The sequence below is a fragment of the Brassica napus genome, chromosome C8 (genome assembly GCF_020379485.1).
Source record: "Brassica napus cultivar Da-Ae chromosome C8, Da-Ae, whole genome shotgun sequence".
NCBI lineage: Eukaryota > Viridiplantae > Streptophyta > Magnoliopsida > Brassicales > Brassicaceae > Brassica > Brassica napus.
Window position 1 is genome coordinate 13,498,919 of NC_063451.1, and position 71,655 is coordinate 13,570,573.

General features: G+C 34.8%; 5 protein-coding genes, 2 long non-coding RNA genes and 3 pseudogenes across 11 annotated transcripts; 6 read left to right on the plus strand and 4 right to left on the minus strand.

The window, feature by feature from the left end:
• Positions 1-2,898: 2,898 nt before the first annotated feature.
• Positions 2,899-4,761, minus strand: LOC106353584 (sterol 14-demethylase). The gene is made up of 2 exons (XM_013793341.3): positions 4,209-4,761; positions 2,899-4,089 (listed from the first exon to the last, which is right to left on the minus strand). The coding sequence occupies exons 1-2, from the start codon at positions 4,227-4,229 to the stop codon at positions 3,097-3,099; spliced, it is 1,014 nt and encodes a 337-aa protein (XP_013648795.1). The 5' UTR covers positions 4,230-4,761; the 3' UTR covers positions 2,899-3,096.
• Positions 4,762-5,550: 789 nt separating this feature from the next.
• LOC106353578 (myosin-9) lies at positions 5,551-11,846 on the minus strand. Of its 4 annotated transcripts, none has more exons than XM_048765752.1 (19): positions 11,342-11,845; positions 10,748-11,118; positions 10,201-10,298; positions 10,058-10,107; positions 9,795-9,947; positions 9,596-9,707; positions 8,578-9,501; positions 8,339-8,464; positions 8,117-8,260; positions 7,883-8,028; positions 7,642-7,798; positions 7,508-7,566; positions 7,260-7,419; positions 7,044-7,193; positions 6,817-6,953; positions 6,593-6,739; positions 6,410-6,511; positions 6,278-6,335; positions 5,551-6,195 (listed from the first exon to the last, which is right to left on the minus strand). In XM_048765752.1, the coding sequence occupies exons 7-19, from the start codon at positions 8,578-8,580 to the stop codon at positions 6,094-6,096; spliced, it is 1,491 nt and encodes a 496-aa protein (XP_048621709.1). In that variant the 5' UTR covers positions 8,581-9,501; positions 9,596-9,707; positions 9,795-9,947; positions 10,058-10,107; positions 10,201-10,298; positions 10,748-11,118; positions 11,342-11,845; the 3' UTR covers positions 5,551-6,093. The 4 variants fall into 4 exon arrangements, 3 of the variants coding, with proteins under 3 accessions (XP_048621709.1, XP_048621708.1, XP_048621710.1); XM_048765751.1 differs by having other exon boundaries at positions 8,578-9,506; XR_007327492.1 differs by having other exon boundaries at positions 6,156-6,195; positions 6,410-6,521; positions 8,578-9,506; positions 11,342-11,846.
• Positions 11,847-13,238: 1,392 nt separating this feature from the next.
• Positions 13,239-15,199, minus strand: LOC106353573 (annotated as a pseudogene).
• Positions 15,200-15,575: 376 nt separating this feature from the next.
• Positions 15,576-18,075, plus strand: LOC106353572 (probable GTP-binding protein OBGM, mitochondrial). Of its 2 annotated transcripts, none has more exons than XM_048765754.1 (5): positions 15,576-16,164; positions 16,247-16,355; positions 16,607-16,689; positions 16,782-16,850; positions 16,929-18,075. In XM_048765754.1, the coding sequence occupies exons 1-5, from the start codon at positions 16,027-16,029 to the stop codon at positions 18,000-18,002; spliced, it is 1,473 nt and encodes a 490-aa protein (XP_048621711.1). In that variant the 5' UTR covers positions 15,576-16,026; the 3' UTR covers positions 18,003-18,075. The 2 variants fall into 2 exon arrangements, with proteins under 2 accessions (XP_048621711.1, XP_013648780.1); XM_013793326.3 differs by having other exon boundaries at positions 15,649-16,164; positions 16,778-16,840.
• Positions 18,076-18,531: 456 nt separating this feature from the next.
• LOC106356981 lies at positions 18,532-19,470 on the plus strand. Its single transcript, XR_001272205.3, has 2 exons — positions 18,532-19,037; positions 19,149-19,470. It is a non-coding gene; the product is annotated as an uncharacterized LOC106356981 (long non-coding RNA).
• Positions 19,471-21,827: 2,357 nt separating this feature from the next.
• Positions 21,828-23,657, plus strand: LOC106407074 (RING-H2 finger protein ATL39-like). Its single transcript, XM_022707885.2, has one exon. It carries the CDS (start codon positions 22,266-22,268, stop codon positions 22,671-22,673), a length of 408 nt encoding a protein of 135 aa, XP_022563606.1. The 5' UTR covers positions 21,828-22,265; the 3' UTR covers positions 22,674-23,657.
• LOC106356979 lies at positions 23,630-28,479 on the plus strand (annotated as a pseudogene).
• A 234-nt stretch (positions 28,480-28,713) lies between these two features.
• On the minus strand, positions 28,714-30,326 carry LOC106407071 (annotated as a pseudogene).
• A 10,467-nt stretch (positions 30,327-40,793) lies between these two features.
• Positions 40,794-49,660, plus strand: LOC106408245 (zinc finger BED domain-containing protein RICESLEEPER 2-like). The gene is made up of 6 exons (XM_048766751.1): positions 40,794-41,036; positions 46,941-47,372; positions 47,523-47,673; positions 47,882-48,851; positions 48,949-49,432; positions 49,592-49,660. Exons 1-6 carry the CDS (start codon positions 40,794-40,796, stop codon positions 49,658-49,660), a joined length of 2,349 nt encoding a protein of 782 aa, XP_048622708.1.
• A 658-nt stretch (positions 49,661-50,318) lies between these two features.
• On the plus strand, positions 50,319-59,277 carry LOC106408243. The gene is made up of 3 exons (XR_007327493.1): positions 50,319-55,095; positions 55,202-55,709; positions 55,778-59,277. It is a non-coding gene; the product is annotated as an uncharacterized LOC106408243 (long non-coding RNA).
• The last annotated feature ends 12,378 nt before the right edge of the window (positions 59,278-71,655 follow it).

Below are 71,655 nucleotides of genomic sequence, written 5' to 3' on the forward strand. Positions count from 1 at the left end.
AATGTAAATATAATGCAAACCGAAGAATAAATGGTTAATAATATAATATGATATATCAATATGGTTTTTTAGTATTTGTTTCGTCCAAAACCTAGCAATTATTGGTTACAATATCACAATACCTTTGTTTTCTATTTTATGTCAATAAGTTTACTGAGTAAATTCACTATAGAATAAAATAAATATTTAATTTGTAAATAAAATAATAGAAAATATTAAAAATAATAAATTAATATTTAAAATATATTTCTATTATTTTATTTATTCCTTTATTCATCATGAATTTTAGTAAACAATAAAATAGATTTATCAAAGTTTATATAATAATAGTTAGTGCAAAAAAGATTGGATAGTCCACCATTATTTTATTTTATTGTTATTAAGAGTATGACTTTTTGTATAATGTAATTTGTGGTCGTTTTTATTTGTTAAGAGACTTATTTAGTGTTTTTAGTGTGTTATGTAGTAGTAGCTGATAGGTTAATATATTTTGTGCTTTCCCCCAGTAATGTGTTGTTGTGTGTATAATACTTGTTAGTAGTGAATTGAGCATATAATGTAAAAGCATATTGAATTTCAATAACTTTGCATTTAGTCATTTGTCGATTTTAAGACTAATGGTTTCAACGTCAAAATTGTATTTTATTTTATTTTTCATATTTTTGAACATTATAACTTTTAAGATGTTTTTTTCCTCTCTCCATATTTTGACCTTGAGCCGTTACCATCTCTGTTTTTCGTTTACCTTTCTAGTGTACGGTGCTTCTCACCATCACCGGGAAAAGACTCACCTCATGCTCTTGTTCTTGTTCTTCCTCATCGGTGAGATTATACGGAATTTGTTTTAAATCGACTTTATGAGTTCTCAGTTGTGTGGTTGTTTCTCACAACGTTGTAGGCTTTTCGAGTCAATATTGGTTGCTCCTCTTCTTCCTTAGATTTTGGCTGATGTTAGGAACTGCATCTCCTTTGGTTGGGTCAGATTTTAGTCGTCTTTGATGTTGGCTTTCTCGTGGTTGGCTTACCTTCAATAGTCCTTGCTCGTCTTGGTTTTCAAGATCTAGTTTTTAGGGATCTGACTTCTATGCTCTCTTTCATAGTTCAAGGACAGCTCCACAGTTTGCTAATTTTGTTTTGTCTCCTTTACCCTCTGTGTTTTCTCATCTCGTTGCAGTTTTCATTGCTGCTAGCATCTGTTGTAGCTCTCCCTTTCACCATGCTTACCACTCCAGGTTTAGATAATGTTTTCGTTCGTATATGCTATGTGGGCTTTGAAGGTTATTTCTGGTCTCAAGCTTATTTTATGATTTCGCGGTGGTTGGTTTCTATTATCCTTTTCTAAGGCTGTTTCTCTTCTTCCCATGTTTCCTTTGGTATAGTTGTGCAGAGTTAGTCTTTTGGAGCTTTTTGGTCTCTTCTATCCAGAGCTTTGTGTTTCTTCACTTGCATGGGCGCCTTCCTTGTCTGTTCTTGTTTAGTTTGTGAGGTGTTTCTTACCTTTTTGCTAGTGGTTGTGCATCCAGTACTTTAGGCATGTATCTTCCTGCTTCTTGGTGACTTTGGCCTTCCGATTATTCTTCTCCTTCTGGTCCGCATTCTGGGTTATTTGCGTTGGTGCTTGATCGCACTTATTTTTGTTCGGGGAATTGCTTTGTTTCAGTTTTTATTTTTCTATCTTTTTTTAGTTTTAGTTGTTCTAGCCAAGACACTTTATGGTACAATGAGGTAAGTTAGTCATCGTTCTTGATTTTTTTTCAGTTCTAACCCTCTATTGAATTAGTGTTACTATGGCATTTTGTTTTTCAAGTGATAATGGAGGTTTTAGGTTTAAATTTTGTGTTGTGCTCTAGTTTCTTATTTTTAGTTTGGTTATTTTATAACTTTAATAGTAAAAGAAGTATATAATTTGTAAAATAAATAATAGAAAATAGTAAAAATAATAAAATGATGAAAGTTTATGCTATTTTTAGTTGTGAATAAATTAAATATTTAAAATATATTTATATTATTTTACTTATTTTAAAATTTTAGTGATCAATAAAATAGATTATCAAACTATAATGATACTTAATGTGAGAAGGATTAGATAGTGCACAATTAAAAAGTGATGAGACAAATTGTAATAATCTAAAAGAAAAAAGATTTAAAATACAAAAAGAAAAAACATGTTGACACATGTCAACAAACCCCTCTTCCACATGTCATAAGAATAGAACAAAGTGTACTTTTATAACTTTAATAGTAAAATAAATATATAATTTGTAAAAGAAATAATAGAAAATAGTAAAAATAATAAAATGATGAAAGTTTATGCTATTTTTAGTTGTGAATAAATTAAATATTTAAAATATATTTATATTATTTTACTTATTTTAAAAATTTTAGTGACCAATAAAATAGATTCTCAAACTATAATGATACTTAATGTGAGAAAGATTAGATAGTGCACAATTAAAAAGTGATGGGACAAATCGTAATAATCTAAAAGAAAAAGGATTTAAAATACAAAAAAAAAAAACATGTGGATACATATCAACAAACTCCTCTTCCACATGTCATAAAAATAGAACAATGTCTACTTGTTGTTTAAACAAACTTTCAGACCTTATTTGGTCTCTTTACATCTGTATATGCTGTTATCATATTTCAAATAGATGCTTATGATTTATAACAAGTTCTGAACGTTTTCCTCGTCTAGTAATCAGATAATGTTACATTTTTCTTATGATTATGAATGATTGAAACTTGATTTGGTTGTTGGACAAGTTTCCACACTTTCTTTTCAACATCACCAATATCTTTTTTCTGAATCCACATTACATGTATGCAGATTATAAAGAAACACAATCAGGTCTTCAGAGTAGGCTCATCTCTCATAACTAGCATAGTTACAGAGCATAAACTAAACAAGTTTTGCATCAAATCTCCATTGGAATTAGAACATTCTCAGAAACAACAAACTTAGAAAGCTAGAAATCAAGAGTCAATTAAAGGGAAAAAAAAACAGGTAAAGAAGCAGAAGAACAAACCAACAGCAATACTAAAACCAGAGAGGGACAAAAGCAAAGTTGCAATACAACCTTAAACCCTGTCTTTTTAAGACAGTTGTCGACGCTTGTAACGCACCATGACACTGCCTTTAACGCCAACAACCATAGCGTTCCAGTCGATCTCAGGGAACGGTGAAACCAACTCAAGCTCAAAGTTCCTCAGCAAATGACTCCTTATGGCTTTGATCTGCAGGTAAGCAAAGGGCTCTCCAAGACACCCGTGCCTACCTCCACCGAACGAGATGTACGAAAACGCTCCTGCGGCTTTGTCCTCTTCTCTTCCAGGAGAGAATCTATCCGGATCATAGCTGTCCGGGTCATTGAAGATATGCGGCAAGCGGTTGGCGAACGCAGGCGAGGTCGCAACGATATGACCCTTCGGGATGTCATAGGTCTTTCCATCACGAGCCGTCACGCTGAAGTCACAGTGGGAGGCTCTCATGAGCATGATCAACGGAGGGTGAAGCCTCAACGCTTCCTTGATGCAACGGTAGAGCACATCCATCTCGGACAAGATGTCGTGATCGATCTTGTCTCCGTGTTTCTCCATCAGCTTCCTCTGCTCATCCAAAGCAGCTGAGAAGTACTCTTTGTACTTCATCAGGTACGCACCAGTCCACGTGGAAGTGATGGAGCTCGTGTGCTGTCCTGCAAAGAGAGCAGCGATGAGCAGACCGGTGACCTCGGACTCCGTCGTCTGCCTCCCGTCCTTGTACTTCGACTCGATGAAGCACTGCAACATGTCGTTCTCGCATTTCCCGGAGCGTTTTCTCGACCCAATGATCTTTGAGAAGATCTCGGAGAGCTTTTCACGTGCACGGTCGCGGCGACGGTGAGCTGGAATTGGGAGGTAGGGGAAGAGAACACTGATGGGAAGCATGCCGTTGTCAAGGTCATGGAACAAAGCGGACACGTCATCAAAAAGCTGGTCACGAACTTCACGACCTAGTAAGCATCTGCTTGCGGTTAAGATGATGAGACGCTCTATCTCGGTCTTTAAATCCACTTCCCCACTCTCTCCCCATTTCGAGAAAAAATCCTACCAAAGAAAACAAACCCAAGCATTAACTAACCATTTGTGTTAGAGGTCCCGAGTTCGAGTAACCGAAACTAACATTAGTTGCTTAGTGGAAAGCTTTAAAATGTTTTTGATAATACCTCAGCTTCAGTAACCATCATCTCCACATAGCCTTTCAACTTGTGGTTTGTTTAAATGTCAACAACAGCGGGAGACTGTAGTCACCTTCCATGGCGAGCTGAATCAAAAGCTGTGAGCTCAGCCCCAGACTAAGTTCATGGCTCGACGGAATCAATCTCTCTAGCTTGAGAACCGCGTCGGCAGTATATATGTCTTGAACGCTCCAGCTTCAATCTCTATACCTTTCTGCCACTCTACTGCACAAACCATCTCAGAAGGATAAGTGGAGTCATCCTTACTCCTCCAGCGGTGCCAAACAGAGCAAGAACTTCTCTCAAGAGGGATCACGACATGTAATAGCAGGACTTGCGCTTGCTTTAGTCTAACTTTGTATTTGAACATCCATGTTTTGTACCACCTCTTCCATTTCTGCTTCTGTTGTATCAGAACTTGCAGCCTGTGTCTCCTCACAAGCATCAATAAGATGAGTCTTTTTTCTTTAAGCAAAAGATAATTCACCACTTGTACCATCCATAGTAGGCTCGAGTCCGTCTTTTCCTTCAGTTTTCTTTTTTTTTTTTTTTTTTTTTTTGATCGAAACAATGCTTGATTACTTAAATAAACATAGTACTTCACTCATCCCCAGACGGAGAGTTGATTAGGGTCTACTATTGCATACTCCTGGCCTTACTCCTGGCCTTAAAAACAAGCTTGCCCACAAGCGTGAGCTGTTGAAAATGCTGAAATAACTTCCATTAACAAACCCATATGACAGCATTTCTGTTCCATTGCCTGCAGCTTGTGATGTTATCCTCTTAAACCTACATTGATGCTTCACTTGAAAAGTTTCAATCAGCAAATTGAAACTGCGGACACATTTGTGCAACCACCTTGTTCTTACTTGGAGTAGCAATTCTGATTGTCGTGTCTCGTCCTTTCCACTTTCTCAGGTTTGTACGTGAAACACCAAGATTTGCAATGCTTCCTCTTTGGTTCACAATAAAGTTGTCGTCTCTTAACTCTGTAAAACTTTGTTTCACTTTCAACTGAACCAACCGTCTCTTACCCCGTTGTGCTATACTCCAATCGTCGAAACCTATGACCACCTAGTTGATAGACACAAGCAATCTCCACATTATCTGCAACTACGATGATGAGTTTATTTCGTGGCCCAGCTCTGCTTTTGCGCCTGAATCTCCAAGATGTTGACCACTTCTTCGTTGATGTAGTTCTTATTTTCTCATTCTCGTCTCGCTCTATAGTCCTGGTTGTCCATTTGTGCTTCATGTAGAACTTGTTCACACCACCAGGGAACTCATTTCCTCTTAAGTCACATTGTTCAGTAGCAGCATGTATTGTCTCTGTTGCAATTGACTCTGTAACACACATCAGTTCTGTTTTTTTGTAACAATCCATGGAACCAGTTTATGCTTCAGAATCAATGCGGATGAATCCATCTGCAGCAACAATTATGACTCAAGAACACTTGCGGAAACTTGTTTTGTCTGCAGAACCACTTCATCCTTGACATTCAGATACAACCCATCCACGTCATTGACATGTGAAACTGATAATAACTCGGTTGAATCGTTCTCAGGATCAATAGTTGAAATCGGTTTCATTCTGCACACTTTCTTTCTCATGAAGCCATTGTCAGATAGTTCAGCTGCATCAGTTGATATTGCCCCGATAAGAACCCTTGGAGTTGATTGTTGTGTCGGTAACAATTCTGGAGGGGAACACAAAGTTGCTGCCATTGGAGCAATCTCAGAAACTGGTTCAGTATCACTAGACCCTGCAAATCTGTCCAACAAGCGGTCTGTAAACTGTAACCAATCAGAGAATGGTGCTTTATCCATCTCTTCCTTGAACCAGTGCACCCCTCAAAAATCAAGGATACCAGCTTCAGCTTTTCCATGTCAGCTTCAATTTGTTGTCCACAAATTCAATGTAGCTCCAATCTATTGCCTCTTTTGTGTATTCTTCCTGTTCCATCTTGAAAACGTGCTGAGAACAACAAAAGGAACTAATAAACTCAGAGATCACAGCTGGAAAACGTACATCGCTTCCAGTACAATCAAGAACCTACCTGATTGAAATGTTGCTGCAACTTCTCATTAGTGAAATTGATACAGAACTGTTCAAAACTGCAGCAGAAAGGTATTAGCAGACAATGGCGACTGCTATCTGTGAACCTAAAATCACGTAAAAGGTTCATTACCTGTTAGTTTTGAAGCTCTCAAATCCGTAAATGTCCAAAACTCCAATTAGACATTTTGAATTCGCATCTTGTCCAATCGAGTTATTAATCTTATTTACCAACCTGCACATAACTAGAGATATTCACTTAGCATCAAATATGTAATTAGATCCACTATTTTGACACTTAAAACCAGCCACCTACCAATCGAACAATCGAGAGTAGACTGTCTTAGCGAGACCGTCCCTGCTGGTAACAGCACTCTCTGGATCGAGACTTCTCTTGATAACCTCCTCGGGTCTGACCATAACAAGTTTACATAATGCATCTTCAAGAGCTTTTAAATCACACCTAAAAAAAGAGACTTCCAATTAGCTCTAATAATTTATAACACATAGTAACATACAGAGGCAAAATGTTTTACGTACATGAGAAGTTCTGCTGCTGTCTTGAGATGAAACTTCGCCTTATCATCCTTAGGAACTGATGAATCCACTTCCTTTCCCTTAGTAAACTCGACGTTTCCAATATGAAGAATTGCAGCAACCACCCTGAAAATTGCTTCCTGTTGATATAGACAAAAGGAGAAGTTCACTGTCAATATAAAACTGAAGAAAACAAAATTTAAATTCAGTAGCTGCTTACACAAACTGACCTGTTCATTTTCGCTAATTCCGACAATGTCCATAGCTCTCCTTGTGGCAAGATAATCATGAGCATCGCTTATACCGACAAGCTCGTAGCACTTAGACTGGTTCAGATAATGAAAGGTCTTTGGATGGCCCAGCTTGTACTTTTCAATTTCCTGCTCAGTTCTCTTAAGTTATGCGGCGAGTTCTTTATATTTTAAAAGAGTTGCAGGTGAGGTTACCTCCTGGGGTGCTGCACAAAGAAGATAGAAGCAGTGGTAATTGCGCTCCGGATCAGAGATTTGACACACACGAGACCTCTCTAGAAGATAGGTCCTTATGGCAGCTCCAGATATTCTTCCTTGCTTATCAAATTGGATTTCAACAAATTTACCAAAGCGACTGAGACAAAGAATATTAAACAATCAGCTGAATCACCAACAATGAGTATAGATAGAGTGCCCACTATTATGAGTAGATTTTGGCTTACCTTGAGTTGTTATTCCTCACAGTTTTTGCATTACCAAAGGCTTCAAGGACAGGATTTGACTGGACGCAGATATAACAAACAAGTTAGTAGATTGAGCTCTTAATATAAGATAAAAAAGATAGCAAAGTCATTACTTCAAGAACTTGTTGTTCAACAGTCCTTCCTTCTGTAACTGCACGACCTCCTAAATACGCAAGGTATCTCATAAGCATCTTAGTGGTTTCAGTTTTTCCAGCTCCGCTCTCACCACTTACAAGAATCGAATTGCTCTTCCCTTCGTTAATCATGGCCCTGAGAGTATATAGGTAAAGGGCGCCTTAGGCTGACAACATATACGTGGGTCATAATACATATATAGACAAGTATTAAAATCACCTGTATGCAACATCAGCGACAGCAAAAACATGAGGATTTAGTTCTCCAAAAGGTGCTCCTTTGTATTGTTGCATCATATGGGCATCGTAGATGTGAGGCAACCGTTGAAAAGGATTAATCGCTATAAGGATGTTTCCTGTGTATGTCTGTCATGAACAAATAGATTCTATAGTCAAGACATTAAACAATCAAAAAGCTGTAAACATATTTGTAAGTAAGAAAATAGATACTAACATAGATCTCATTAAGTTCATATCTGATCTTTAAGTTCTGAAGGACACCAGGTTCGTGCAGGTAAGACAACTTTCTCATGTCATCAACACCACCTGCAGGAGCTTCCACATTCTTTGGGTATATCTTTGACAACTTTGCAGTGATCTGTTATATTAAAACAGTTATGGGATATTACTATAGGTGACAAGTTGAAATGTTAACAGTTTTTTGTGATTGACTTGCCGTCTTTCCAGTTGTCGCTTGGATCACAACTTCTCCAGTGAGCTTTTCAACCTCACCATCAATCCAAGCCACGTCTGAGTCTTCAACCCAAACATGAGAACCTACAATAATATTTACTGGAGTTCCCTGCAATTTACCAAAAACATCACAATAACTAAATGGACAACAACACTAATAAACTGTATACAGTGAGCTATGTAAGGGAGAGAGATCTACAGGAAAGTAAGACGTTCACGTACCATTGTTCAATATTGGTCAGTCTTTTCTTCTTCACAATGATTACAAGTGAAGGAGATCCATTTTTCGGGACATTCCCCGCAGTATAGTGACTTGTTACGCAAGAAACCTAAAAATCTGTAGATTTCTAGACAAACAGACACACCGGAGAGGGATTCGGACAAAACGATTACAGTTTCCGACAATATCACCGATATATTACCACAATCTAAAGACGTTCAGAGGAATAAGATCACCACACAGAACCAAAAAAAAATGATGGGATCACCAGAAACTGAAATAGAACAATGAAACTGGGAGGAAGCGAGATCGGAAAAAAATAAGGAGAGAAGAAGAAAAGAAGCGAAGGAGCGACTGTAGGAATGAGTAAACAAAAAAAAAAAATAAGAGAGAGAGAGAGAGTGACATTGTTGTTCATCCTTCGACTTCGGTGGGTTTCTTCTTTCATCCCCATTGGAATTCGCGCCAATTCGTGGACCCTAATCACTCGCTGTCTCTTGCACTCCACGTACACTCTCTCTTTCAAGAGTATCTATTTACTCTATCTACCCCCCCCCCCCCCCCCCCCCCCCCCCCAAGTCTCTCAAGATATCATTTTCGTCCCAGAATCACTAATTGTGGTATATATTATCCAAAATTAGAAGAACAATACAAACCAATATCCAATCAACTCCATAGTTTACTGGATATCAGTTTTCTGTCTGGATTAAAATAGGCACTATGATGGGTTTGATTAGGAACACAAGTTGATATCGATAAGGAAAGTTAGAGGTAAACAAACAATATTATTAAATTTTATAATCGAACCGTATATTGGAATTGATGATATTGATGGAAAAGCTTTGGCCTCTGAGCGATGAGCGTCCATTGTGGGAAAGAGAGGAGACCAAGTTTATAACCCAATAATATAAGCACAGCATCACGGCCTTTCCTATAACAAATACACCAAAACATATAGAAAATTGATTTCATTTACATTCCTCTAATCTAAGACTTATGAAGCATGGTAGTATGATTAACCGTCTTTCATGTATTCACAGTTGAAAACTATTGTGGTGAAGGAAGCACGAGCTGGTTCAAAGGCTTCAGCACTTCCGTCAGCTGAGCAAAGGACGGCCGCAGATTCGGATCCCTATCCAAACACAAAACATTAATAAGAGTACATTTGTCACCTCTTTGCAGATTCTGTTGAGTGTTTTTGAGTTTTTACACGACTTACGTTTGCCAACATTCCAAGATGATTTGGGATCTCTCAAGCCCGCGATTCTGGAAACCAACTCCTCCTACTTCTTGCATTGGGTTCATTCCTCGCCAAGGCGATCTCAATGTTGCTAGTTCCCATAGAATCACCCCGAAACTGTACACATCACACCTGCGAAAAGAACCAACAAACTTTTCTTTTATTATCCTTCAAAAAGGTGAAAGTAAAGAGTAAATATTGTAGTAGAGCCGAGTACGGAACTGAACGTCTAAGCTACTCACTTTTCATTTGAGGGCTCATTGCGTAGAACTTCTGGAGCCATCCATTCAGGCTAACAAAATTCAAAATGTTTCTCATCAGAAAAGGAGATGCCAGCTGGAAATGGCATGTGTATCAAAACGTAGTGGGATAAAAGAGTTTTCACCGTTCCAGTCGTATTGTGTTCACTGCATCATCCTCGTTGCTCGTGTAATGGTTACCTTTTACCAACCTACAAAGCAACCTGACACTATCTGCCAAAACCTACATGGGGAGAATAAAATGACATGAATCAATTACAATTATCAAACAAGATATACGAGCATAAGCAGCAAGGCATCAACTTAGGTGCGAAAATTAGTTGTTGATGTCTCATTCAATCAAGGCACAAAGAAATCAGCTAACTCAGATAACTGAGCAGAGGTACTTTGAGACTGAAGCACCACAGATATTATCAGCCAATGACATGTCAGATTCCAACGCAAGAGGTTGGAACTCAGTCAACAAAAAAAAAAACTATCAGAGTGTACAACAACAAAAAATCTCGGTATTCATTTCACAGCACAAGGCTTTCGCTCACATAATGATTTCATTTAAAGTCAGTCCATCAGTAAAGAAGTTCATAACTAGCCACAAGTAAACATATTTTCCACCGGAAAAGGAAATGGGATAAGAAAAGCCACTAAATCAAGAACGAGGGTTCAAGAAATTACCTAGAAAAGCAGAGCACGATGCCTGGAGAGACCAATATTTACAAATCCAAGACGGAATACACAAGTGTTTAGTGCTGCCCTGAACTCAGTACTCTTCTCAGTCCACCTTGCCGATACTATACTGTAATCTTTCGCAGACCTACCCATATGCCCTGTGACAAGTTCAGCCAGCCTCTGTAACCAGCACGTTAAGACTTGGAGAATGACAATCCAGTGCAATACATTGCGCAATTTGAAGAAACTCATCCAGGGAAGGATCAATGGGTCGATTCACAACCACAGCTTCAAAGCCACGTGTTCCATGGTTGCTTTCAAGATCTTCGAGTGATGGCACTGGCATATCTCCCTGCTTAGCTGAGTCTGCGGATAGGCTGTAAACATCGTAGAAACCATCAACAACTTTCTCCAAATAGTCAAGCACACCATATTCTTAGTGAAAGTACAATACCAGTTACTAAGGTTACAGATTCAAATTAGCTATAGGATCCAATCAAGAAATGCTAAGTTCGGCTGTACTCTGATCAGGCTCCTCACACCTCGAATTCACTATGAGCAAGGCTCGATAAGTATGTTTAGAATGAAGATAATACTTACCCAGTACTGTCTCGATAAGCTCTCTGCAACCACCTCCGATTAATCCCTCCTTGACTCCACCCGGTAACGGCTTCCCAAGCTCAGAAGCGTCGCCGCTAGGATCTGATGCTTCTCCGGAACCTCACAGGACTGGAATTCGACGCACTGATCGCTAGGGCTAACTGCGCTTGGTACTCCTCCTCTGAGGATATGTAATCCGAACGATTCGTAACAGAGATCGGAGCATAAGAGGTCACCGAAGAAGTGGTCTCCGGGACGGAAGAAGGGGTTGCTTGAAGAATCGGAGCACCGTTTACCCGCTTTTGATCCGATGGCGGAACTGCATCGTTGGTGCGATTCTGCTCACGACTGCTACCTCTGTGTAGCTTTTGAAGATAAGCTTCACCGCCCCTTAGATTCTTCGTGGTGGGAGTGAAGAGAAGCAACGACGGAAACTTTGCCGGCGAGGAGGAAAAAGAGAAGGGACTAAGTTTGCTGGATTTACGACTATGCTACTGTGTTGACCTTTTGACTTTTGTTTATTGAAGATGAAACGAGAGGGGAAATGTTCCACGTCACCAACGGCCCCACATGCGGGAAACTTTTACAAGTGTTTTATAGCAAAGTCCCTGAGTTCTAAATTTTATTACAAAGAAGCCATTTAAGTATTCGACAGAAGCGATTGACCCAGATAATGTAATGCTAAAAGTAGTAGAAATTAAATTGAGATGTATCATCTATTTCTAACTTACAATCCATTTGTTAATTACTGAATTGGTTCAATTTTTTTTATATCTTATAGTTTCATCAAAAAAATTTATGTGAAAATTTATATTTTACACTCATTTTTAGAGATTAAAGACTATTGTCCATTAGTCTCTACATATTTATTCATGTTTTTTTGAGATATCTACACATCAACCAAAGTTACAGACTCCAATAGAGCAATCGCTTATGTAACCAGATTTCAATGTACTTACTAAGAAATATAAATCGTTATAGCATAATTAACAAGACAAAAAAAATATATATATATATATATATAGCTTCCATCCATCCATCTATCTCACGGCCAAGGATTAATCGCTATAACGATGTTTCCTGTGTATGTCTGTCATGAACAAATAGATTCTAGTCAAGACATTAAACAATCAAAAGGTTTCGACATATTTGTTATAAGTACTAACATAGATCTCATTAAGTTCATATCTGATCTTTAAGTTCTGAAGGACACCAGGTTCGTGCAGGTAAGACAGCTTTGTCAAGTCATCAACACCACCTGCAGGAGCTTCCACATCCTTTGGGTATATCTTTGACAACTTTGCAGTGATCTATATAATATAAAACAGTTATGGGATATTAATTATAGGTGACAAGATGAAATGTTAACAGTTAGTGTGATTGGCTTGCCTTCTTTCCAGTTGTGGCTTGGATCACAACTTCTTCTCCAGTGAGCTGTTCAACCTCACCATCAATCCAAGCCACGTCTGAGTCTTCTTCAACCCAAACATGAGAACCTACAATCATATTTACCGGAGTTCCCTGCAATTTACCAAAAAACATCACAATAATTCAAAATGCTAAAGAAACAACAACAATGTCAATATGAATAGACAAAACCTAACAATACTAATAATTTTAAGCTCCCTAAAACTGGACAATCAAACTGCCTACAGTGAGCTATGTAAGGGAGAGAGATCTACAGTAAAGTAAGACGTTCACGTACCATTGTTCAATATTGGTCTGTCGTTTCTTCTTCACAATGATTACAAGTGAAGGAGATCCATTTTTCGGGATATTTTCCCACAGTATAGTGACTTGTTACGTAAGAAACCTATAGAATCTGTAGATTCCGAGACAAACAGACACACCGGAGAGGGATTCCCACAAACCGATAACAGTTTCCGACAAAACAAAATCAAATCACCGATATTTTACCACAATCTAAAGACGTTCAGAGGAATAAGATCACCACACAGGAGAGGGATTCGGACAGGAGTACACGCTTAAAAGAAAAAGAAAGAGACCAAAAGCACAAAACTACAGAGAGACCAAAAGCATAAATAGAGAAACCAAAAGCACAAAGTAGATAGTCATCATCACTAGTTAAATACTACTACTTCATCCGATGTCTTAAATAGAGACCAAAAGCACACAATGCTTAATGTCTTAAACAGAGTTGGTAATCAACTGGCGGAGGCCACGGTTCTTGTAAGTCTGATACCACCTAGGACTAGACAGCCTCCATAGCGTATGAACTCCTAAGCGGCGCTTAAGCTTTAAAGATCCCTTCTTCGAAGACTTCTTAGAAGGAATCTCAGAAAAAGCCAAACCAGTTTCAGCTTCAACCCAACAATCCCCTTGAATGCTCAATCTTCCCTTAGATTCATTGAAGACGCGTCTCACAGCAGCTTTGGAGAGACAAGGCTAACCGGTCCGAAGAGACTTGACCACGTCTTTATATGTGACGTAAAGGAGAGCAGCTCTAGACATGAGACTTGGGGGCTCCTTATCATCTAGAGACTTATCATCTAGAGACTCTATGGCAACTTGGACAATCTCCAAGTGAAACTTGGTGAGATCCCTCTGCAGCAACAAGATTTTATATTAACACCAAATAGATTATTGATATGCTAACAAACTGAAAGTGAGAGAGCATATAAAACTTACAGCTTTGATTTTCCTATGGGAAGTACAGATTGCAAGTTCCACATACAAAGAAATCCAATCACATTGCAACTCAGATTCATTCAACTGCAAAAGAAAAGGCAAATACAACATATATTAGTAATACGCAAAAGCAAAAACAGATGCATGCATGCATGCATGCGAGACCACAAAATGAGTGTTTTAATGTTACCAAGTAAAACCGTTTGGTGTCACTGAAAGAGGAGGGCCAAGCAAAATCTGAGGAGGGCCAATCAAACAATCTGTCTTTGTAGGAAGTAGGCACTGGCTGGCGATGTGGACGTAAGGAAGGCATCTCCTTCTTTGAACTCTCGGTCCCTAAAAGCAATATCTTTGAAATTGATTAATGCATCAAACCTCTACCTTCATGAGGTCTAGAATGACGGCACGTCAAGTCTAGAATACCGAGGCGTTCTTCTTCGACTACAACCTGAAAGATTTGCTCCAAATGGCTGGTTGGAAGGCGTGCAACCAGAGTGATGAAGTAGGCAGTTGCAGCACTACCCATGTTGAATCTCTTTAATCTACCAAACTGGAAGTTTGTCCCCTAAATCAGATAAAGAAAGAAACAGATGTTAAACTGTCGAGCTACATTAAAAGCATCAAACTAGTGTGTGTGTGTTTTACCTCTAACCAATTGTATCGGTGAAGGCCGAGCTTGGCAAAGAGCTTCACCAAAGCACAGTTAGGATACCCGCCATACATCTTCCCCAACTTGCCTTCACACTCGAAGTGTGCCAATGCATAGCTACCACGTCTTCGTGGAAACCCTTCAGGGTAGTTGAAACGCTAAAAGCAGAAGACAAAAAACAATCAGTACTAAGGTTTGATATTTACTAAGCCTAGGGGATTAGTTTCGTGACAAACACTAGTCTATCTCCAACAAATCAAAATCACAATCACAATAACAATCACAATCATAGATAATACTCACATCGAGCTCCTCCGTTCGTAGACCACTCTGACTCATCCTCTTAGTGTATTCTACACCGACGGCTCGTCTTCGTCGTCGTAAAGTCTGAAAGGTTGTGGAGACAAGTAGCTAGCTGCGGATGCCGTCGATCAATTTAGGTTTGCCAGGAGAATGATTTTATGGGCTGCAGTTGGGCCTTATTACCACCACCGAAAATTTTCTTAACACGAGCAGAAAAACCGAACCCATGTACGAGAAGTAATGTTCGGCAAAATTATTATTATCTCTGTCCTTTCCTACTGTTTCTCATCCTTATTTATTCAAGTACCTGACGAAAAGGAATGGTAGTTCCTAATCACTTTTAAGAAGGAATACTTTTGTTCTTTAATTCTCTACAAAAAAAAGAATGAAAGAGAATGAGAGAGAATTATTATTCCTTGTGAATGATGATTTTTTTTAGGAACGTTAGGGAATGCATTATTCCTCACCGTTTCCTGATTACCATTCATATCCATTGATTTTCTTTTGTAACAAACATGAGAAATACCAACTTAAGAAAGAGAAACAATATATAATTATCTAAACCATAAAAATAGATGTAAGAAAAAGAAAGGACTAAAATGTCATTTTAACTTCTTTCTCTTTCCACTTTTGTCTGTTTTTCCATCTATGCAAATTATCAACTTATTTGATATTTTCTGTGCAAATGGCTCTTATAAAATATCCGAACAGATTTCGTAAAAGAATATTTTATGTATCAAAGATTATGTCTGAATTCAGACTCGAACAAATAACCCCAATAAGACGAGTTTTCGAGGGTACTTGTTCCAGTCTGAATCAACTAAATACATGTATTTAGTCTTCACTAATCATATTTGTAATCACTTTTATCGTTCTTATTCATCTTTCAGTTCATGGGCTTTGAAACTCGTCTTATTGGGCCGTATTTGTCTGAAGCCCATTACGTTAAACCCTTGGCTTCAGTCTCTGTTTCTTCACTGACCACCACCACGGCGGCAACTCACCGATCAATCAATTCTCCCCCGCTGCTTATCTCACCGTACCTATCTCCGTAGCTCGCCGGAGCTCCATCAAGAAACAAAAAATGACGTGGCTGAGCCGGGCGGTTCCCTTTCGATACTTAACATCCAACCGAAGACTTCAAAAACCGCCATGGATGACATACCCAGCTGCCTTCTACTCGGATTCCGCGGAGAAGAAAGGAAAAGTCACGCCTTTGCAGGTCAATTCCTCATCTACTCACTTCCTCAGCAGATAAAGACTCTCTCTTTTGCCTTCTTCTACTAACTTTTTTTGTTGTGCAGGAGACTAGAATGAGAGATAGGTTTACTCTGTACGCACGTGGCGGCGAAGGTGGCAATGGTTGTTCCAGCCTCCGCCGTAGCCGTACTGATCGCTTCGGAAAACCTGATGGTAAGGAAACTTGTCTCAAATCCGACAACAACATTTTCATTTTGGGGCTGTAGACTTTAGACGCTTTAGTAAAAGAATATGTAATTTTCTTCAAAAAAAATTAGAGGCGAATGTTTCAGATTTGGTGTATTTAGAATTTGAATGTGGATGTGTCTGAAAAATGCCAACACGTTTGGTTTTGAAAGGTTTTAAACTTTTTGATTGTTGAAAGAATGTTGAATGTTAATGTAATTGGAGTTTGTTTTGTTCAGGTGGAAATGGTGGGAGAGGAGGTGATGTGATATTAGAATGCACACACGCTGTTTGGGATTTTAGCGGATTACAACCTCATGTTGTAAGTTTATGTCTCTCTGCCTTTATCCGTGCTTTTCGAGGAATGTGTCTGATGGTAACTTGTCTTAACCTTTTTATGAGTTTTGAAGAAAGGTGGGAAAGCTGGACATGGAACTTCCAAGAACAGGATTGGTAACAGAGGAGAAGACAAGGTTTATTTATGTATCTCTCTCACTCACTAGTGTTCCTCTGCTTCTCTGTTCTTCTTTTTGTCGTTCCGCTTATTTATGTCCACCACAGGTCCTCCAAGTCCCCATTGGGACAGTGATACATCTTCAAGAGGGTGAGCTTCCATCTCAGATTCAAGTCGGCTCTCCCAAGAGTTCGGATCCATGGGACCTTCCCGGCACACTTGTTGATGACCCTGCATCAGATGAAAACTCTGACGTCGATCAAGATTCTTCTGTTCAAGTTGAACCTGAGGAAGAGAGTGTAGCAATGCATGTAGACATGGAAAAAGAAACTGATTTTGATGAAGACGATGAAGAAGGACAAGTCAGGTATAACGTCGCAGAACTAACAGAAGAAGGTCAGAGCATAATCATCGCACGTGGCGGTGAAGGAGGTTTAGGTAACGTCTCCGCTACACGTTACTTAAGAGGCACCAAGTTCGCTAAAACCTCCACGTTGAGGACAATGGAAGGCGACTCTGACGATGAAGATGGTAATGGTCAACGCACAAGTATTAAATGCGGCTCGCTCGGTGCAGAGTCTGTACTGATACTAGAACTTAAAAGCATCGCCGACGTTGGTCTAGTCGGGATGCCAAACGCCGGAAAAAGCACGCTCCTCGGCGCGCTCTCGCGCCCCAAGCCACGCGTAGGCCACTACGCGTTCACGACGCTCCGTCCCAACTTAGGAAACGTGAACTACGATGACTTCTCAGTCACGGTAGCTGACATTCCAGGGCTGATCAAAGGAGCTCATCAGAACAGAGGGCTAGGGCATAACTTTCTACGTCACATCGAGCGGACCAAAGTGCTGGCTTACGTCGTGGACTTAGCCTCGGGGCTAGACGGCTGCGAAGGTGTGACGCCGTGGCAGCAGCTGAGGGATCTGGTGATGGAGCTTGAGTACCATGAAGAAGGGTTGTCTGATAGGTCGTCTTTGATCGTGGCGAACAAGATCGATGAGGACGGTGCTGATGAGAGGTTGGAGGAGCTTGAGAGGAGGGTGAGAGGAGTGAGGATATTTCCGGTTTGTGCGGTTCTTGAAGAAGGTGTGGCTGAGCTGAAAAATGGTTTGAAAATGCTTGTGAACGGTGATGGTGAGGGATCAGAGAGGTTAAAGTTAGAGAATATCTCTGTTGACTAGTTTAGTTTTGTATCTCTTTTGAGTTATTACTATTTCTTGGAAATTATAGGCCACATTATTACGTACCTTAATCCAATGCGCCACCATACATATAATATGATCTGGAGTTGCATATATGTTATGAACTTCAACTTTATCCAAATCAATCTTTATATATTTATTTTTTGTCAAGAACAAATTTTATCATAATATTTTGATTAGTTGAAGAACGTAGACAAGTATCTTGGGTCATGGACGATCTAATAAGAGAAATAAAAAGTATTTTATATTTATATTGTCAAAATAAAAAGTATTTTCGCCACCAAAAAATTACTATGTCAAGAATATGAAAGAGGCATGATTCATGCCTCTTATTTTGGTCGGCTGCCGTTTACAAATAAAATCGCAATTCTTTGTTGCGTATACGACTTTTTTTTCTTATTCCCAATAATTTGACGTGCTCCATATATTTTTGATACTGGTAGAACAAATCTAAGATAGTAGAAAAAGAAATCAGTAGATAAGCTGGTGTTATTTAACCTCAATATTTTTTAAATGTTAATTCTTATTTTTATTTAGATGCTTAACTGCATCAAATGATGTATTATAGAGGCAAATAAATTTAACAAGTTTAAAAGACAATATTTTAGTTTAAGAAAATATTTATCAGATTCTCACTATAATAATTTAAGGATTTTGATAAAATAAATGAAAACACTACGAATTTGATGATCTTTTTGGTTGAAATGATTAATGCTCTGTGTGGTAGATAACTTCTTCCAAGAAAATTTATTTGATTCTATCCATACACGAAATGACACGTATGTGGTGGATACAAACACTAAACACTGAATATTTCTATCTTTTTTGGCATCTATATTTCTCTTCTTCTATAAATAGTGGCAGTTCCATATGTTCAAACCACAGCAAATAAAAGCATCAAAAGAAGAAGACAAAAAACAAATTTCAAGTTTTAAACCAAAGAGAAGTAAGAGAAGCAATGGCAGGTTCTAACTGTGGATGTGGTTCCGCTTGCAAATGTGGTGACTCTTGCAGGTAAACACTAGAACTTATCTTATATACACGATGTGGTTGCTTAATTAGTCCTTAATTTCCATATCATATTAGTTATCAAAATCTCAATCTTTTTGTGTGTGTCTGGTGAAGTTGCGAGAAGAACTACAACACGGAGTGCGATAACTGCAGCTGTGGATCAAACTGCAGCTGCGGCGACAGCTGCAGCTGTTGAAGGTGTTGTGGTGTAGATCATATGCATGCATGAAAACTGGGGGAAAAGTGTTTATGATGTTAAGAGATATGTGTGTGTTTGAATAAAGGTTTGGCATGATGTTGCCTTGTTGTCTAATAGCTCTCTTAACCTTGACTTTTTCTCTGTATTTGGTGTTTATTGTGTAATGTTTCATTTGTAACGTAAGAAAAAAAATATCTATTGACTTTTGTGATTATAAAAATATTAAGTTTTGTCTAAGCTTCTTTCTCTCTATATTTAGAAAATAGGGTTAATTAGATTTATGACCATGCACAATCATTTCAATGACGATATGGTTAAATACCATGGGTTAAGTATATTTCTTTTTCGCATTAGTGTTGCATTCCCAATAAATTAGTTCTGTTTAAATACGAAATTATAAAGAAATAATGAATTTGAAAACCAAATCAAATATAAGTAGCTAAACCAATTCGAAAACGAGAATTCGGCCAAGAAAAACCTCAACTTTGCACGAATTGCCAAAAGAAACATAAACTTTTGGGCTGACCAAAAAAACACCAAACTTTCATTGACTTTAGAATTAATTAACAACTAGATTTTGACCCGCGCTTTAAAAGCGCGGGACCATTTTTTTTTTTTTCAATTGACAAATATTTAGTAAATGCCATATTTCATATATTTGTGTTTTATTTTATAAAAGACTTAAACTTTTTATATTTTTTTATCGTGTTTCATTTTAAATGACTATTTATGTTTAAAAATTAAACTTTATTTCTTTAATGAATTAAGTTGGTATAACTCTGATAAATTGATTTTATTATGTGGTTAATATTTTTAATAAAAATAATTATATACTTTTAATAAGGATTTATACTTTTCAATGAAAAAAACAATTTTTTTTATGAATGCTTAAATTATATTAAGAAAAGAAAAAAAATAATTAAGAATGGTTGGAAAAAAATTATTTGAACTTGGACTCAATGACCCAAAGGAAAAAAAATGTGAGAATTGGATCTGATTTCTTAATCGGCCCAAATGGCCCAAAAAAGATCTGATGTGGACAGTGGGCTTGATCCAAAAAAATGGTCCAATATAGATGTGTTATTAACATTACTTGATTGCCCTTAATGAAACATGCAGTGTTAGTAAATAAAAGGGCAGGCTAAGGTAAAAAGGACAATAGGATCCTTGACGTCATTTATTGTTGGCGTTAAGTGAAACGACGTCGTTTTCAAATGATGTAAAACGATCGTTTTACATGGCAAATGGCAAAGTATTTTACCACTGGGCTACTGGCACTTTCAATGTACTTACTAACATGTTTACTTTTATTTGGTACATATTAAATATAAAAAAATTCTCTAAAAACTTAATAAGATCTTTAAAACTCCAAAAAAAATTAAAAAAATTAAGAAGATTTTTATAAAATTAAATTAGAAATTAAAATTTATAATAAAATTTTATTTTTCTTTTAAAAAAATAAAAAACTCTTCCAAAATTTTCTAAAAACTTAAAAAGATCTTTAAAATTCCAAAAAATTAAAAAAATAAAGAAATTTTTTATAAAATTAATTTTGAAATTAAAATAGAAAATAAAATTTTATTTTTTCTTTTCAAAAAAACATGAACTTTTCAAGAATTGAAAAGAAAAAAATTTATTTTATTTTCTATTTTAATTTCAAAATTAATTTTATAAAAAAATTCTTTATTTTTTCAATTTTTTTGAATTTTAAGGATCTTTTTAAGTTTTTAGAAAATTTTGGAAGAGTTTTTATTTTTTAAAAAGAAAAATAAAATTTTATTTTTAATTTTAATTTCTATATTAATTTTATTAAAATCTTCTTTATTTTTTTAATTTTTTTGGAATTTTAAAGATCTTATTAAGTTTTTAGAGAATTTTTTATATTTAATATGTACCAAATAAAAGTAAACATGTTAGTAAGTACATTGAAAGTGCCAGTAGCCCAGTGGTAAAATACATTGCCATTTGACCAACCAACCTGGGTTCGAATCCAGAGGTCTACATATTTTTAATTTCAAATCATGTAAAACGACGTCGTTTCACTTAACGCCAACAATAAACGACGTCAAATATTTCTGTTAAATTTGTTGACGGCGTACTAAATTGGCAAGTCAGCGAAAACATTGTTAATTAATTCTAAAGTCAATGAAAATTTGGTGTTTTTTTTGTCAGCACAAAATTTATGTTTCTTTTGGCAATTCGTGCAAAGTTGAGGTTTTTTTTGGCCGAATTCTCATTCGAAAACAGAACAAAATGCTACCAAGATCATCATTGAGTATGCCAACTTCATTTGTAGTTAAACAAAAAGAGATTGGGCTAACCATTAGAAAATAGGAATTAAAGACAAGTCCAACATTAGTAATAGTTGACGGGATGTGGTAGCTCGTTTGGTAAGAGCCTTGGGGGCCAATTGTCATGCTCCCGGGTTTGACGCCAGGCGGAGGGGAACTGCCCATCCTGTCATCAAATGCGGTACTGGGTGTTGGGCCTTGTCCCCAGCCCAGGTAAAGCCCTTCCGGGTGAAGTGGACCGCTGCCTAACCGGGCCCAGGGGAATGACCCACGTAAGTGGGAAACCCCTGGATTATCAAAAAAAAAAAAAAAAAAACATGTAATAGTTATGGGATAATATAGAAACTATTAACACGTACTTTTACAAACAAAAAAAAAAACTATTAACACGTTTTGATGTCGAGTGTCTTGAGACATGAGGAATGGCCTTGTCGGCGCAAGTTCTAAGCCTGATGCAAGAGGTGGATGCTATGGGTAAATCTTATATGCTTACTAATATAACCCCAAGTGTTTAAAATAGCCTTAAATATCAAATTTGATGGATAAAGAAACAGATTATCTTCTAGATTAGGATAATTGATAACGTTCGGATTAACCAAAAATTAAACTGCGCATGATATGGATTAAATTGAGTAAATTGTTTATAAAAAATCTGTTTTCATAAGATATATTTATTTATCACAGAAAATCTTCTTTAATCTTCACGGAGGACACAGAACGGATTGTGAACACCATCAAGAAATGGATATAAGTTGTTGCGGCGATTACTCTGATGCTTCCCCGGTGGCGGAAATGGCAACGGAGAGCGAATGGTTCGCGTTGAGGCTTCTGTGCGTCGTCTTCTTCTTCTTCAGCTCTGTTTTATTATTGTGTTACTTCCTATACCCGAAACTGCCGAAGGCGGCAGCCGGAGATGAGGAATCCGGTGAGCCGCTTCCACCGGCGATGATACTCGGGAAGATAGGCGGCGGCGGGATCACGACGGATGTTTGCGTGATATGTTTGGAGGAGTTTAGGAGAAACGACGCCGTTAGGGTTTTGGTGACATGCAGGCACGTGTTTCACGTTCAATGTATAGATTCTTGGTGTCTGTATAAGTTGGCATGTCCGGTTTGCAGAGCTCCTTTCCGGGTATTTGGTGAATGGTAATTATTTTAGGAGCACCGAAGTTTAGGGTTTATGTTCTGTAAAAATGATGAGAGGTTTAATTTGTAAATATTTACTGTATATAGATAGATGTATTTATTTTAAAAAAAAATTAAAGCACTGATCAGTAAATTTTTTTTTTTTTTTAACACCAAATGCTTATATTAAAACTAAATGTCCAATGGACTAAGTCGGTTACAACTAGAGAGGTTCTCGATGTTAAACTGATAAGCAAAAATAACTAAGACATGACAAAAGATAGATGTAGCTAAGGAAAGAAGAGACCCGTAGAGAAGCTTCACTTGTAATCCTAAAGCCCGCGTTAAAAGAAACGCAAAGAAGTCGAATTCGACTTTGAAAAACCCAATCAATGGGTTTTGAGAACAAGAAGTCTGTGAACATCTGTACATAGCTGCTCCAGTGAGATGTCGACTCTGTGAAGATCAGTAAAGTCTAAATAGTAAATACTCACAGGCACAACGATGAAGACGAAACAAACAAATGAAAACACAACATATATATCAATATCATATATATATATATATATATATTTGAGTGATTTTGACCCTGTTTATAATAACTCGATATATAGCTTGGTTTGGTTGTTTGTATATCTAATCTTGTGCTTTGAGAAAATTTCTCCAGCTTTATAACAATATAGTTTAAGATTTCAATAGTGATTGGGAGTGGTGGAACCATATAGTCTCTTAAAAATATGACAAACTATTTTCTACCACCAAGTTGGGTTCGATAGCTTTCAATAAATTACTCGTTCCATCTTAGACTTAATATTTTCCGCCATTTATGTTAAAAAATGATGTGTAGCTCGTTTACTATCTACAAGTGACGTTTCCAGAAGTTGACATTGCAAATTCTTTAGTTTCAGTATTCATAACAAATATATAGTTAATTATATATGACTTTATAATGTTTCAAGAGTTTTTGGTAGTTGTTAATATTTCATTTGGTTGCGAACTGAGAAGCAGTCGAGGATGAAGACTCTCAACAAGCTTATGTTAGTCGCTTGCGCAACTTTCTCCATTATACATCTTGTTATGTCTCAAAATCAACAAGGTATTTTTGCTATCTTTCATTTATTCTTTTTTTTCCTTCAAATTTTAATGGATATATATGTATGTTTTAACCATAAAAAACTATTTTCCGATATTTTAATATCCAATTTTACCAGGTTTTATCAGTTTGGATTGTGGATTACCTTCTAACGAGCCTCCTTATAACGAGCAATTCACCAACTTAACATACATATCTGATGCCAATTTCATCCAAGGAGAAAAAACTGGTTATATCCAAAATAACTCAGAGACAGTCTCTGTCTCAAAGCCAAACAGGGTTTTGAGATACTTTCCTGATGGAATAAGAAACTGCTATAGTCTAAGTATCTAATCAGAACCGTGTTTGTATACGGCAACTACGACGGTCTTAACAGTCCTCCACGATTTGACCTTTATCTTGGTCCTAATATTTGGACATCCTTAGATCTTAAAACTTCGGGTTTAAGTGAGACTGAAGAGATCATTCACATCACAAGATCTAACAGTTTAGATATATGTGTTGTTAAGACAGGGACAAGTACACCACTGATATCAGTCATAGAACTAAGACCCTTGCCGTATCATACTTATACTACTCGAACTGGTTCCTTGAGGACTTTAGCGCACCTCTACTTCAGCTATTCAGACAAAATTATAAGGTATGTCAGCATTACTTTAACTAAGACTACTTTCTTCTATACAGTTGAGAGCATTCTAATACTAATACATTTTCCAATCCAAATCTCATTTTGCCGTAAAATTTACTCAAAGCTTATTCCATTTTTAACTCCAAAATATAGTAAAATGGATTTATTTCTAAAATAAAATGTTTTTTTTTTAATTTATCACTCCATGTTTTACTCGAAAACTGTTTTATTTATTAGAGATAACATGTAAAGCAAGTTGCTAAGTATTAGGATCACACATCGAAAGTGACGCATACCTTAAGTAATATGTACACATATATGATAGTTGTACAATTCATTCACTAACAATTTTGTTTTGAGTAATAATTGCATGGAACTTTTTTTTCTTCTACATCTTGATACAAAGTTAACAATACTTTCTTGTGGAAGTTATCCCAAGGATGTATATGATCGTATTTGGGAACCATATTTCCTACTGGAGTCGACTCAAATAACCACAACACTGAATGTAACTGACTCTTCTAATGGCTACGCCCCACCACGAGATGCAATTACCACCGCCGCCATACCGACTAATGCCAGTGAGCCTTTAACTATTATCTGGAGTTTGGAAACCTCCGATGATGAAACGTATGGTTACCTTTACTTCGCCGAGATCCAACAACTGCGGGCCAATGAAACTAGAGAATTTAAAATTGTGGCGAATGGTAGAGTTGACTACGATTCTTATAGTCCTATGAACTTTGAAGCAGACACTGTATTCAACCACGTATCGCTTAAATGTGAAGGAGCTGTATGTCGTTTACAGCTGCTCAGAACACCCAAGTCAACTCTTCCACCTCAAATGAATGCCATGGAGATTTTTAGCGCCATATATTTTCCACAATCAGAGACAAGTACAGATGATGGTATACATATAAGATCATGTAGTTTATGCAAATAGTATTCGATAAGTTCCTACACATGCTAACTTTTTTGTTTACTTTTATTAGTTATTGCCATAAAAAACATCCAATCTACTTATAATTTAAGTAGAACCAGCTGGCAGGGCGATCCATGCGTCCCAAAATAATTCTCGTGGATTGGTTTAAGCTGCAACGTTATGGATACCTCCACACCACCAAGAACCATAACACTGTAAGAACATTCAAATTAAACACTGTTTCTCAAATTAACATGTATCTTTCTTTTTTGCTAAACAATTAACATGTATCTTGATATTATATATGTGGTATATATCTTTTTTAAAAAAAAAAATATGTGGTATATATCTCTAACCATGCAAACAGAGATCTGTCTGAAAGTGGATTAACTGGAATGATATCGCCTAGCATACAAAATCTAAGCCAGCTTCAAGAACTGTACGTAACTCCATGATTAAGATAATAAAAAAGTTTATTTAATTCAATGGGTTTACAGCTATTTCTTGATAAACTCTAGGGATTTATCGAATAATAATTTGACTGGAGAAATGCCCGAGTTTCTAGCCAAAATGACATCCTTATTGGTCATGTAAGGTATCTAATTTTTTTATACTTGTCATCATCATTAATTTCTAATTGTTTAATGCTCCACAGAAACTTAAGTGGAAACAATCTTAGAGGTTCTGTTCCTCAATCCCTTCACAATAGAAAAAAGGATGGATTAAAGCTATCGTAAGAATTTTTTTTTTCAGATTTATCTTCTTTTAATTATAATTTCCACTCTTTTCTTTGAAATTTATGTCTTAAATAATGTTTTCATTATATGCGATATACATATGGTAATTGTTTTATGGAGACGGAGACTACTTGGCTGTTGTCACTTCTATGCTATTTTTTCTCAAAATTATAAATAATGATTATATTTTTCTTAAAAATGTTAATATTTTCCTTTCAAAATGATTATATTTTTCTTATTTTTTTAAATATATAAATAACTTACTTACAATTTTTTTTTTCATATTTAGTGTTGATGCAAATATTAAGCAATGTGGGTCATGCAAACCAAGATCCTGGGTGGTGGTGATAGTTGTATCTGTTTCTTGTGTGGCCATTATCATAATCGTCTTGGTTCTCATCTTCTTTTTCAGAAATAGAAAGAGATCAAGTTGCAAAGGTAGTTAAGAGAAATAAATACATGCTCCATATCAGAAACATTAATCTCCAAAATGTTTTCTACAGTTACACGTCCATCCCTCGAAATGAAAAACAGAAGATTTACTTATTCAGAAGTCAAAGAAATGACTAATAACTTTCAAGTTGTTCTTGGTAAAGGAGGCTTTGGTGTTGTTTGTCATGGTTATCTAAATAATGAACACGTAGCAGTCAAAGTTCTATCTCAGTCATCAACTCAAGGCTATAACGAATTCAAAACTGAGGTGCAACATTACACTAAAATCCACTAAATTTGAGGGCAACCATGATTCATTTGTCTTTGAATCATACCCTTTTAAATCATTGATTGTTAGGTCGAACTACTGCTAAGAGTTCACCACGTAAATCTAGTAAGCCTCATTGGATACTGTGATGAAGGAAATGATTTGGCTCTCATATACGAGTACATGGGAAATGGAAATTTAAAAGAACATCTCTCAGGTAAATGAGTTACCTATTTCAAGCCAAAGGCTTTTAAACTTCCCAATGATTTTAAACCATGTGGTAAAATTTTGGCAGGAAAACGTAGAGGCTCTGTTTTGAATTGGTCGAATAGACTTAAAATAGCTACCGAGTTTGCATTAGGTTTGTATAAATTTTGTTAGTTCCTATTAACTACATTATTTTGAAAAAAATACCTAACATACAAAGGTTTTTGCATGTATTAGGAATTGAATATTTGCATATTGGATGTAAGTCGCCAATGGTCCATAGAGATGTGAAAACTACCAATATATTGTTAGGCGAAACTTTTGAAGCAAAACTTGCCGACTTTGGACTTTCCAGATCTTTTCTAGTGGGAGGTAACACTCATGTATCAACAAATGTTGCTGGCACTATTGGATATCTTGATCCCGAGTAAGTCTATGCACCATAGTTTTAAAAAGATGTCTACATCCTTGCTTTTTTTTTTTTTTTTTTTTTTTTGTGGAACAATCTACATCCTTGCTTATTTGGTGAAAAAAAGTTCATATATTTTCAAGTACTTGTCTTGCAGATACTACCAAAAGAATTGGTTAACGGAGAAGAGTGATGTTTATAGCTTTGGGATAGTGTTACTGGAGATTATCACTGGCCAACCTGTGATTGAACAATCACGTGAAAAGCCTTACATAGTAGAATGAGCCAAGTCTATGCTCGCAAAGGGTGATATTGATAGTATTGTGGATCCGAATCTCCATCGAGGATATGACAAAAGTTCACCTTGGAAAGCTCTTGAATTAGCAATGTCATGCATCAACCCTTCTTCCACGGAGAGACCAAACATGACAAGGGTTGCTCATGAACTCAACGAGTGTTTGGAAATATATGAGAACTTAAGCAAAAGGAGCCAAGATGCAAATTCAACCAATTCCATGGGACATGGCACAAGTTTCATCAGTGATACTCCTTCAGCTCGTTAATCTTTTTATCTATATGTTTGAAAGATACTCTATACACAGGTTGTGTTTAAGTCTGTAAAGTACACTTAAATATCTTCCAGTGGATCGAGGAGAAAGAATCGAGAACATACTTGTAGTACAAGATTGCTTGCCTTCGCATAAAGTCTAATAGCTTTCTCTTTGTTATTGTTTTCAGAAAGTTGCAATGAATTTAGTATTTTTCATTCATACATGCGAAAGCTATTATAGACTTCCTTTATAAATTATAAGAAATGTCAAGAAGGTATATGTACTTACATTGGAAACTTTAACACGAGTACGTAGGTTAGTTGGTGCAGGCTCAGGTGGATGTCCAAAGATGTCGTCACCACTTATCGCTTCCATCTTAGCACTTGATATCGGTTTCTTTGCTCTCTAAGTCTGCCTTGGTTAGCAAGTTTACGCTCAGCTCTCATTGCTTGGAAACTTCTGTTAGTAAATATACCACTACTAGTCATGTCTTTCAACCAATGTTGAATCTGGACCAGGACCAAGCCCAATGAAACATTGATCTTTGACTCCCAAAATTTTTGGAGCTTTTTTATATAACCATAGCCCACAACTTATTATGGAAAAGTTAATAAGAATTCTTAAAAAAATGTTTATAATCCTCCAATTCACAGATCCCCGACCACGCTTTCTTACGGTAAATAAATGTCCTCTTAAAAGATCTTGAAACCAAGTGACCAAATTATGTAAGAACTGAAACAACTAGGTTTAAGAGATATATATCAGTTCAGATTTTGGTATTTATGTTTGCACTTAAGTTTTAATCAGAACAAGCTTAATCAAAGGAAGATGAAACTAATAATATAATTCGAAACCTCATTAGAGTTTAGATATTGTAAGATGCCAAAAAAAATAAAGTTTAGATATTGTAAAAAGACCAAAGGCACAAAGCCAGTACTACAAAAGACCACACACACATTAAACAGTGCAACACAAAGTCCACCAAAACAACGAGCATGCTTAAAAGAGGTCAGCCAAAGCATCTAGAAACCCAGGTCCTCGCCTGTGTCAGAATAGTCACTTGCAGCTGAGTAATTACCGTAATACTCCTCTGACATTTCATCGACATCAGAGACGCAATAAGGGTAGTCATCAACCGGGTCATTAGGGCGTCTCAAAACTTTGATCCTCTCGTAACCGCCTCTCCATATCCCCAACAATGTCAACATTGATGCACTGGCGTAGATCAAGATATTCCAGGTTAGGACACCTGTCAAGAATGGCGTTTAAGCCGACGTTTGTTAACCTGTTCCCGAAAAGCTGGAGACGAGTGAGTCCGGGCAGTGTTTCAGCGATTGCTAGAGCAACATCGTCACAGTTTTCCCCAAATGTCATCTGATTTGGACAAGAAGACGGGACAATAGATTCAAGAGGCTCTCCTGATAATGAGCAGTATGAAACCTCGAGGACTTCAAGCAAAGGAAGTTTCGCAATGACTTCTATAAGTCCCTCGTTTTCTATTAGATAGCACATTGCGAGTTTAAGGCTTCTCAGCTTACTTGAACTGCAAATTAGCTATGTATAAAACGTTAGAAAAACATAATCAAAAACATATTTTGGATGTTTTCTTTTCAAAAATGGATAGGGCAGAGGACTAACTAACAGTCACAAATATGTTCATTGTCATTCAACCCAGGGCCGACCCTAAAATTTTGGGAGCTAGAGACATTTAGTAAAGTTTGATAAAAAAAAATTATTTTCACATTTTTGGTGGCTTATAGCTATATATTTTTTTTTGCTAAAAAAAAGCTATATAATTTTCTTCAAAACTTGGGGGCCTAGAAGAATGTTTCACTTGGCTATGTCTATTGATCCAGCAGATTTAAAGAGACTACATACTGTTTAAAACAGTAACACAATATCCTCCAATAACAACCATAGTTTCACAAGCTAGAATGATCTTCCTTTACGACCAAGATCTGTTCACTAAACCTAGATTTTGCTAGCAACCAAGAGAGAGAGAGGGACGAAACCTATCGGCGATGTAATTGAGGAGATCGTGAGTAGCGAAGTGCCAAATCTCGATCTCAACCAACCCGCCCTGGCTACGATCAACAGCGTGGCGGCAAATCTTCTCCAACTCGTGACTGCTACCTCCCATGTGTCCCACGTTACGCATGTCAATCTTACTCCACGTCAAGGGTTCTTTACAGATTCGACGCCACGATCTGCACACTTTCTGCGCGCTTTCCAGTATCTCCATCACGCCGAGTCGGATCAGGATCGATGACGTCAGCTCGGGCGGAAGCTCCAGCCAGTTTGGATATTCTTGTCCTTGATTCATCGCTGTCGGGAGCGCAATACCTAAATGATCAAAGACAGAGCAAAAGCAGTTACGAGATTCTCCCTTCAAGTAACACTAGGAATTTTCCCGGCGCTACCCCGGCTTATTTTCCATATATTTTAATTAAATTTAAATTACTTTATAATTTATATCTGAATATTTTTGTACTTAGACTGATTACAATATATACTATAATAAGTTCACATTATTGATTGCTACATTTTTATTAATTTACTAATGTCCGAAACCTTTAACAACATAACATGGTGTTAGATTTATATGAGCTACCGAACTTCTAATGTCAAACCAAAATAATCTACCGGTAATGTTCTTTACATTGGAGTATATGGATGTTAAAATGGGAAAACCCACCCCATTTAAGACACATCCCATGTTGTCAAAAAAAAAAAAAATTTAGACTCACCCCATTCAAAAGCTATGCCGTTAGATTAATTTTAAAATAAATCTATTAGAATTTTTCATTTAGACCCTCAAATATTACATTGGCTCATTTAAACTTGTTTTGACCAATTTAAAATGATATATGATCTTCTGTTTTTAATATCTATTTTTAATGTATGACTATTTGGAAGAAAAAACACTTTTTAAAAATATAATAAAAATATTTAAAGATTGATTATGGAAAATGAGGTTTTAGTTGTTTTTTTTCAAAAAACGCAAAGTCGATTTTTTCGGCAAACCCGTAAAATTAAAATTTTCCTCTAAACCGCAAATCGGATTTCCATCTAAAACAGCAAATTAGATTTTTCCTCTAAAACCACAAATTGTATTTTCTCGATAAAATAAAAAAAAATTGAAATTTACTGCCAAAATAAAAAAAATTGTTTTTTCCCGTCACAGCCGCAAGAGCAAAAGTTTTCGCCAAAATCACAAAATTAAAATTTTTGCCAAAGCCGTGAACTTGAATCTTCCCGCCAAAATCGTAAACACAAAATTTCCAGCCCGCTAAAACAACAAATTCTTTTTTCCGCCAGAACCACAAAATCGAATAGTTTGGCCAAAGCCGAGAAAATCAAAATTTTCAGTCAAAACCACGAAATCAATTTTTCCACCACAAAAAGCAAACTTCCAGCCAAAACCGGAAATCAAATTTTCCTGCGATTACCATGGATTTTGTATGGAATACGATTCGATATAACAACGAACTGCAAAACACTAATGTGATCTCAAAGGATAGCAATGAACTGCTTGATTTACTTGTAGCATAAGCAAAGCTCGCAGTAATTGTCCATGTCATTGACATGGCATCTTTCCGGTGGCTCGAGCTTCCGCAGGTTCCTTTGGCAAAGGCTAGTAATAGCAGCTCTTGTTTCTTGGTACGTCGTCATGTAAACCGGGAGTCTCGCAACAACAATACCATGAAGCGAAGTTTTAATTCGCCTCCAGCATTCGTCTAATTTAGTTGGGGACTCCCTCCAACCAAGCATGTATATGTAGGCATGACCGACAGCTCGCTCACCTCTGCACAACATGAGTACACCATCTGGGTAAGAACCACCTACTGAGACGCGTAAATGGTGCATGCCATTGATTGTGTTGTTGCGAAAATATTCATGAATTCCTTGCACGTAGTGTGCCTGGATGTTACCGCTAGCAAGACATCGATCCATAAGATCACGGAAACGGTTGATAAAAGCCAATCAGGAAAATGTATGCGTCTGGAGATCCAGGTCCTTGTATATATGTGAGTCTCCTGCTGCCAACCCCAGAACCGGCGTCGACGCCATTGCGTAACGTAAGTCGGTTTCAGAGGACTTCACGAGCTGTGCAAGTAACATTTATATCTCTTGGTAGAAGCTCGTTGCGAGACAGTTGTCGAACGTCCGACATGTTTTTTACTATAAAAAAAATCTGTTTATTTGACTATTCATTTTAATGTTTGTTTTAGTTTAACTATATTAATAGTTAGAATTAGTTTTTAAAAATTGCTGATGAGTTTAATGAAGTTATAAGTAATAAGTTGTGAAGTTTAATCCATTTAACTGGAAATATAATTAAATCAGATAAACTACATAAAAATTTAATAGTGGTCATTACTATTTAAAATTATACATATTTGTTTAAACAAACCACTTTTATATGTATAATATATATATAGACCAAATGTGGTAGTCAATTTTAAATAATATATATATACATGCTTTTATAAAAAAATAAACAAACTAAAATTAATTAAAAATTTGTTTTATTTCTTTTTCAATATTTCCCTACGGGCGGGAAGTTAATAATAAAAACTGTTTTACAAAAATTTATATTAATTTTATGAAGCATTTAAAAATCATGGTGGATTGAAAACTATATTTTATAAAACAATAATGAATAGAATTCTGAGATCACATTGTTAGGACATCATTAGTGGTAAAATAGCAAGTAGAGTACCTCACTAATATTTTTATTATTATTTTTGTACATAATTTAGTTATTAATAATTTTAAAAATTAAAATAAAAAAACCTGCAAAATGATACCACATGTATTCACCGATTCTTTAGAAATGTATGAAAGCTCTTCCCACAGGTACCACTCTTGCTCTCTTTTTTTTTATCCTTTCTCTTTCTTCTTTTTGAGCTTTTAATATTTTTAAATTTGTTAGAGACTGATGAATTTCAACCGGTGCGAGTGCCCTTATTTTTAATAAACATTTTTTGTTTGGAATTAAAATGACAATATCCTTCATTATTCTATTTTTTCAGAGAAAACAAAATTAGCAAAAAACAATTCAGAATAATATGATAAGATATATATATATATATATCTTCTTATTATTCTTAGTTCAATTTGACATAATAAAAGAAAATATTAACTTTAAATAGATAATAAGTGAAATTTCATGTTTACCACATTCATGGTACCATTATTGATCTTTACCATCACTAAGGGGGCATTTTTAAAAATATATTTTCAATAAGTGGCAAAAGACTTTTATATCTTTGTTCATGATATATATATATAACAAATAATTATTTAAATAAAAAACATATTTTTTTTATGTTTTCGAATTATACTTTTTTAAAATTCAAACTTTTTTATAATTATTTGTTTTGGAATTGTTTTGGTTTATTTTATTTTATTTTTTAATTCTACAGATATAAGATATGTTCGGTTATTTATAAAATTTGATTCAATTCTCGTTCAGATATTTTGTTTTTTTGGTTCAGTTTGGACAACAAAGTGGGGAACCAGCTAATATCAAAAACAAAATCGGGTCTCTTTCGGTTACGGGCATTTCAGATTATTTTGGTTAATTTGAGTAAATTTTATTGATAAATTATTTTTTGCCAGAAAAAAACAGGTGATTTAAGTTTTTTGGATAAATTATCAGGTAGTTTATATAATTTTAAATAATTTAGGGAAATAGTATTCATATAATTCATTTTGGATAGTTCAGTTTATAAATAATAAGTTTATGATATTTGTTACTGTAAAACTAGGTTTATTTAATATTTTAGATTTGTAAATTATATTTCAAATTGAGATACTTATTGATTTTGGTTTGGTTCTCGTTTGTCTTTGATATTTTAGTTTCAGAAAAATATAGAATACCTGATATATAGAAATATACCTGATTTATGAAATTTGATTTAGTTTCGATTTAATTTTTTATTTGGTAAGGTTCGATTCTTCAGTTACGGGTAAACACATGGCTAATTTCATGTGTGCAGAGCTTTGTAGTACTGGTTAACGGCATATCGATTTTAATGTTTGATCTCAAACCTCTCGTCATTCTATTTATTTATAAATTAAAATTGAGATACAATTATTGACCATATATTAACTTAGAAAAATAAATTGGCGGATGAATCAAATATATTTTTCATTTGCTAGATTTATTCCCATCAGTCCTCGTCCTTTTCTTCTTGAAGGGTAAATGTTTATTATCACTAACTCTTTGATACAACTGAAAAAGATCCAAACATTTTTAATGTTTTTTTGTTTGTAAATTTTAGATTTTTTTTAATATGGTTTTAATTTTGTGGTGGTTGGTATTTACAGGGAAGTGTGACCCAGAAGTCTAAGTTTCAAGTCGAAGAAAAAACTGGTTTTGGTTGCTCTTGTTGGGTAAAGTTCTTTTGATTCCTACATGCTTACTTATAACATGTGATTAATTATGAGAGAATATCTATGTGAAACAGAGTTACTCAGGATTAGTAATAGTTTGTATTCTAAGTTCTTGGTCACGCACATAACATCTAAGTTGTCATGTGAAGGCAATGCTTCTCCTTTGAGAAGTTAATCAAATCTCACTTGAAGTAACAAAGTAAGCATGAATAAGATCTGTGCATAAACTTGAAGTAAGTTCTGAACCTACTTTCTTAATCTGAACCGAAGGAAAACATAACCAGCCATATCACTCATCTTCTTCATCCTCCCATACGTACTTCTCATGTAAAAACTGACCCATATATTATTCTTAACATGTCTTGCAAAAATACAATTTTTGACAGGGTCAAACATAAGCAATATCATTTTTAACGTGACTACTAAACTTCCACTTGCTTTCAAGCCATGGAGACAAAATTTTCATCAGTTCCCGCTGAAATGGCTTCTCCATGAGCTTATGTTCTTGGGGGCTTATCAAGTTTCTGTTGTAACCCACACAAATAGGGAAACATAAGCTCAAACTTTTGTAGCCAAATCACAGATAAAAGAAAGGGCAAGGATAGTGACATCACCCTTATGCTTGAAAAGACTGGACTTCAATCGCTAAACAACAAAGGAAAAGAGCAGGCAAGAATAATGAAGTAAGCTTGTGCAGCTTGCTTACCTTAGTTGATTGAATCTCTTCCTGATGTTCTCCTATGATGCATTTATGAGTTTCGATCCACTCTGCCTTTGGTGCGTTTGAATTCATACCACACAAATCTGGCTTCAAGAGATTGTCTATTTCCAAAAGGAAGCTTTGCAAAATCATGTTTCTGTTTTCTGATTTTAGCTTCCCCTGATTTACATTCATCTGCATCTCCAGCGTTGCAACTTTCCATCTGCACAACAAAGGTTAAAAAAAATACAATTGTTACTATCGCTTACATGAGTCTGATATTCAATAAGATAAGCAAATACAAAGTTAGATACTTGCACATACATTTTGATATAGAACGAAGATATGAAACTAAGCTTTGAATTCATCTAACTCATCCCAAGTTTGTCCTGAAGATTTTCCGTAATAAGAAACAGAAACACATGTTTCATGAGCAGAATTCGATCTTATCAGTAGCACAAAGAATCAACAATGGCTGGATCTAACCTAATTCCGATTTGAAGATAGAAAGCTGTTTTTTTCCTTCAATCCAATCAACCGAATGTGATCATCATTCTCAAGCACCCTCATAATCTCCAAGGTTTCAGTTTTGATTTCTTTCTGAATAATCAACGACCCCTTTTCAAATCAGAGAATAGAACCCTCGTATTAGCCATACCAAAAGCAATCAGTATGAGTTATAAGAAAAGATGAGTTCAAGGAGAGGGACCTAACACATATTTATACTGAAACCACACCTGCTCTCAGATCCAAACAACGCTTTGGAGACACATCGTGGAGGCATGAATCAATGAGATTAATCAAGAAGTAATTAATCAGATCGTTAAAATCGAGAGAAGAATCGCTAAGGTCACCTCCTCGCCGTCACACGCATAGCAGAGATGAACTTCGTTTCTTCAATCGAGCGGACCCCATCAACCCGGGCCGGAAGCGTGGACAAATTCGAAGCCCAAAACGCAATAAACACCAAAAGCCCAACAGGAATGTGAATAAATGAAACGCAGCGGTTTGTGTGGCCTGGACACGTGGTAGCGCGAGGAAGGCCAAGTTTCCTAGCTGGATGCTGAGCTGGATGGTCTAGGAGGGATTCAAACCCTTCTTTATATATAAAGAGATATATATATATATATATATCTATATAGATAGATGTATAAGCATTATAAAGAAAGCTTCGGTGCAACTGTGCAAGAGTAAGTTTTGAAAATATTCTTTTAAGCTCTTTTGCATCTAGATATATTTCTTTTGGGATATAATCACTATACTCTATGATTAACCTAAAAAGCAGATTAAAAAGGTTGTGCTGTTCAAAATTTTCTAGGAAAGGTTGGTGATTAATTACCAAATGAAGAAAAAAAAAGATAAGGAAGAGGAAATTTAAGAGTCTGTATATACGAAACCAACTAAATTAAATCCCTAAGCTAAAAAAATGATTGGTTTTCTGGTCTCTGAGATTCTCAATATCAGCGGAACCATTTCAGCTAGTAGATACTTAAAACCCTCCACATTTGAACACCTCGCAAACTCTTCTCATCTTTGAAAACACCAAAAAAAGATTTAAAAGCATAAATTGTTTTTCGTCATACATATTTTCTATTTGTTTTGGTTGGTATCTCTCACTAGCTCATCTCATGTACCACAATATTAATGACCATATCACTAACCCGTCGACTTATCGTCTTCACCTTGTTGTTACTCATCAAAGATGTACTATTGTCATCTCTTCCTATTCACTTCTCAGTCTTCAAAAAACCTTTACTACTCTGTCATAAAACCTTGTTCCTTGATTTAAGAATGCATGAACCTCTTTCGATTCTCTCAGATTTTTTTCTTTATTTATCCCACAGTTTTCTTGCTTCTCAGTGAGTATTTAAAGTTTAATGTCTCATTGTATGTGATTTTAAGTTTAATCTGGAATTACATATTCAGGAATTTTAAAATTCTGTGTCTGTGTGTTGATATGATTGGCACTACTCAAAAGTTCAAAAATATAAACGAAAATAAAAAATGCGATGAAATTTATAAATGATAATCTTTTAATTCATTGAAATCCTATGAAATAATTCCCTCATAGAATTATTTATTAATTTTAAATCATTAAATTAGTTTATATTTAAATTATATAGAAATAACAATATATTTTTTGTTTTAGAAATTCTTATTGTATTAAAATTATAGATATGCTCTAACAATTTTCACCAATAAAGTTACCAATTTGCCATGGTAATTTGTTGACCATAACTTTACAATAATGACTAAAAATTTTCTATCTAATCTATTAAAAGGGGAGTACATTTTATACTTGGCCCTAAGTTTTCCACAAAAATTACTTTCTCATGCCACTGATATTAAACACAGAGTTTTGCATTTAAATTAAACTGGCACACAAGATTGCTTTAATAAATTAGATTTACAAAACCATCACTAAACCACTTAATCCTCGGTTGCTACATATAGTTATGTACAATGAATAAAACACAACATTTTGCCTTATTACTAAAAACATAACGTTTAACTTTAATATATGCTGGTTGTGATAATACTTTCCTTCCTCCTCGTGTACATCATAATTCCATTGTTATAACAGCTCCTGTTTTTTCAGTCTGGAGAACCAAAACCAGCATATTATATAGATACAATTTGATGTACTTGATTAAGCTTGAAAATTTTATTCTTTCGATCATAATTTATTTTATGATTTATATATATTAAAAAATTCAACATCAGAGCAATTCAAAAATACCAGTATAAATTATTTTGTTCAAAATCCAGACTAATCATTTATTAGTTTCCTAGAATAAATGACATTCCAAAATCTATTCCTATATTTAAGCAAATCTTCTTAACAATCACAATATCAAATCATTCACGTAACTAGCAGAAGATTTGTTTTTGGTTTATACTTTTGCAAATCACATTTAAATCAAATCATTTAAAAGGTCCACATTTTTTTGTTAAATATAATCACCATTTTTAAAATGATAACAAACTGGCCCAATTAAAAATATCATATTGGGTTTGCTAAATTTAATTACCAGAATCATGTATTTTTGGTTTTTTTGGTACATTTTCATTAGTTTAGATTATTACTATTTAATTATTACTTTAAAATATACTTTAGATCACAAAAGTTATAGTATAATTTAATAAAACACCCACAATTGGCAAACTTGATACTCAAATATTTTTAATAATGTTTGGTGAAATAGAAAAGTTGTTCCAAAACCTATACATCATCATAATTTCTACTTGGACACTAAACAAACTAAACAAAATACATCAATCTCAAAACTCTATAATTATGAAACTGTAACATGAATTTTTAACATATAATCATGTAGAACATACGTCCAAAATCTAAGTGACTACCAATTTACCAGTCAAATATGTAAATTAGTCAAAACACTCTTTTCATGAACATTAAATGTCTATAAACAATGTACCATCCTTCCATATATCTCCTTATATATATATATATATATATATATATCTATATTGGGGACCCGGATGGTTTCATTTCGACACCTACCAAATATAAGACACTCAAGGTCTAGGACCACATAGAAAAGAATTCTGATTTCGCTAAGGAGCTAGAGATGGAGACTGAGAAGGAAAACAAACCGAAGGAATTTGTAATTGAAAATAAGTTAGACAAAAAGTGGTGGAATATTTCTGCGGAAGGTTGAGTATGGAGGAGTTGAAGCAGAGGAACCAAGTGTTTGTACATTTGTCTTTTAGCTTATGTAGTAAGGATTTACAATGGTTAGGAAAAGACGGTGTGGCTCATCTTCTGATCCTGCGAGACGTGGACATTGTGATGATGGCAAAGATGAATCATGTTAATAAACTTGATTTAATGTTTTCATATTTTAATTACTGTTGTTGTCTTTATATATTTAGTTATAGGATTGGTGATATGAAATTCCAAAAAAGATTGGTAATTTGTATCATGAATTATATAATTAAAGTAAATTATTAAGCGAATATTGAAACTTATCGATAATATTTTGTGTTACAAGATATCATTTTTATATGTTTATTAAATAATTTAATTTTTTTTATAGGGTTCTCTAGATTAAATTATATTTTCGATTCGCCTTTTTCTGCAAGTACGAACACAAGTTTTTAATTTTATATTATGATGTTCCGTGAACTCAGGATATTGTAGTTGACCAATGTTTTGCCTGCATGCCAAATGCTTATGCAAGTTCACTACTAGAGCATTAGATCTCCTTTCATTTAGTAGTGTGTTATTTTGGTAAATTACAACAATGAGAGAATGCAAAGGAAGAGGGATTTAGACTATTATTCTGTAATGATAGAATGTTTGTAAAATGATCTATTTGTTGTTTCTGTATTGAACAACGAGTAATCTAACAGTGACTGATCAGCAAAAGAAGTGCTTTTTGGTTGTATGGTTTAAAAGTTTGAGTCATGCTCGTACATTAATCATGTATGCATACATGCATCTTATTTATATGTAGCATTATATATGTGAAAATATTCTTTTAAGCTCTTTTGCATCTAGATATATTCCTTTTGGGATATAGAAATAATTTTACTCTATAATTAACCTAAAAAGCAGATTAAAAAGGTTGTGCTGTTCAAAATTTTCTAGGAAAGGTTGGTGGCTAGTTACCAAATAAAGAAAAAAAGATAAGGAAGAGGAAATTAAAGATTCTATATATACGAAACCAACTAAAATAAATCCCTAAGATAAAAAAAAAGGATTAGTTTTCTGGTCTGTGAGATTTTTAATATCAGCGGAAAAATTTCAGCTAGTAGATACTTAAAACCTCCACATTTTAACAGTTCGCAAACTCTTCTCATCTTTGAAACACCAAAAAAGATTTAAACGCATAAATATTTTTTTCGTCATAGACGTTTTCTATTTGTTTTGGTTGGTATCTCTCACTAGCTCATCTCCTGGACCACAATATCAATGACCCTATCACTAACCCGTCGACTCATCGTCTTCATATTGTTCTTACTTATCAAAGATGTACTATTGTCATCTCTTCCTATTCACTTCTCAATCTTCAACAAACCAGTACTTCTCTGTCATAAAACCTTGTTCCTTAATTTAAGAATGCATGAACCTCTTTTGATTCCCTCAGATTTTTTTTCTTTATTTGTCCCACAGTTTTCTTGCTTCTTAGTGAGTATTTAAATTTTATCGTCTCACTGTATGTGATTTTATGTTTAATCTGGAATTACATATTCATGATTTTTAAAATTCTGTGTATGTGTGTTGATTTGATTGGCACCACTCAAAAGTTCAAAAATATAAACGAAAATAAAAAATGCGATGAAATTTATAAATGATAATCTTTAATTCATTCAAATCCTACGAAATAATTCTCTCACAGATTTATTTATTAATTTTAAATCATAAATCAGTTGATATTTAAATTAAATAGAAATAACAATATATATTTTGAGTTTGACAAATTCTCATTGTATTAAAATTGTAAATATGCTCTTACAATTTTCACCAATTGAATTACCAATTTTCCATGGTAATTTATTGACTCTAACTTTACAATAATGACTAAAGAGTTTCTATATATATTAAAGTGACTGCCAGTTTACCAGTCAAATATGTAAATTAGTCAAAATACTCTTTTCATGAATATTAAATGTCTAAAAACAATGTACCATCCTTCCATATATCTCCTTTTACCTATATATATATGTATTGGGGACCCGGATGGTTTCATTTCGACACCTACCAAAAATAAAACACTCAGGATCTAGGACCCCGTGGAAAAGAATTATGATCTCGCTAAGGAGCTAGAGATGGAGAATGAGAAGGAAAACAAACTGAAGGAATTTGTAATTGAAAATAAGTTAGACAAAAAGTGGTGGAATATTCCTGTGGAAGGCTTGAGTATCGAGGAGTTAAAGCAGAGGCACCAAGCGTTTGAACATTTGTCTTCTAGCTTATGCGGTAAGGATTCACACTGGTTGGGAAAAGACGGTGGTGGTTCATCTTCTGACCCTCCGAGACGTGGACATTGTGATGATGGCAAACTGAACCATGTGAATAAACTTGATTTAATGTTTTCATATTTTAATTAATGTTGTTGTCTATATATATTTAGTTATAGGATTGGTGATATGAGATTCCAAAAAAAGATTGGTAATTTGTATCATGAATTATATAATTAAAGTAAACTATTAAGCCAATGTTGAAACTTATCCATAATATTTTGTGTTACAAGATATAAATTTTATATATTTATTAAATATTTAAGTTTTTTATAAGGTTCTCTAAATTAAATTATATTTTGGATTTGCCTTTTTCTGCAAGTACGGACACAAGTTTTTAATTTTATGTTATGATGTTCCATGAACTCAGGAGAGCGTAGTTGACCAATGTTTTTCTTGCATGCCAAATGCTTATACAAGTTCACTAGTAGAGCATTACATATCCTTTTATTTAGTAATGTATTATTTTGGTAAATTACAACAATGAGAGAATGCAATGGAAGGGGGATTTAGACTATTATTCTATAATGATATAATATTCGTAAAATGATTTATTTGCTGTTTGTATTTTTAACAACGACAAGTATAACAGCGACTGATCAGCAAAGGAAGTGCTCTGTGGTTGTATAGTTTAAAAGTTTGAGTCCTGCTCGTACATTAGCCATTTATGCATAATGCATCTTATTTATATGTGGCATTACATATTGGGTATTTTTTAGAATTCTATGACCTCTTTACAAAACTCCTAAGTTGTGAGTTTTTATTTCTATCTTATCCAATTCATTAACCAATATGATTCAAAATATTTATATCAAATTTTTACGACCTCTTATAAAAAAAGAATGTATTGGAAAAAAAAATGGCATTTTTATCTAAAATTTACAGATTATTTATTATGCACACAACAATTCATTCAATTTCTAAACTTTAACTACTTTGTCATCATCTCATTTTGTCTAAATTAAAATATATTTTTTCTTAAACTAAACTAATTCATTGCTTAAGCAAAACCGAACGTCTATAACAAAATTAAAAAAAAAGGACAGTGCAAGAAGTTTGATAAAATATTTTTAATAGCTTGGGAGCTTATGTCTATGTATATATTTAAAATTTTGGAGGTCAAGGCCAATCTTTTATTGGGATGTGTCTAGAACCAAACCATGTTTGTGTTTGGTTCAAGGTTTTAATGGTAATGGCTAACGTTGACACTTTTTTGAATTTTTCACCCAGCCACTTTATAAAATTTACGTTTTTTGTAATGGTAGATACCCAACTATTACAAAAAAAAATCTAATTTAGAGAAACTTATTATGGATACGTTCCTTAAAAGGATATGGACCAGACACAAGAGTACCCTAACAAGGATTTTAAAAGTCTAATTCTGTTAAATATGACCAACATAAAACTATACAAACTTGATAAAAAATCTTTAACTCCTTTATTCATCCAGTGATTAAAATATAATACCCTATTTATATTTTTATAAACATTATAAAGAAAGTTAGCTTTGGTGCAACTGTGCAAGAGTACGTTTTGATATTCTCTTACAATTTTCACCAATTAAGTTACCCATTTTCCATGGTAATTTGTTGACTCTAATTTTACAATAATGACTAAAGAGTTTCTAGATATATTAAAGTGACCGCCAATTTATCAGTTAACTATGTAAATTAGTCAAAACACTCTTTTCAAGAACATTAAATGTCTAAAAACAATGTACCATCTTTTAATATATCTCTTTTTACCTATATATATATATATATATTGGGAACCCGGATAGTTTCATTTCGAAACAAAACTAAAATACCTACCAGAAATTAAACAGTCAGGATCAAGGACCCCATGGAAGAATATTATGATCTCGCTAAGGAGCTAGGGATGGAGAACCAGAAGGAAAAAAAAACTGAAGAAATCATAATTGAAAATAAGTTAGACAAAAGGTGGTGGAATATTCATGCGGAAGGCTTGAGGATAGAAGAGTTGAAACGGAGACACCAAGCATTTGTACATTTCTCTGTTAGCTTATGCAGTAAGGATTCACACTGGTTGGGAAAAGATGGTGGTGGTTCATCTTCTGATCTTTCGAGATGTGAACATTGTGATGATGTGATGTCACTAAAATTACTCTAAGGAGTTATTTACTCTCTCAAATAAGAGGTTCAATTGTAGTACTTAGAGATCGAATCCACAAGTTAGGGTACAAAATTGATCTAAACAATTTGTGATTAAGCTAGGTAAATAATGAAAACAGTAAATTGCAAGGCGAACAAGGTAGTGGTTCAGTTGATTGGTTTGAGGTTTTGTAAAAAGTTAGCTTCCGCTTGATTGATAGGTTCACTACTATTGTCAAAATCAGCTTCCACTTGTTTCTAAAAATACTAGCTCAAAGGAATTAGTTCTGGTGCAGAACCTACAGTCGTAGTTGTCCACAATCCTAAATTCAAAGTTCTAGTTAGCTACTCTAGAACACATGCATTAACCACAAATCTTTGAAGGATATTTATCACCTTAGAAATTCTATATTTTTGGCTAATCTCTTTTAACCTATTTGAACCCTAAATCTAACAGGTGAATTACTCAGACATAGCAGCACAATTCATTAGCATAAACTGAATAAAATGCATAAATAGAATAGAATTAGAAAAACTGGAGTTCCAATACTAATCACTGAAGAAGTCTTGGATCTTTTTTCCAAATCTACTAAAAAACCTCAAGTATTGTTTGTTGTGAAAAGTAGAAAATAAGAAAGCGTGTGTTGCCTAGAACAATGGCAAAGCACATAAATATTAGGTTAAAAGCGGACATGGGTAATTCTGTAAATGTGTTGTGACTTGGGATTTAAGTCGACTGGAAACCTAGGTGGGTCTTGCGCGCTTCGCTGTCGATCGACGGCACATGATGTGCGTCAATCTATGTTTATCTCTAACTGCCGACCTTCGGACTGATTCGATGGTCATCGACAGGTTCTTCTCATTGTATCTCCAAAATGGAGCAAAATCACCACTTTCCTCCAAAATACTCTTAAACTTATAAATATACTAAAAAGACTTCAAAACATAATAAATAGTTCCTAAAATACCTATATACCATGGCTAAAAATGGGTAAAATCCATGGTATATCATGATGGTAGAGCTAAACCATGTGAACAAACTTGATTTAATGTTTTCATATTTTAATTACTATTGTTTCGTTACAACAAAAAAATATACTGTTGTCTTTAAATATTTATTTATAGGATTGGTGATATGAGATTCCATAAAAGATTGGTAATATGTATCATGAATTATATAATTAATACAAAGCCAATATAGAAACTTATCCATAATATTTTGAGTTAAAAGATATCGTTTTGTATATATTTATTAAATAATTAAAAAGTGTTTTATAGAGGTTCTCTAGATTAAATTATGTTTTGGATTTGTCAATTTCTGCAAGTATTGACACAAGTTTTTAATTTTATGTTATCATGTTCGAACGTAGTTGACCAGTGTTGTTCTTGCATGCCAACATCTTATGCAAGTTCACTACTAGAACCATTTTTCCAATACTACGAGTCAGTTCTTCAACCGTGACCCATGCTTTGCCATGCCTTCTTGAATTCTTTTCAGACCAGATCATATAGAGAGCACACTGAAGGTTGAGTCTCAGTAGTATAATGTCTGGTCTGCTCTTGTTAGTTGACCCCAGAGATGTAACCATTTCTTCCCAGTCCGGTGAAATTGCTTGGCCAAGCAGTCTCCCTGCAATGATTTTCCAGATCATGAATGAATAAGGGCAAGCAAAATACAAGTGATCTCTGGTTTGATCTCTTTCCCAACAGAGCATACATCCAATATATAACAGCGACTCATCAGCAAACGAAGTGCTTTGTTGTATTGTTGAACAGTAACTAATTTGTGGTTGTTTTGTTGAACATTGATTAGTTTGTGGTTGTATGGTTTAACAGTTTGAGTCCATGCTCTTACATTAACCATGTATGCATATATGCATCTTATTTACATTAACCATGCTTATTTTGTTGAAATCTATGTCTTCTTTACAAAAATTTTGAGTCCTGATTTTTCTTTATATGTTATCCATGAAATTGACCAATATGAGTCAAAATATTTATATCAAATGTTTTCTGAACTCTTATAAAAAAAGAGTTTATTGGAAAAATATATGACATTTATATTTAAAATTTACAGATTATATATTATGCACTCAATAATGCATTCAAATTTTAAAGTTTAACTACTTTGTCATCGTTTCATTTTGTCTTAATTAAAATTAGTTTTGGCTTAGTTAAAAACAAATTCATGGCCTAAGAAAAACCGAACGTTTATGAAAAAAAAACAAAAAGGGACAGTGCAAGCACTTCGTCACCCATGGTTTTAAAGATGCATAATAAAGAGGGCTGTTTTTTGGGATGTCTCTGAGATTTTGGCCATGGACATTTAGTAAGAAGCTTGATAAAATATTTTCATAGCTTGGAAGTGTATGTATATATTTATTTTTAAGATTTTGGAGGTCAAGGCCTGCATAGAACTAACCCATGATTGTGTTTGGTTCTAGGTTGTGATGGTAATGGCTAGCATTGGCCCTTTTTGAATTTGTTACCCTGCCACTTTATAAACTTTATTCTTTGGTAATGGTAGATACCCAACCATTGCAAAAAAATAATAATAATCTAGTTTGTAAAACCTATTATGGTTTCGTTCCATAAAAAGATATGGATCAGACACAAGAGTACCCTAACATAGATTTTAAAAGTCTATTTCTTATATATCTGACAAACATAAAACTATAAAAACTTGATAAAAAAATCTATAACCCCTTTATTCATCCAGTGACCAAAAGTAATATCTTATTTATATTTGTATAAACATTATAAAGAAAGCTTTGGTGCAACCGTGCAAGAGTAAGTTTTGAAAATATTCTTTTAAACTTTTTTTGCATCGGTTCAATTCAATTTAACCCTGGTTAACAAGAGCAGGACTCGACTCTTAAGTCTTCACTAGGCCTGGGCAAAAGGCCCGAACCCGATTACCCAAACCGAACCCGGTCTGGTGGTATGGGTCGGGACCGGATCTGTCAAAAAAAACCGAATGGGCCTGAATATTTGCTACTGTCGGGTGTCGGGTCGGATCGGATAAAACCCGAGAGACCGAATGGTTACACCCGAAACCCCCTCCTCATTAACCTAATCCCCTTTTTTTCCAATCGTATCGAGAGTTGATTTTCTCTTGATCTTCAAGGACAGAATCCATGAAACCTTTCCTAAATCTTGATATCCTCACCGAAATGATTTCCTAAGTCCGATTATCGGATATCTCCAACTGTTTTCGCACCTCCTATCCGATTCTCTTCCTCGATTTGAAATCGAGACCCTAAGTCTAAGATCCTATAAATACTTCTGCTATCATCATCGTCTTCTCCATCACATAACTCAAGTAATCAAGCAAAGGTACTCCTCCTTTTACAGAGTACTCGATGCTTGTTTCAATTTTTTTTTTCTTGCTTTCGGGTTTTGGTTCAATTTTTTAAGATAGAAAAGCTTCTGTTTTGTTTCGTATTAATCAAGCATCACGATTCACGAGTAATCATAGGTTCTTTTACATGAACTTGCTGACTTGTGAAATGAAAACATATCGTGCATCTTGATGTTTGTTGTAAGGAAGTCTTATGTTTTGGGTTTGTTGTGCGAGTAATCATAGGTTATTTTTTCATGAACTTACAGTTTTGTTTCGTATTAATCAAGGTTCACGAGTAAACTAATTTTGTTTTACGGATATATATGTTTCTACATTTAGCAATGAGCTGTTTTGTTTTACGGATATATATGTTTTGCAAACTAATTTTGTACATGTTGATGTTAGTTCTTTAGCTATGAGCTGAGTTTTTGGATAGAAACTAATAACTGTATCGTTTCTTTTGATGTCACTGATGATAATTTTTTTTTCATTCTCTTGCAGATGGTTTCCTCATCCTCCAAAATCCCACACACTGTTGAAGAAACCATGGACGTTGACGTTCAAGTTGAAGGAGAAGAGTGCCAACGAACTCAAAACCGAGGGAAGGCCATTGCTGTTGATGCAACTTCTGGTGTCTCTTCTCAGTCAAAGAAGGTGATGAAAGTCGTTGTGCCAAGGTCTGGTGTCTGGAAGCATTTCACCCGAACCAAAGAAAGTCGTGACAGATGCATCTGCCACTATTGTCAGAAGATCTTCTCATGCGCTACCAAATCAGGAACATCAAACCTCCAGAAGCATCTGTCCATCTGCAAAGAGTACCAAGCTTGGTTAATCAGTCAAGGTATGAATCAGATGGAGATCAACACTGATGGCAATCTGAAGTCATCAGAAGTTGCAGAGTCTGTTTTCAGAGAGGCATCAAATGAGTTGATTGTGCTAGGAGAACTGCCTCTTTCATTTATTGAAAGCAGTGCTTGGAAACACTTCTGCAGAAAGATAATCTATTTAATAAACACTTACCTGTTTTTTTATCTTCTTTTTACATGAAAAATTACTAATGCGTTTGTTATTTACACTTGCAAGGTAAACCTCTACAAGCCACATTCGAGTAGGACTGCCACCAGCGACATCGTTGAGATGTATGTGAGGAAGAAAGCAGCTTTGAAAAACATGCTTCGCACAACCAAACAAAGAGTGTCACTTACAACTGACATTTGGGTTTCACAGGTCACAGGTAACTTCTTTACAGCTTTTTTTCTTTGTTTTATTTATGCTATACTTTGTTCTAGCATAGAATGTCAGTTTTTAAAATTTCTAAAGTCATTTTAAAAAAAAATTACTAACAAAGAATGTCACTTAGAACTTCTATGCATCTGATATATTTATAAAGTTTTTTTTTTAAAATTTCTAAACTCTGACTTTGTTTGTTTAATTTGTAAAAGGTGCAAGTTACATGGTGATAACTGCCCACTTCGTGGACGCAACTTGGCAGCTGAAGAAGCTTATCATAGGTTTCAAGTATGTGATGGACCACAAGGGTCAGACCATCGCAACTGTGCTCTTGGAGTGTCTAGCTGAATGGGACATTGAGAAGGTATTTTGCATTACAGTAGACAATGCAACTGCTAATACTTCTGCCATTAGGAGATTCCATAGGGATTTTAGTGATGTTTCCCCTGAGTCTTTAGTTCTAGATGGGAGTTTCTTGCACATGAGGTGCTGTGCTCACATCATCAATTTAATTGCTAAGGAGGGTTTGACCGAGGTAGGAGAAAATGTGTTAGCCATTAGGAACGCTGTTCAGTATGTTCGCTCTTCAACACCTAGGCTTAATGCATTTGATCTTAGAGTCACAACTGGGAGAATGAGTCGAGGTACCTTACCTATGGATATTAAGACTAGATGGAATTCAACCTTCCTAATGCTGTCTAGGGCTCTTCAGTTTAGAACTGCATTTGATAGGATGGAGGCAGAAGATAGGTTGTATAATGATTATTTTTTGGAGATGGAAAATGGGGTTAAGAGGTGTGGACCACCTTCTTTGAGAGACTGGAGTGCTGTTGAGAAGCTCAAGAGGTTTCTGATAATCTTTTCCAACAGCACTCTGGTTGTTTCTGCCTCTACGTCGGTGAATTCTTACAAGTGCTACGGTGAGATAGTGACCATAGAAAGAAACCTCACTGCACTGGCCAACAGCTTCGATCCTGAGTTGAAGGTGAAAGCGTCAGAGATGTTGCAAAAGTTTCTCAAGTACTGGGATGGTATCAAGAGTGTCAACAGGATGCTGATCTTGGCCATGGTTTTCGATCCAAGGAATAAGATGCAATTTGCAAAGCTGTGCTTTGAGAAGCTCTATGAGAAGGAGAGCTTAGAGTCTAAAGCAATGCTGGAATCTGTTGGTGATCTTCTCAGGTATATGTTTTATAATCATGTATTTTAATCTTGTGAATCTCAATAACAATGCCTCCAAAACTTGTATAAATATTTTATTTATGTTTTTGGATCTCAGGACTATGTTCAAGGAGTACAACACAAGATTCAGAGGGTCTACTGGAGAAGCCTCTCAGTCAAATCACGCATCATCATCTCAGGCTCCTCCAGAGTCGCAAGATCAAGGCACAGATAGAATGGAGCTGGTGGTTGAAGATTTCGGTTATGAGCGGATGGATTGTGTGTACAAGGAGATGGTTGCTGAAAAGGGAGAGGATACAAGGGACGGACTTGAAGTGCACTTGAAGGAGGCAGTTGAAACTCCTAAGCTCTTGCTTGGTGTGGAGTTTGACATTCTCGCTTGGTGGAAGGTTCACAAGATGAAGTATCCTGTGCTTGCTGAAATGGCAAGAGATCTACTCGCCATGCAAGTTTCATCAATGGCATCCGAAAGTGCTTTTAGCACAAGTGGGAGGATGTTGGAGCCATATCGGAGTTGCTTAACTCATTACATGATAGAATTTCTCATGTGTACTGAGAAATGGATGCATGCTGACATCAAGGTGAGTGAACAAGTCACTAGCAAATACTTGCTGATGTGGAGTTGCGTGATCGACTTCAGAAAGCTCTGTCTATCTCTTCACTTAGTTTCTTTATACTGTCTTATGTAATGTATTTGTTTATGCTAAGCTCCTTTCTTATGCTTTGTTTTTATGTTGCAGAGTTTCAAGCACAAACACTTGATGATTGAAGCTTCAAGGTCGAAGCATGAAGTGGAAGAAGGCGGGTGAAGGTAGAAGCATGGAGCTTGAAGTTTTCTGCATTTGGTTTTTATTTCTTTGAAGTTTGCATTCTCTTTCTCATTTTGGTTTTAAGCATTTCATTATGGCTTTGTTTGCAATTGCATTCTCTGAGTTGTTAAGTTTGTGACTCTACTATCAATAATAAAGGTGCTTTGGTTTTATATCAGTGTTGCCTTAGGGGTTATGAGAATTTTCAATGCTTTATTTCTGTGTTTTTTACTTACTTGCAGTACAAGTGACGAAATTATTTTGTTCTGTTATGTTTACATTTTCTACAATTAGTACTTTTAAGAACCGAAATACATACCAAAACCCGACCCCAAAATTATTCCGGGTTATACCGGTTCCACGCCAGTCTACCAACCCCGACCCGAACCATATAGTCCCCAAACCGATACCGAACCGATCTTCAGTTTTACCTGAATGGGGCTTGTTTTTGTTAACGAAGAAAACCCGAACCCGATTAGGATGGACCCGACACCTGAATAGTACACCGGTTACCCAGCCCTAGTCTTCACCTAATCACTTTAGATATATTCTTTTTGGGATATAGAAATAATTATACTCAATGATTGATGTAAAAAGCAGATTAAAAAGGTTGCGGTGTTCAAAATTACCTAGGAAAGGTTGGGGGTTAATTACCAAATAAAGAAAAAAAGATAAGGAAGAGAAAATTTAAGATTCCATATATATGAAACCAACTAAATTAAATCTCTAAGATAAAAAAAGGATTAGTTTTCTGGTCTATGAAATTTTCAATATCAACAGAAAATTTCAGCTATTAGATACTTAAAAACCTCCACATTTTAACACTTCGCAAACTCGTTTCCTATTTGAAAACACCAAAAATGATTTAGACGCATAAATCTTCTTTCGTCATAGAAGGTTTCCATTTGTTTTGGTTGGTATCTCTCACTAGCTCATCTCCTGGCCCACAATATCAATGACCCTATCACTAACCCATCGTCTCATCGTCTCATCGTCTTCGTCTTGTTGTTACTCATCAAAGATGTACTATTGTCATCTCTTCCTATTCACTTCTCAGTCTTCAACAAACCATTACAACTCTGTCATAAAACCTTGTTCCTTAATTTATGAAAGCATGAACCTCTTTTGATTCCCTAAGATATTTTTCTTTATTTATCCCACAGTTTTCTTGCTCCTCAGTGAATATTTAAATTTTATCGTCTCATTGTTTGTAATTTTAAGTTTAATCTGGAATTACATATTCATGATTTTTAAAATTATGTGTATGTGTGTTGATGTTATTGGCACCACTCAAAAGTTCAAAAATATAAACCAAAATAAAAATGCGATAAAATTTATATATGATAATATTTTAATTCATTGAAATCCTATGAAATAATTCTCTCATGGATTTATTTATTAATCTTAAATCATATATCAGTTGATATTTAAATTATAGAGAAATAACAATATATTTTGAGTTTGAGATATTCTCATTGAATTAAAATTATAGATATGCTATTACAGTTTTCACCAATTAAGTTACCAGTTTGTCATGGTAATTTTTTGAACCTAACTTTACAATAATGACTAAAAAGTTTCTATATATGTTAAAGTGACTGCCAGTTTACCAGTCAAATATGTAAATTAGTCAAAACACTCTTTTCATGAATATTAAATATCTAAAAACAATGTACCATCCTTCCATATATTTTCTTTTACCTATATATATTTTGGGGACCCGAATGGTTTCATTTGGACATTTACCAAAAATAAAACACTTAGGAGATTGTAGTTGACCAATGTTAATTACTTTTGTTGTCTTTATATATTTAGTTATAGGATTGGTGGTATGAGATTCCAAAAAAAAAATTGGTAATATGTATCATGAATTATATAATTAATACAAAGCCAATATAAAAACTTATCAATAATATTTTGATTTACAAGATATCATTTTGTATATGTTTATTAAATAATTTAAAAGTGTTTTATAGAGGTTCTCTAGATTAAATTATGTTTTGGATTTACCTATTTCTGCAAGTATTGACACAAGTTTTTAATTTTATGATATGATGTTCCATGAACTCAGGAGATCGTAGTGGACCAGTGCTATTTTTGGTAAATTACAAATTATTTTACAATGAAAGAATGCAATGGAAGGGGGATTTAGACTCTTAGTTTGTAATGATAGAATGTTCGTAAAATAATTTATTTCTTGTTTGTGTATTGAAAACAGACCAATATAACAGTGACTCATCATCAAACAAAGTGCTTTGTGGTTGTATTGTTGAATAGAAACTTATTTGTGGTTGTACTGTTGGATATTGACTAGTTTGTGGTTGTATGGTTTAAGAGTTTGAGTCCATGCTCTAACATTAACCATGTATGCATACATGCATCTTATTTATATGTGGCATATATATATAGCTTATTTTATGAAAATCTATGACCTCTTTACAAAACTTCTATGTCGTGACTTTTTATTTCTATGTTATCCATTTCATTAACCAATATGAGTCGCAATATTTATATCAAATTTTAACGACCTCTTATAAAAAAAGAATGTTTTGGAAAAAAAGATGGCATTTTTATCTAAAATTTACAGATTATATATTATGCACACAACAATTCATTCAATTTATTGAGGTTCTCTAGATTAAATTTTGAGTTACAAGCTATCGTTTTTTATGTTTATTAAATAATTAAAAACATTTATAGAGGTTCTCTAGAATAAATAATGTTTTGGATTTGCCTATTTTGGCAAGTATGGACACAAGTTTTTAATTGTATGTTATGATGTTCCATGAACTCAGAACATCGTAGTTGGCCAATGTTATTCTTGCATGACAACTGCTTATGCAAGTTGACTACTAGATCATCACATCTCCTTTCATTTAGTAATAAATTATTTTTAGTAAAATACAACTTATTTTGCACTGATAGAATGCATGGAGGAGGATTTAGACTATTATTCAGTAATGATAGAATGTTCATAAAATGATTTGTTATTTGTGTATTTAACAACGACCAATATAATAGTGACTCATCAGCAAATAAAATACGTTGTAGTTGTATTGGTGAACAGTAATTGATTTGTGGTTGTACTGTTAAACATTGACTAGTTTGTGGTTGTATGGTTTAGCAGTTTGAGTCCATGCTCTTACATTAACAGTGTGTGCATATATGGGCGTTATATATTAATTATTTTGTGAAAATCTATGACCTCTTTACAAACCTTTTGTGCTTTTTGCTTTATATGTGATCCATTTCATTAACTAATATGAGTCAAAATATTTATATCAAATGCTTTCCGAACTCGTATAGAAAAAAATTATATTGAAAAAAGATTGTATTTATATTTAAAATATACAGAGGTTATATATTATGCATACAATAACTCATTCAATTTTCAAAGTTTAACTACTTTGTCATCGTTCCATTTTGTCTTTAAGAGGACATATATCAGAAACTGACTAAATTAAATCATTAAGATTTTTTTGGTCTAAAAATTATCTACATCATCAGGAAAATTACAGCTAGTAGATACTCAAATCCTCCGCATTTTTACACTTCACCATCTTTTCTCATCTTTGAAAACACAAAAGAGAGTTAACCGTCTAAATATTTGTTGTCATGTAATTTTTCCATTTGTTTCTTTGGTATCTCTCTCTAGCTCACTCATGGCCCACAATATCAGTTTCTTTGGTATCTCTCTCTAGCTCACTCATGGCCCACAATATCAGTGAATCACTAACATGCCGAATCATGGTCTTCGTCTTGATGTTATTCATCAAATATGTACTATTGTCATCTCTTCCTATCCACTTATTTAGTCGTCATCAAACCATTACAAACGTATCATAAAACCTTATTCCTTACTTCAAGACGACATGAACCTCTTTCGATTCCCTAAGATCATTTCCTTATTTATCCCACAGTTTTTTTGCTTCGCAGTAACTATTAAAATCTAATTGTCTCATTATATGAGAGTCTAATATTTAGTCAGGAATTAAATATTCAGAATTTTTAAAGGTACGCATGTGTGTTGATTTAAAGGGCACAAATCAAAAGTTCACAAATATAGGCGAAAATAAAAAATGAGATAAGATTTATAAACAATAATTTATCTTTGTTTGAAAATTCATTAGAATCCCATGAAATATGTATCTCATAGATTGGTTTATTAATTTTAAATCATAAACCCGTTGGTTTATTAATTTTAAATCATAAATCCTTGGGTAAATATTCCTCAAAGCTCATACCTCACAGTCACATCCAATATTTCTAAATGGAAACAATCGCTTTGTCATTGCAGATAGCAACTTTGACTAAAGATCATGGAACAGTGCTTGGGAAATGTGGTTTCTCACTGGCGTACATTCTTCTTTTTAGTGAGCGAAGTTGTATTGTGACCAGCCGAGTTAACTTGAGATATCTCCCGAGTTCACAAATCATTACAAGTTTGGTACAAAACTTCATCAACTGAGCTTACTCTTAGGCTGATTAGGAATGGACAGGCTGATGCTGTTTGTTGGATAATTCCAAGCTTGTGGAAATTTAACATATTATTAGATGTTTAATATGTTAAGATAAACACAATAAGAAAACCTAGAAATAAGAAAAGGAAGTTTCTATTTAGGTTAGGTTTGTGTTTTCCATATCCTACATATTAAAGGGAATTGTCTTTCATATAAATATAGGTCTAATGGAGAGGTGTTCCATATGATCTGAGAGAAACATATTGAGAGTTTTAGTTTTGAGTAGTTTCTAAAGCTAATAAGAAAAGTTGTTTTTATAACTCTTTGTGTTTCTAAGAGATTTGACTGTTAGAGGTAAAATAAACTGTTTCTGCTTTTTCAATGAACCTTCTCGAACAAAATGTTATGTTTAGCTAACTGCTAGTTAAATTTTTTAGCTGATTCTTCTGTTTTGTTTTTATATTCTTAATTACCATTTCAAGCGAATCCTTGTGGTTGTGGAGGCAAGTTTACGTGGGAAGAAAACATTTGGACATGCCCAAAATACTAGTGGAGATTGGTGTTTTCTTCAACATCTCCGTGGTTGTCGCCTCCTTGACCAAGTACAACGTGGAGCATGTGGGATATTAAAAGAGAGGAAAATTAGTGGTGTCATCCGCTGCTTCTTCAGTTGCTTATCATTTGGATCTGTTCACAGATAAATTTATAGCCCGGTCATTTTAGAATATAGATTGTGCAATCCATATTTTATGGGTTTACTCTAACCTCATAGAAAATAGCTCCCAGTTATTTTTCCTTTGTTGTTCAATGTCTCTGGTTCATTTATTTTCTAATATTATCACTTCAAGAACATTTGTCTTGATATTTTCTAATATACATCTCATGGTTCCTAATGTAGAGCTTCCTCAGGTGAAGGATCTTGGAAGGTTTTGCAGAGCTTGGCTAAAGAAGCAGGATTTTCGCATTCCACAATTGGTGAGCTCCTTAAAGAAATTTGTTCTTGCTCTAGTTCTTTGCTGGTTCTATTCTTTCGAAAACTAGCTGATTCATGACCCCTTTTTTACCATCCATTTTGTTGCAGGAGCCAGTATTTCAGATGGTGAAAAGTTTTGCACGACATGGAAACTTTGTTACTTGAATGGGCTATGCAAATATTTGAACGGTATAACATAAGTGAAGGAGTTTGTCAGTTTGCCTATGCAGCCCTTGAGCAAGTATTTCATGGAAAGTAGTGAGACTTCAGCAAGTATTTCATGGAAAGTAGTGAGAATGTCCATCTACATGTAACAGCCACCTATTGTAGAGGACGACTGTGGGCAAATGTTTTCAAGTTCACCTTAGATCTGTATCTATTGAATGATGCTTACTGTGCTAGACCCCATGAAACCTTTTTCTCTACAATGTCTGGGATCACGAGAACATTTCACAGCCATCATTCTAATTTTTATAAACAGTGTATTCGTGTGCAATTCCGGCTTGGTGCATATAGTTTTCTGGGACTAAAAATGATCCTTTTTTTTAATTTCAGATCCTCAGTGATGGACATCTGCCTTTCATTGGCTTAACAGAGAAGATAGCTTTTCTGGAAGGTACTCTATGGCAAGCAGAGTTGGTTTGTTTTATCCTATATTTCATTCATTCTTTCTGCGATCTGTAGGCCGGGCGTTCTGAGATAATGATTAAGCCAAATCCATACAAGCTTCTTTATGCTTACTAGATGACAGTGGCGGATCTAGAACTAGTATTAATGGGGGGCACCAAATTCTTTAATAACTAACTCATTTAAAAAAAAAAAATTCATAACCAAAAAAATACCTTACAAATTTATCCTACGAGATTCCATAGTTTGAAATCTTTTCACTACTACTTCATTTGTTACTTTCTCAAACAATTCTTTTTCAACAAAACAAATAACACAATCATTTAAAAACTGATCACTTATCCAGTTCCGCAAGCTAGTCTTTACAATCTTCATCGCTGAAAAACATCTTTCAATTGTAGCAGTGGCAACATGTAAAGTCAAAACTAGTTTCAAAAGCCGATAAACCTGAGGATGTGAAAGATGTTTTTTTGTCTTCACCATCATGTATGCAAGATCTCCAAGATCCTTCAAATTAGAAAATCTTTCATCTTCCCGAATATTCGAATATTGTCAATATAAAGACCTAGTTGATGCTCAAGAGTTATCCGCTTGATATGACCAAAATCCTCAGGATAGAACTGAGACAATATCATTACTTTTAACTGATCAAACTCCTGAAATGAATTAGTGGGGCTCAAGGAAGCGATGCAGCCAAGTAATTATGTGTTTACCTCATCAAAACGGTCATTAAATTCATATCCAATACATTGTAAAAACACTCCACCTTGTAATGATGCAAATTGGTTATATTGCTTCTTTTCCTTGAATTCTTTGAATCAAATTCATCATCCATAACCAGGAACTCAATCTTGTAGTTCTCACAAAAGGTAAAAACTTTATTGATCAAAGATTTTCATCCATCATCTCTGATCTTGTACAATTGTTGCTTGGTGGACTTCACAAGTGACATGGCATTCAGAATGTCTTGATCTTTCCTTTGAAGATCCTTTGACAAGTTATTTGTGATCCCAAGAAGAAGAACAATCAATTGTAAATAGAACACAAAATCAAAGGTGTGGAAGTATTTGAGAAGACCATTAGCTTGGCGTCTTTTGATACCATCACTTCCATCGATTTCAACATACTCAAGCACTTTGATGATAGAAGCAAACAAATCAACCAACCGCAGCAATGTTTTATAATGAGAACCCCAACGAGTTTTACCGGGTCTTTGAAATGAAATCTCTTGGTTTAATCCTTTTCCAGTCTTAATTTCCCCTTTCTTAGTTTTTTTCTCACTTTTTTCCGGTGGTCTTCTCGAACCATATATTTCTTCTTACAAGAAGCTCCAACCACATTTAACAAGACAGCAATCTTATCAAAAAAAAAATCTCCAACATCAAAATGCTTCTGAGCAACTGCAACGACAACTAACTGAAGCTGATGAGCAAAACAATGGACATAATATGCAGAACTGCATTCTCTCAGAATTAGAGCTCTCAACCCATTGAATTCACCCTTCATATTACTCGCTCCATCATAACCTTGTCCTCTTAACTTCTTCATACTCAATCCATGTTTAGCAAACAAGAAATCAACAACACTCTTCAGAGATAAAGAAGATGTTTCTTTCACATGAGTCAGACCAAGAAACCTTTCTTTAACTATCCCTTGTGTATCAACAAAGCGAAAAACTATCGCCATTTGCTCTTTATCAGAAACATCTGCAGATTCATCCACCAACAAGCAAAATACACCATGACCAACTTCTTTAATAATAGATTCAATAACTTCTTCCGCAAAGCAATGAACTATATCTGTCTGAATTTTGTGGGACACCATCTGGTTGTTTTTGGGAGCATTCTCTAACACAACTTTACTTACAAGCTCATTTTACTGTGCAGTATATTTCAGAAGCTCCAAAATGTTTCCCTTGTTAACTGAATCCATTGATTCATCATGACCTCGAAACTGGAGTCCTTGTCTTAACAAATACCTACAAGCATCAATTGAAGCATTTAATCTGATCTTGTATTCGTTTTTAGCCGCATCATTCTGCTTATAAAAAGCATGAACAATTGATTGTCCTGGTTTCATCAGATAATCAGCCCTTTTCAATGCACTATTGTGAAAACTATTCACTGCTCCTACATGATCACGTAATCTCTCTGTCTTGTTCCAGTCATCAAAGCCTTTGGTCACAAATGCATCACTTCCACATTTGTTTTCACTGTAATCTCTAAACAAGTAGCAGAACAAACAAAACGCTTTATCCTTTTTCACACTATATTCTAACTAATCGCCATAGAGATCAAACCAAGAGAGATTGAATCGTCTCAGTTTACCTTGAAACAATGTTTTAGGAAATTCATGACCACGTGGTTGACAAGGACCTCTCATAAGATATTTGCGTTTTACCTCGTCTCTTTGATTTGGAAGATACTCAGTTATCCTTTTTCTATCTCCAGGATCAATAGGTAAATTCTCCAAATCATCTTTAGAGTCTCTTTTATTTTTAGAAGGCAAATCATCTTCAGAGTTCTCAGAAGTAGATGCAAATTTTCTTTTAGGCTTGAATTATTTTTCCGTCGAAGTTGTCTCTGAAAGAAAAGTTATCACAATAGTCAATACTAAAGTTTATAAGTTCTCACGATTTCTTAAATCACATAAATCATTCAAATTTTTATGTAGTTTTACGTTTTAGCTTCTCTGTAAAATTTGCTAGACGTAATCTATGTCTGCGGCGTTTAGTTTTTTTTTGGTTTAGGAGAAAAATTAATTAGTAAAACCTAAAAGAAAGAAGACGTGGGTGTTAATTTGGAAAATTTCAGCTTCCATTATTAATTTCTTTTAGTTTTTGATTGGACTTTTAAAACTAAACTTGTTTGTACTTTTATATGGGCTATATGCTTACGATAGTTGTGTCTCGACTTTGATCCGTTGACTAGAAGCTATATATATATAGGTTGATGTTTGCAGTTTTTAAAATGGTTTTTGGTTTTTGATTTTCTAAAATCTATTTTTTTACCAATCAAGATTTTTGAAAAATAAATTCCTTAAAATTTAGGGAAACCAGATTTTGAAATAACTACCTACTTCTTATCAAAAACTAAAAACCACATTTTTTTTGTTTCCTTAAACAATGTACGTGACCTTTTGTTTTTTTTTTAATATTATTTCTATATTTGAGCATTAATATAGTATAATTAAATAAAAATACATTAGTGATAATATAGTACCAAAGCTATTACACTTGAATAATATTTTACTAAAGCTATTACAGTTGAATAATATTTTATCTAATAATGAACCGATAGCCACATTTTTTAATTTAATTTATTAAATTATAAAATAATTTAATAAAAAAATTAAAACTAATTAATTAAAAAAAGAAAATTATTTTTTAAAATTTAGCCAATACAAAAAAATTATGTATAAATTTAGTTGTATTAATGTACCTTTTAATAATTTTAGCTAGATTATGTATAAATATAGTAAAATTACAAAGCAAAGTATATATAACTTATGTTTAAACACAGAATTAAAATTTTAAGTTTATGTTTAAACATAAAATTATATTTATTTTTGCTGTTTTTTTTTAAAAAAAATAAGCTTATGTGTGTTTTGGTAATGATATTATATTTTTTATTTCCAGAATAAATATTTTACTATTGATAATATTTTCATTTCATTATTTTGTAAACAAAAGCCAAAAACTAAAAACTAAAATCTAAAATCACCAATCATGTTTTTCAAAAAACTAAAATCTACTGCAAAATCAAAAACCAAAAACCAAAATTTAAAATCCAAAAACCAAAAACTAAAAACCAAAAACCAAAATCCAAAAACTAGAAGCCAAAAAAACAATCATCACCATAATTTTTTTTTTTTCAAAAGTAGTAGGGGGCACGTGCCCCCGTAGTCAACCGTGTACGACCGCCCCTGCTAGATGAGACGACACAATTGGCGAATGGTGCAAGTCTGAGAATCGAGGCAGCATCCACGGATTATAAACACATGTCCCTAGTTTTGCAAGAGAGGCTTAATGCACTTTCTGATGCTGTAAATGCATTAAGTCTCTTGTTCATCCTGCACTACAAGAAAACAGCGACATACCGAGGGAAAAAATCGTTGGTATGTCGTCGGAATAACGTTATTCCGACGACATACCGACGAAACAAGTCCTCGGAAATAACTCCTCGGAAATTTATTTTTCCTCGGAAATCCCTCGGAAATTTCCGACGGAATTCCGAGGAAACGAATTTCCGAGGAAACTCCGAGGACCACCAGTTCGTCGGAAAGCTCCTCGGAATATACAGAGGGAGAACTTCCTCGGGATATTTCGATGGACTTTCCGATGGTCCAATCCTCGGAAGTTCCGATGAAATGTTCCTCGGAATTTTCATCGGAAATTTCCGAGGAACGGAGCCCTCGGAAAATTCTGAGGAATGAGTCCCTCGGTATATTCCGAGGAAGAAGTCCCTCAGTATATTCTGAGGAAATGTTCCTCGGAAATTTCCGAGGGTTCATTTCCTCGGAATTTCCAAAAAAATTACTTTCTTTAAAAAAAATAAATTTTTTGAAATTTAAATTCGAAAATATAAAATTAAAATTAAAATTGAAAACATATTAGATAATATTCAAAGTTGTACAAATAAAAATAAAACATTCCGAGTTTTTGAAAAAAAAAAACTACGGGTCTTGCACGTTCGGGAACACCTAGTTCGGGTACATCCTCTGCATCATCTCCATCATTTGCTGGTTCAGCCTCCTCTGTGCCTCATAGCCTGCCTGTTGAGCCGCCATCTGGGTTTCCAACAAAGATATGTGATCATCCTTGTCCTTCAACTGAGCCGTAAGTACTTCTGGATCAACAAAGGGCGGTGGTGCAGAAGAAGGAGGAACCGACCGGGTGCGACGACCCAAACAGACCAAACGTCCCTTCTTCTTTGGAACCGACTGAAATTGAAAATAACCAAATTTAAATCAAGAAATAAATGAATTGAGCAGGAGCGGGTGCAGCAGCAGGAGCGAAAGGAGCAGGAGCGGGTGCAGCAGAGGGAGATGCATGGTATGAGCTGTAGGGCGAAGGAGAATCGTGAAAATGGCTGGAATACTGAGACTGGCTCCCCGTACCACCACGAGCACGACGCTGTAGAAGCCGGGTCTGATAATCATGAGACCTGTAAATTAAAAAAATTATATTTAATAAATATAGAAATTTTTAATTTTTTTTTTAAATCCCTAATAATAGTTTTTAATCACAAAAAAAGTTTTATAGATATTAAAAATGTTTAATAAATATATAAAAATAGTTGTAATAAACAAAAAATAGTTTTAATAAATAAAAAAAAGTTTAATAATTACAAAAAATAGTTTTAATAATATTAAAAATGTTTAGTAAATATAGAAATGTATTATATATATATATATATATATATATATATATTTTTTTTTTTAAATCCCAAATAATAGTTTTGAATCGCAAAAAAAGTTTTATAGATATTAAAAATGTTTAATAAAATATATAAAAATAGTTCTAATAAACAAAAATTAGTTTTAATAAATAAAAAATAGTTTGATAATTACAAAAAATAGTTTTAATAATATTAAAAATGTTTAATAAATATAGAAATTTATATTATATATATACATTTATTTTTTTTTTATTTTTTTTTTAAAAACCCCAAATAATAGTTTTTAATCACAAAAAAAGTTTTATAGATATTAAAAATGTTTTGTAAAATCCAAAAAATCGAATTTATATACAAAATATTTTTTGTAAAATCCAAAAAATCAAATTTATATACAAAAATCGTTTTGTAAAATACAAAAAATCGAATTTATACACAAAAATCGAATTTAGATACAAAAATCGATTTTATAAATACAAAAATAATAAAAAATTTATAAAAAAATTCTAAATCAATTCAACAAAACAAATTATTCAACCAAATCACAATTCTAAATCTATTATACAACCAAATCACAATCCTAACCAATCATCCTAACAAAAATCTATCAAATCTACACAAAAACCTAACAAATAGAACCTAAGAGAGTGGGATAGGGTCCTTACATGATTTGTGTAGGTTTAGAGAGGATTCGCCGGAGAGGAAGAAGAGAGAGAAGGGGGAGATCGCCGAAGAGGAGGGAGAGGAGCCGGAGAGGAAGAAGAGATAAATGGGGAAGAAGAAGTGTTTCGTCGTTATAAAACCTAGGGTCCGACGGATAGTTTCCGTCGGAATTTCCTCGGTTTTTTAATTTCAATTTTCGCGAAATATTTCGCCGCTGGTTTGTCCGGTTAAATGAAAATATTCCGAGGAAATTCCGACGGATACTTAAATATCCATCGGGATTTCCTCGGAAATTTCATTAATTCGAGGAAAAAGAACCAAATTTTGTAACTTCGTGTAAACCCACTCAAATATAGATAAGTCCAAACATCCCACTCTTTAATAACCTTTCTATTTTTACAATTAGAGCAAGGACATCTTAACATACCTGTTTTTGCTTCCGGTTGTCGGTGAACTAACCCCATGAATTCGGTTATACCTCGTTGGTATTCTTACGTAAGCAATCTCGTGTTCGGATCCAAATGAGGTCGATCGATCCAAGAACGAAAATAATTTGAAAAAGACATGTTTTTTATGAATCAAATTCGTGTGTAAAGAGAGTAAGAGGGAGGATGAAGATATGGAGTGAATGAAGAGGAAGAGGGGTGCTTGTATTTATAGTTGAAATCCTGCCGACAGACAGAGATAATTCCGACGGAATTCCGACGCCAACGGCTAAGTTCGTCGGAATTTCCTCGGAATTTTTAAAATCCCCCAACGGCTCTCCAACGGCTATAATATATCCTCGGAATTCATCGGTTTTTTCGGAGGAATACATTTTTCCTCGGTATTCCATAAGAATATTCCGACGGATTGATATTTCCTCGGAATTCCGTCGGTATATTCCGAGGAAATTCCGAGGAAACCTAATTTTGTGTTTCGTCGAAATATCCTCGGAAATTCCTCGGGATATTCCGAGGATTTCATTTTCCGTCGGAATGTCCGTCAGAATACTGCTGTTTTCTTGTAGTGCTGGGTATGTTTGGATTGATCCACTACCTGAAGAATCGATGTGTTATCCAGGGAAAAAGGCTAAACGAGCAGAAGAACAACAATGTTAGTCTTCAATCCCTAAATCCTGGAGCATCTTTCTGTTATTCTGTTTTATTATCACATTGATAGCGACATTTTGAATTACATTTACTGTTTTGAGATTATATTATAATATAAAGTCATATTATATTGAAGAAGAGAATTTTTGAAAATTATATATTCTATGAGTAGTTTATTTAAGATTTTATATCTACATTTTATATAACTTTCTCTTAGACCTGGATATTTAATATGGAGCAAGGACCAAACCGAAACCGACTCAAAACATAAGTTCGATTTGGGTCCAGGTTCAGAGAAAATTACCTAATAGGTATTTTTTTGGACCCGCAGGTCTTTGTTTGATTTTGGATCCTACCCGAGACCTAGTCGAAAATATTTTGTGTATATTAAGTATATTAGGGTATTCGAATATGTTTCTGGTATTACATATATGTTTTAAGTTTTTAGTTTGGATTTACAATAGTTTTGAGTTTCAGGTAAAATTTGAATTTTTTTCAAAAAAAATTGGGTAGTCGGATAAAATTTTGGGTATTTTTTGGTTTATCGGGTCAGATTTCAAATAAATTTTAGATTTTTAGGTATTTAAATATTTTAAATTTTTTTGCAGTTTAAATATTTTTCATGTTTTGGGTATTGTTCATATTTTCAGATAATTCGAATCTTTCTGAATCCTAAATACCCGAAATGATATGTCTAGATCTGATATACTTACCATTTAGTCTGTGGAAATATTTGAAATACATACTGCAAAATTTTATTTATATATATAGGTTATAACCCGTTCTATGACATGATATTGTAAAAATTATAACCAAAGAAAAAAAAACACTTCAGCATCATGGTTAGACATGGAACTATAAACCGAGAACCAACAATGAATCAAAACCGAAGCAAAAAAACTCAAAACTAAATTGATATTCACAAATAACTAAGTGGTTCCTATATATTTAAAACCGAAAAATCAAAATCGAACCTTTAGAAAATATATTATTTTTTTGATAAATATAGATTTCAAATATGGTGGTTCTTATGATTGAAGAGATATACAATTTTTAAAAATGTGATTTTTTTTCAAAATATAGTGGTTTCCATATATCTGTTGAAAATTTTAATATTAATATAATTATGTAAAGTATTCAAAATTTTATGACAATGTAATTTTAGATAATAATTTTTCGATCATAAAGATATTTAACAAAACTGTGAAATTGTTTTTAGAACTCATTTCTGAAACATCTAAAGAAAGAAACCGTAGTACTTTTCTATTCAAAGATACACTTAATCATATATAACATGAATATGTTTACATGTCACGTAATTGCAATAGGAGGTGGACCTGAGTGGTTATAATATTTCATGTATAACTATTACATAATTAAGAATATTATAATATTTTATAGCTTTCATGTGAATATTAAATATTTTAGATGCATCACCACTTTGTAGTGCAATTGTAATGCAGTTATATAATATTCTTAATTGCGGTATTAATTTTTTTGTTTTATAAATTTATATTTGTTTTCCGTTTTAAGTGTTCTTTATTTTTTTTTATTAATTTACATTGCAGATGTATCATTTATTTGTCAAAATCTATTTATTAGTTATTCTTTTATTGTTTCCATATTTAAAAGTGTGATTTATTACGTGTATTTGAGTTATGGTAACTGAATATATTTGATGAAAAATTGATTACAAATCGATTTTTTTTTATATTTCTGAAAGACCATAATTTTTTTTTTAAATGCTATCTATGTTTCCAAACAAATCTCAAATGTACTTCAATTTTAATAATATAGATGACCAGCCCAAAGGGGATCAGAGTTGCATTGATCTCGATAAACTCCAAAACGAGTTTGTTTTCACTACAGCAAAATATATGCTTTCTCTGAAAAATTCCAGGTGGACATATTCAGGTAAACTCTTATGCGGGCAGAATATATGCTTTCTCTCCTATTTTCCTTCATGGTATGTTTTGAGTTTGCAGTATGCGGGCAGTTAGAACTTTGAATAACCGTTGCTTTAGAACTAGTTAAATGGCTCTGCGGTTGTAATTGACAGAAATTTAAGAGCTCGATCTGCTGTCATCCGTTAAAAGATTAAATATTAATAGTCTCCTTTATTTATGCGATAGCTTTGTGCATTATTGATTTAGCCGCTGGATGTTGGGATTTATTAAATCCATGTACAGCTCTATATTATCCGATTAGTACGATATTGTTCATTTTGGGCCTAATTGGCTGGTCCGAATGGATTTACCTTTGGTCTCATTCCCGAAAGATCTCGTACTAATTAGAGTTGGACATCTCTTTATATATTAGACACTCCTTGTCTAATTCTCCTATGTGGGACTTAGTTTGATATCTCACATTCTCCCCCTCAAACTAAGGACCATATTTATCTCGTGTCCCACAACTGACTTTCAGGATCTTCTGACTTGATCTCTGCCACATACCTCCCAATCCTAACTCTATGGGTCTCGTTCCTACTTGAAGGGTATTTTGGTCTTCTTGCAGATTTCTCGTCAACATGGCTCTGATACCAATTGTTGGGATTTATTAAATCCATGTCCAACTCTATATTATCCGATTAGTACGATATTATCCACTTTGAGCCTAATTGGCTTGCCCGCATGGATTTACTATTGTGCTCATTCCCAAAAGGCCTCGTACTAATTAGAGTTGGACATCTCTTTATATATTAGACACTCCTTGTCTAATTCTCCAATGTGTGACTTAGTTTGATATCTCACACTGGATGGACCAGCCTGCTTAGGTGGTATAACTGTGTCTAAGCAACTTCCTAAGGCATGATTTCAGAAGGGTTTTATAGAAACTGCTGACTGGTTCTATAAATATGCATTGTTTTTCTAACTCCAGACTCGAAAAGCACCATCGGACCTGGTTGACCTTCTTGTCCAGGCAGAATTGTATGACATGGCATTCATTGTTGTTTTAAAATTTTGGAGAGACTCGGCTTTGGAAAGGTAGAATTTCTTATTTCTGAAGTCACACTCCTTGAGAATTACGTAAGATTAAGAATGACTGCTTGTTTTCAGGGAGCTAGAAAAGATATTTGAGAATATGGCAATCAAATGTTTCCTTCCTAAAGGAACGCCGTGGACATCGTGAGTGACTGTACCTTAGCTGCTTGGTCTTTCATTAGTTACTTGTTGACGTCAGGCCCGGCTCAAAAACGTTAGTGGGCCAAGTGCTATAATAAAAATGACACTTTGGAAATTAGACTCTTAATTCACAAAAAAATTCAAAACTCAAAGCCCTAAAATAACAAAGAAATCTTAATAAAAATGGTGGGACCATGTGCATTTGCACTCTCAGCACTCCCTTAAAGCCGGCACTGGTTGATGTACCTGGTTATCCAAAATAACATGTATCTTACTTGAAATGATCGCATGCCTAATCTTATGTTAAACATCCAAGGAGGATGAAGTCACTCATTCGCCTGATAGAAACCCTGCTGTTCAAGGCTCAAAGTTGGCTGGTGACTGGGAAATTCTTGTGGTTTATCTTGTGAGTAATTAACTTATGAATTCTTGATTGGAATTTAGTTTTAGTTTCAGTTGTTAGCTAATTATTTACTATTTTAGGAGCATTGAAAGTTTTGTCATGCCATCATGAGAAGTATTAATCTAGAAAGTATGCCTTAGTTGCTCCGATTATAGGCATCTCTTTCTATTAACAGTAGTTTGGCCTCTGAAATCAGACAAGTATCCCTTCATTTCATTATTTCCCTCCACTAGGAGTGTAATTGGTTCGCTCAAGTGTGCCTGAATTTTCTTATTGGTGCGTAGGGGTATATAAAGTTTAATCATTGTTTGGTTTGGGAAATAATTTGAGTACCCGATATGTATAAATGCAGAAGAGGTACAAAGACATACACGCTAGACTACCAGTTACTGTTGCTTCAACCCTTCTTCAGGCGGATTCTTGTATAGAAATGCCTCTCTGGCTGGTTCAGATGTTTAAGGTAACCTCTTGTTAACATCTTGGGATATTTGAGTAGATTAACTTTTGGGAAGTTTACTCAAACATTATACATATTAGGACATATTACAAGAATCATACAAAACTTTTTTTATTACTGCCTTTTATTTAATACCCAACGTGTACTTTTATTATGTTGAGAGAAAAATGTATTTATAAGAATGTCATTATTTTTAATGCCACGTAAGCAAAAAACCGGTGCCACGTAGGACTGCGCTGACTGTAGAGACGTGAAAATCACCAGAGTGTTCAACCGAAACAATGCTGAGCAAGTCGGAGTGTTTGGCGGGAGTCATTCAAAGAAGGAGAATGATGTGGCAAATGAAGACTTATCAATTGTGAGGATATACATCAAATCGAGAGATTCTAGGAGTAGAATTGAAGATTCGAGATGATCTCTAACAAGAAGATCAGATCATCTATTGAAGTTAAATAGGTGATGCTGGGCGCAAAAGTGTGTTGCGCTTTTGGAAGGATTAGAAAGTGTGTGAGAGAGAGAGGATTACGAGTTTGTTCGTGAGTGTTTAGAAACTGGCCAGTGTTGATTCACGTGTCGTGAAGTCAAGTAAACCTGATTAAACAGATTGGTTGTAATTTGTTTAAAGAGTTTCTAATAAGAGTATTGTTTTGCAATTCATTCAAGCTTTACAATTGAATATATGTGCTCAGGGTTTTTCATTTGGTATCAGAGCAGGAACCTATCTAGATTCATTGATCTACAACAGGTAGAGATCCTGAGGTGAGCATGGATTCGTCAAAGGAGCTTGTGGCTGTGCAAAGAACGTTTATGCTTGATGTAAACAATTTTGGACATTGGAAAGTTCGAATGAAACAAAAACTCAAAGGTATTGAAGAAGATGTGTGGAATGCGGTCGAGTCAGGATGGACAGAGCCATGTGTCAAAATGGAGGATCGAGAGTATGCTCCAAAACCTAAGGAGCAGTGGACGGAAACTGATAAGCTAGCATCTAAGCACAACTCCAAAGCCATCTCTGAAATCTTCAATGCAATTACTGCAGAACAGTTCAAAATTGTTCAAGGATGCTCCTCAACAAAGGACGCATGGGAAACTCTCGTAGACTATTATGAGGGAACCTCAACTATCAAAACAACAAGACTTGATCATCTAGCTGCTCAATTCGAAAATCTAAGGATGTCTAAAGATGAGTCGATAACAGTTTTCAGTTCCAAACTAATGGCAATAGCTCACGGAGCTACAGTGCTTGGAAAGGAGTACAAGGATAAGAAATTGGTCAATAAAATGATTCGTTGTCTTCCAGAAAAATTTGCAAACTACAAACCCTTGCTGAAGGTTGGAATGAACACTGATGATATGAAATTCTCACAACTTGTGGGGATACTTAAAGCCGAAGAGATGGAATCTGGTGGTGAACAAGATAAAAAGGGTAAAGGGATCGCTTTCTCTGCTGAGAAGGAGGAAGATAAGATACAAGTACTTCATGATACACTAAATCAGAAACTGGAAGACAGTATGGGACTGATTGCTCGAAACTTCAAAAAGGCTCTAAGAAGGGTTGAAAAAGGTCAGGGAAGAAGTCAAGGTTTTGAACAGACGAATGACTCAAACCAAGAGTGGCGACGTGACAAGGAACGAAGTGGTTATAGAACTGGTAGAAGTGATGGGAATCAGTTCAACAGGAAACGTGATCTGAAATGTCATGAATGTGAAGGGTATGGTCACATCAGATCTGAATGTCCTCTTGCCAAATGCAAAGAACTCAAATGCGGGGAGTGTAAAGGTTTTGGTCACACTAAAGCTGAGTGTCCAAACGTACTTAAAAGAGGAGAAAAATCTTTTTTAAGTTTCGGTGATACTGAATCTGAGAATGAAGACGATGATGAACATATGATGAATCTAGTTGCATTGGTGAGTGAACAAGCAGATAGTAAGTCATCTGCGGAATCAGATTCAGATGATGACGGAGAAATTGATCCATCAGTCGAGTATCGAAAGCTATATGACAATTGGGTGGTGTTGAGCAATGAAAATCTGAAACTGTTGAAAGACAGAGCGTTGTTAGAAGCTCAGATTAACATACTTGAGATGGAGAAACTCACGGAGATTGTTGCAAAAAAGTGTTCTACTGGTAAAGCGATACTGATTGAGGACACCATAGAACAAAAGAGGATCAGTGAACTAGACTGGCTGAACTTTTGAATCAGGAGGAAGAGAAGAACATGAGTCTGGAAGTCAGTTTGAGTGACAATTATAAGAGAATAAGAATGCTGAATACTTGAACGAAAGAGCTTGATAAAATCCTAAACATGGGACAATCTCCCAATGTGAGCATGGGACTTGGTTACTGTGGTGGAGAGATGAGGAAGAATCAGACGTCTTTTGCTACAACTTCTGGAACTACCATCTTTGTCCGTCCAGAATGAAAATCAACTGAAGCTCCCGTGAAAGAACAGAACAGTTCAAACATTCAGATGGTGAAGAGTAAGAGTCCAGTGAAGAAATCCGTGACACTCAAAAGAAGCTGCAATTCTTGTGGACACCAAGGTCATATTGCTAGATATTGCTATGAACGGATGAACAATATTAAGAAGGCTTGGAAAAGTGGGTTGATCTACCCGGAATCAAAATTCTACGGTTATGTTTGGGTCCCTAAGTCAGTTCTGTATGCAAGGCAAATGGAGGATGAGTATGATGATGAATTTGATGTCATTTGCAACATAGCTCAAATTGGAAGTGTGAAAACCGATCCATTTGAAGAAATAGCTGAAACATGCATTGATGAGGAACCTCAGTTAGTGTGTAATCTGTCACAGATTGAATTGGAGGACAACCCCATTAACGATGCAAATAGTTTGGTTGCCTACATGTCTTCTGAAGTGTCTAAACAAGTTCCTTGGTATTTTCACAGTGGTTGCTCAAGACATATGACTGGAGAACAACAAATCGTGACATCCTACAATGAAACAAGTGGAGGCAAAGTGACTTTTGGAGATGGAGGAAAGGGAAAAATCAGAGGAGTTGGCAACATTGATGATCCAGATCAGCTATCGTTGATAAATGTTTACTATGTTGAAGGGTTAAAGGCTAATCTTATTAGTGTCAGTCAGCTATGCGATGAAGGACTTAGGGTTGTCTTCACCAAGACAGAATGTCAAGCAATTGACGTCAAGGGAAATATTGTACTTGAAGGTATACGATCTGCGAACAATTGCTATATGTGGAAGCCATTGGAGGTATGCTTGTCTGCATCAGAATCTCAACTTGATCTGTGGCATAAGCGCATTGGACATATGAATGTTAACGGTTTGCAGAGAATTGTCAAAGCTAATGTAGTGAGGGGAGTGCCTAAACTTGAAGAATCATCAGGGACAGTCTGCAAGGCATGTTGTTAAGGCAAACAGATAAAGGTACAACACAAACAAGTGAAAGAGATTACATCCAAACGTGTGCTAGAATTGATACACATGGATCTTATGGGGCCGATTCAGACAGAGAGTATTGGTGGTCGAAGATACATATTTGTGCTGGTAGATGATTTCTCTCGTTTCACATGGGTCAGTTTCTTGAGGGAAAAATCAGAAACGTTGCAAAGTTTCAAGATACTGGCTTTACAACTGACCAATGAGAAAGGCAAGATTGCACAAATCCGAAGCGATCATGGAGGCAAATTTCAAAATGCTGCATTTGAAAGGTTCTGCCAGGAACAAGGAATCAGGCGTTAGGTTTCAGCACCTAGAACTCCTCAACAGAATGGCATTGTTGAGAAGAAGAACCGAACTCTGCAGGAAATGGCTAGAGCAATGATGCATTACAATCAAGTTCCTACCAGGTTTTGGGTAGAAGCTATAAGTACAGCATGTTACATTATCAACAGAGTCTATGTTAAACCGGGAACAAAAACGACTCCATATGAGATCTGGAGACGGAAGACACCGAACTTGAGTCACTTTCATATTTTTGGCTGCACATACTACATACTCAACGACAGAGAGAACCTGGGCAAGTTAGATTCAAGAAGCGATGAAGGAATCTTTCTGGGTTACTCTACTCATAGCATGGCATTTAGAGTCTACAACAAAACCACGAAGATGGTTTCTGATGCAGTAAATGTTGTCTTTGATGACCGAAGTGGGTGCAGTTTGCAAGAGATAAATCAAGATGAGAACTTAACTCATGATCGAAATAAGGAAGTGCTCAACATGGACAATGCCCCTCAGACAAGCATAGTTGAACCAGACAAATTACAAGTTCACATAAATCACTCAGCAGAGGATGTGATCGGAGAATTGGATGCTGAAAGAGTTACAAGGAAGTTACAAATTAACTTTAAAGAAATGGTTAAACTTGCTTGCTTCATTTCACTCACTGAGCCTAAAGATGTATTTGATGCATTGGAGGATGAATTCTGGACAGATTCATGTCATGAAGAGCTTGATCAGTTTACTAGACATGATGTGTGGGAGTTAATGCCTAAGCCATTTGGTGTGAATGTAATTGGTACTAAATGGATTTTCAAGAAAAAAATAGATGAAGATGGGAATGTTGTGAGAAACAAATCCAGACTGGTTGCGCAAGGATGCCAGATAGAAGGAGTGGACTTTGATGAAACGTTTGCACTAGTGGCACACTTGGAGTCTATACGGCTTCTTCTTGGAATCGCTTGTAAACTCAACATCAGATTGTACCAGATGGATGTCAAAAGTGCTTTTCTGAATGGTCTACTTCAAGAAGAGGTGTACGTTGCCCAACCTAAAGGCTTTGAAGATCCAAAGTATCCAAATCATGTGTACAAGCTGAAGAGAG

Bases quoted from the DNA above. Each gene is read 5' to 3' on its own strand.
- LOC106353572 (XM_048765754.1), top strand. From the start codon at position 16,027: ATGACGTGGCTGAGCCGGGCGGTTCCCTTTCGATACTTAACATCCAAC. The intron at 16,165-16,246 runs GTCAATTCCTCA...TTTGTTGTGCAG, and splicing joins GAAAAGTCACGCCTTTGCAG to GAGACTAGAATGAGAGATAG. The intron at 16,356-16,606 runs GTAAGGAAACTT...TGTTTTGTTCAG, and splicing joins TCGCTTCGGAAAACCTGATG to GTGGAAATGGTGGGAGAGGA.
- LOC106353578 (XM_048765752.1), bottom strand. The intron at 6,954-7,043 runs GTCAGTTTGTGT...CTATATCAACAG, and splicing joins GAATTAGCGAAAATGAACAG to GAAGCAATTTTCAGGGTGGT. The intron at 6,196-6,277 runs GTAGGTTCTTGA...TGTTGTTCTCAG, and splicing joins TGCAGCAACATTTCAATCAG to CACGTTTTCAAGATGGAACA.
- LOC106408245 (XM_048766751.1), top strand. From the start codon at position 40,794: ATGGAGAATGAGAAGGAAAACAAACTGAAGGAATTTGTAATTGAAAAT. The intron at 47,373-47,522 runs GTGCTAGGAGAA...TACACTTGCAAG, and splicing joins AGGCATCAAATGAGTTGATT to GTAAACCTCTACAAGCCACA. The intron at 49,433-49,591 runs GTGAGTGAACAA...TTTATGTTGCAG, and splicing joins GGATGCATGCTGACATCAAG to AGTTTCAAGCACAAACACTT.
- LOC106353584 (XM_013793341.3), bottom strand. From the start codon at position 4,229: ATGATGGTTACTGAAGCTGAG. The intron at 4,090-4,208 runs GTATTATCAAAA...TTTCTTTGGTAG, and splicing joins TGATGGTTACTGAAGCTGAG to GATTTTTTCTCGAAATGGGG.
- LOC106407074 (XM_022707885.2), top strand. From the start codon at position 22,266: ATGGATATAAGTTGTTGCGGCGATTACTCTGATGCTTCCCCGGTGGCG.